Source organism: Helianthus annuus, chromosome 7 (assembly GCF_002127325.2).
Source record: "Helianthus annuus cultivar XRQ/B chromosome 7, HanXRQr2.0-SUNRISE, whole genome shotgun sequence".
Lineage (NCBI taxonomy): Eukaryota > Viridiplantae > Streptophyta > Magnoliopsida > Asterales > Asteraceae > Helianthus > Helianthus annuus.
The window spans coordinates 2066306-2138394 of NC_035439.2; the positions used below are offsets into that span (position 1 = coordinate 2066306).

The 72089-nt window shown below is 37.7% G+C and overlaps 5 protein-coding genes and 1 non-coding gene across 6 annotated transcripts; 1 reads left to right on the forward strand and 5 right to left on the reverse strand.

The window, feature by feature from the left end:
• Window positions 1-4959: 4959 nt before the first annotated feature.
• On the reverse strand, window positions 4960-10754 carry LOC110890613 (probable aldo-keto reductase 5). Its single transcript, XM_022138224.2, has 6 exons — window positions 10636-10754; window positions 9934-10150; window positions 9664-9867; window positions 5894-6066; window positions 5704-5806; window positions 4960-5520 (listed from the first exon to the last, which is right to left on the reverse strand). The coding sequence occupies exons 1-6, from the start codon at window positions 10695-10697 to the stop codon at window positions 5188-5190; spliced, it is 1092 nt and encodes a 363-aa protein (XP_021993916.2). The 5' UTR covers window positions 10698-10754; the 3' UTR covers window positions 4960-5187.
• A 4029-nt stretch (window positions 10755-14783) lies between these two features.
• Window positions 14784-15660, reverse strand: LOC118480590 (probable aldo-keto reductase 3). The gene is made up of 2 exons (XM_035975682.1): window positions 15622-15660; window positions 14784-15116 (listed from the first exon to the last, which is right to left on the reverse strand). The coding sequence occupies exons 1-2, from the start codon at window positions 15658-15660 to the stop codon at window positions 14784-14786; spliced, it is 372 nt and encodes a 123-aa protein (XP_035831575.1).
• LOC110890615 (IN2-2 protein) lies at window positions 15420-21747 on the reverse strand. Its single transcript, XM_022138227.2, has 3 exons — window positions 21492-21747; window positions 21217-21420; window positions 15420-15984 (listed from the first exon to the last, which is right to left on the reverse strand). The coding sequence occupies exons 1-3, from the start codon at window positions 21705-21707 to the stop codon at window positions 15808-15810; spliced, it is 597 nt and encodes a 198-aa protein (XP_021993919.1). The 5' UTR covers window positions 21708-21747; the 3' UTR covers window positions 15420-15807.
• A 3473-nt stretch (window positions 21748-25220) lies between these two features.
• Window positions 25221-26112, forward strand: LOC110890610. The gene has a single exon (XM_022138221.2). The coding sequence runs from the start codon at window positions 25281-25283 to the stop codon at window positions 25962-25964; it is 684 nt and encodes a 227-aa protein (XP_021993913.1). The 5' UTR covers window positions 25221-25280; the 3' UTR covers window positions 25965-26112.
• A 14693-nt stretch (window positions 26113-40805) lies between these two features.
• On the reverse strand, window positions 40806-44036 carry LOC110888491 (F-box/kelch-repeat protein At3g06240). The gene is made up of 2 exons (XM_022136016.1): window positions 42984-44036; window positions 40806-40886 (listed from the first exon to the last, which is right to left on the reverse strand). Exons 1-2 carry the CDS (start codon window positions 44034-44036, stop codon window positions 40806-40808), a joined length of 1134 nt encoding a protein of 377 aa, XP_021991708.1.
• A 2191-nt stretch (window positions 44037-46227) lies between these two features.
• On the reverse strand, window positions 46228-46299 carry TRNAG-UCC. The gene has a single exon. It is a non-coding gene; the product is annotated as a tRNA-Gly (tRNA).
• Between the last annotated feature and the right edge of the window lie 25790 nt (window positions 46300-72089).

The window sequence follows — 72089 nt, forward strand, 5'->3', positions numbered from 1 at the left end:
GGTGGTGGTGGTGGTTATAATCTTCCATCTTGTCAATTTCGGCCCCTATACTTTGTAACCGCTAATTAACTAACTTTAAACTATCTATCTAACTAATCATGGTGTTAAGAGATTAACCGGTTTTCATTCACCCCCTTAATCTCGAACATCCATGAGTTGCTTTAAGTCTTGAATTCCGAGCAGTTCCCTCATTGTAGCAAACTTGATCCTTGCTAGTGCTTTTGTTAGTATATCTGCCCGTTGTAGTTCTCCACTTATGTGCTCCACAGTGATATCTTCGTTTTCCACGCATTCTCTTATGAAGTGATATCGTGTGTCAATGTGCTTGCTTCTTCCATGAAAGACTGGGTTTTTCATGAGAGCTATTGCTGAAACGTTATCTACTCTGAGTGTTATCTTTTCTTCCTTCCAGCCTGTGATTTCACTTAACAATCTTTTAAGCCATAGTGCTTGACATGCTGCTGCAGTGGCTGCCATGAATTCTGATTCGCATGATGATAGTGCCACTGTTTGTTGTTTTTGTGTACACCAGGTTATAGGTGATTCTCCAAAGTAGAATACCAGACCAGTTGTTCCTTTTCCTTTGTCTGTATTAACTCCAAAACTACTGTCGCTATAACCCGTGATCTTACATCCTCCTTGTCTTTTGTAAATGATTCCATGCTCTTTAGTTCCTTTGATGTAACGTAGTATTTGCTTTACTGCTTTCAGGTGTTGCTCCTTTGGTTCTTGCATGAATCTACTAAGTAGACTGACTGGGTAACATAGATCTGGTCTTGTATGCAATAAGTACCTGAGAGAACCTATCAGGCTTCTGTAATGTGTTGCATCTACTAGATCTCCTTCTTCAGTCTTTGTTAATTGAGTTCCTGGAGTCATGGGTGTCTTTGTGTCATTGCAGGATAACATATCGGCGTCTTTGAGTATCTTGTTGATATATCCTGTCTGCTTGATGCCTATCTCACCCCCTGCTTGTATTACTTCTATTCCCAGATAGTATGCTAGCAATCCTAGATTGCTCATATCAAATTTGTTCTTCATCTGAGATTTGAAGATGTCCATCTCCTTCTTTGATGTTCCAGTGACTATCAAGTCATCGACGTAGACTCCAACTATTAGCGTAGAGGCTTCACTCGTCCTTGTATAGATTGCGTTCTCTAAAGTGCACTTCTTGAAATTAAGTGACTTTAGGGTTTGATCTAACTTCGTATTCCAAGCTCTTGGTGCTTGTCTCAATCCATACAGTGCTTTTGATAGTCTGTAAACCTTTCCTTCATTTCCTGGCTTTATAAAACCTTCTGGTTGTGATACATAGACTTCCTCCTTGAGGTCTCCGTATAAGAATGCAGATTTCACATCTAGATGATGTACCTCCCAACCTTGATATGCTGCTAAAGCCAACATTAGTCGTACTGTTTCCATACGTGCTACTGGTGCAAAGACTTCGTCAAAGTCTATTCCGTGTTGCTGAACATATCCCTTTGCAACTAGCCTTGCTTTGTGTCTGACAATATTTCCGTTTGCATCTTTCTTAGTCTTGAATACCCACTTTAAACCTATTGCTTTGTGACCACTTGGCAGTTCCGTCAACTTCCAGGTGTTATTCTTGTTTATTGAGTCTAACTCAGCCTTCATTGCTTCAATCCACTTTCTGTCACTAGATGCTTCCTTGTAATTCCTTGGTTCTTCTTCTGCGAGTAATAATTCATGTGGATCTAGTTGAATTTCTTCTGTTTCTTCATACAGGTCTTCGAGACTTTTTAGTCTTACTGGAGTGTCACTAATACTCTCCGTTGTGCTTTCAGAAGTGGATGGACCTCCACTTGATAGACTGCTTGAACTTCCTGCTGAGTTCTGATTGTACGAATGTGCTGGCGGGGTTACATAGGAGTCTTGTTCCTCTGTCTGATCTACTCCTGAGTCGTCATGATGTGGCCCGCTACTGCCTGGACTACTTGGTTCATTTTCTTCTAACTCTGGTGGTATGTCATCTTCTTGAATGACAAAGTTAGTCCATTCGGGATTCCCTGAATCTACCGTTTCCATATAACTATTCCAGTTCCATGGTTGACCTTCCATGAACTTTACATCTCTACTGACACATATCTTGTTCTTTGCTGGATCATATAATCTGTACGCCTTTGATCCTTCTTCTATTCCAAGGTATACCATAGGTGCGCTTCTATCATCTAACTTCTTTTGTTGAAGTGGTAGTACCTTAGCGTAAGCAGTGCAGCCAAAAACCTTCAAGTGTTCTAAATTTGGCTTCCTTCCTTTCAATGCTTCATATGGTGTCTTGTTCACCAGGGCTTTTGTCGGAACCCTGTTTAGTACGTATATCGCGTGTCGTATTGCTTCACCCCAAAAGTTCTGTGGCATGTTCATTGCCTTTAGCATACTGCGAGTAGTGGATAACATCGTCCTGTTTCGCCTTTCTACTACTCCATTTTGCTGTGGGGAGTATGGTGCTGTAAGCTGTCTTGCTATGCCGTTGGTTTTGCAATACTTGTTGAATTCAGCCGATGTGAATTCACCTCCTCTATCCGTCCTTAGCATCTTTAACTTGGTCTGCGCTTCCTTTTCAACCTTTTCTTTGAACTCCTTAAATGTTTCGAATGCTTGATCCTTGGAAGTTAGTAAATATGCCCACATGTAGCGAGTACAGTCGTCTACAAGTAAGAATATATACTTCTTCCCAGCATGTGTTGGTGGAGTTATAGGACCACACAAATCTCCATAGACTAAGTCCAGAGGTTTTAAAGATCTGAACTTTGCCTGATTTGGAAATGGTGCCCTACTATGTTTTCCTAATAAGCATGCGTCACAGACTTGACTAGCATGACTTATTTGGGGAACTCCATGTACCAAGTTCTTACGAGTCATTTCCTTAATAGCGTCGAAGTGTAAATGGCCTAACCTTGCGTGCCATAACCATGCTGTGTCTTCGGTCTTTGATAGTAAGCAGATTGGTTTTCCCGTTTTCAGTTTGACTTTGTACAGCCTGTTCTTCATTCTCTTGACTCGCATTAGTAGCTTTCTATTTCGATCTCGGATAGTAAGTAGATCTCCGTCCATAACCACTTTGCAACCGATTTCTGTAAGTTGTCCGAGGCTCAATATATTGGTCTTCAGACTTGGAATGTAGTATACTTGTGAAACGATCTTTTGTTCTTGATTCAGACATTCCAGTAGTATTGAACCTTTGCCTTTTATTTCTACGTGTGACCCATCACCGAATCGTACTTGCCCTGTCACAGTTTCATCTAATTCCTTGAAGTGACTTCGCACTCCTGTCATGTGGTTGCTTGCCCCGTTGTCTAAGTACCATAGATTTTCATTTTCTGAGGCATAACTTGTCGGTTTTATATGTTCCTCGTTTAGCAGAGCCCTTTCTTGAACATTTTCTTCTTGTATTGTCATTAACAATACGGGTGCTTCGTCTTCCTCGACGAGGTTTGAATGTTCTTGCACTTCGTCTTTCTCAGAACAGTCCTTCTTGTAGTGTCCAAACTTTTGACACTTAAAGCATTGGATCTTACTTAGGTCGGTTCTCGCAAACTTCCTCCAATTTCTTGAATTTCCATTTCTAGATCTAGATGTAGATCCTTCGTTTCTGGGACTTTGCCTATTTCCGTTGTTTCGCCAATTTCCACGCGTCTGGTTAAATCTACCACGACCGCGGTTTCCAGATTGCCTTCCTCTGTTGTTATCATTATGTGTGAACATAAGCCTATCTTGGCTTTCTCCTTGACTTCCTTTCTTTAACTTGAGACGTTCTTCAAACGTCTTTAGTCTTCCTACCGCTTCCTGTAGCGTCATGGTTTCTAGATCGGAGTATTGTTCCATAGAGGCAACGATTTGAGTAAACTTATCTGGTACGCCATTTAAGAGTTTGCGTACTAGAGTCGGTTGACTCATTGTCGTTCCTACTTCTGTTGCTCGGGTAACGATACTATTAATCTTTGCGGTAAACGAATCAATAGTGTCGTCATCCCTCATTTGCAACAATTCAAATTCTGACATTAGCGTGTGCATACGCGCCTTTTGTACCCGATCTACGCCAACGTGTCTAATCTTTAGATTTTCCCAAATCTCTTTTGCGGTTTTACAACTTGCAACTTGCAATACAACGTCTTCTGGTATTGCTTGAAACAGATATGCAATTGTAGACTTATCTTTCTTAGCGTCTACCGTTGCATTTTCTGCCGGTTCAATCGTTTCCCACAAACCATTCGCTTCAAGAATCGTCTTGATACGAATAGCCCAAACCGTATAGTTTGTTGGTTTCAGAATCGGACACTGAAACTGGGAAAGAGAATTTCCATTTGTCGGATTTTGCCCGGTTGCTCCTGACATTTCTTCCTGATCGCGAATTCCCTGCGATGCCTTGCGATTCCCACGCCTAGAGCCTGATGCTCTGATACCAATTTGTTGGCCCGAACTTGGATCTTGAACTCTAACGAGCGTGATAACAAACTTGAATAATAAACAATAATCGAACTTGTATATAACCGAAATGTATGAACGTGAGTATATACAAATCGAATAACTAGAATCGAATTGACAAATGAAACAAATTTCAGCCCTATTTATAGACTTGAATGGATGCGAATGAAAGGACACGTCTCTTCGTGAATAGTCGCGTCTTTTGGATCTTGTGGATGAGATTGCTTGTGAAGAGTTGTGTCGATTTATAGCCATTTATCCGAACAGTTGCGTCTCCTTTGGTGGTGTCTCTTGGCCGATCGGTATGAGGAGAAGGGAGGGGGACACACCCCTTCGGTGGTGGTGGTGGTTATAATCTTCCATCTTGTCAATTTCGGCCCCTATACTTTGTAACCGCTAATTAACTAACTTTAAACTATCCATCTAACTAATCATGGTGTTAAGAGATTAACCGGTTTTCAATAACTGGTAAAAAGATAACTAGCCTACTAGAATAATAATGAACCACACCAAGAAGTCAACATATGCTGAAAGTAACCATTATGAAAACATCCAATATAGTTGCAATCTTTCAAAACACATTTTGAACCTCCAAACCAATGGTACAATTATTGAAGCATCATTTAGAAAAGGAAAGCTGACACGGCAAAGATCTTACAACTTGAAAGCTTCCAGGTTAGCAACTCGGGTACTAGTACTTGCGAGTTGGGAATGACGAATGGTATATAGTGCAACAACACGTTAATTACATTTCCAAGATGACAACGAAGGAGTCTCTGAATTTATCCATGTCATTTGCATGTATGAATGCCTTTCCCCCTTCACTACATCACTTGATGCAAATGATTCAAGTTCCACCATTTCCTCGGGGGTTAACTTAACAGACAAAGCTCCAATGTTTTGGTTAAAATTTTCAAGTTTTGTGGTCCCTGGTATTGGAACCACATCGGTTCCTTGGTGGTGTACCCAGGCTAGCGCTAGTTGAGCCGCGGTGCACCCTTTCCTTGTAGCCATCTCATTCACTTGCTCAAATACAGTTTTATTGTGGTCCACATTCTGAAACCTTGGCATGCTCTGCAATAAGTTTGAAGTTAAACTTAAGTTCCATTAATAATAATGTAAATATAGTAAACATGATAAAAAATAAAATAGATAACACATTTTTTCTTCTTTTAAATGAGATCATAATCTGATATTCTGATCATATGCTTGTGGATGAGCATATTTTGGATCATACAAATATATCCTAATTCATACCTTCCTCATGTCGCCCTCTATCAAGCTTTCTACCAAATTAGGACCCGAAGCCAAGAACCCCCTGCCAATCGGACTGTAAGGAACAATCCCAATGCCAAGTTGTCTACAAAACATGACGACAACAATCGTTATCAAACACAAAAGTAAACCAGTCTGGTTGATGTTAACATCAAAACCCCTTGAAGATCACCTGCAAGTAGGAATAATTTCATCTTCCAGATCTCTTGACCATAAAGACCACTCATTCTGTACTGCTGTTATCGGATGAACAGCATGAGCCCTTCTGATTGTAGAGGCAGATGCTTCTGATAATCCCACATACTTCACTTTCCCTTCCTCAACCAGTTTCTTCAGTTCTCCCATCTTTCAATTACATAATATCACATATACAGGTGTTAATTAATAACAACTAAATTTAACATTTTCTACCATACAAGATTTAAATTGCAAAAAGAACAACAAAACTAATAACAAGCACACCATTTAAAACAACTAGTTTTGATGTTTCTACAATAGGCCCATCGATTTTACCCGTACCCGATTAACCTGACCCAAAAAACTCGTTACCCATATACCGATTAAACCGATTTTTCTAGGGTCAGGTATTGCCTATTGGTTAGACCTTTAAACATCCAAAACCTGAATTACCCAAATCGTTTAACCCAAGACCCGACTAAGCCGAACCACATCGATTCACTTTTGGCCTGTCATCAAGAATTCGTGAATACACATTAACTTTTCAAATAGTATGAGGTTATGTTCTTGTGTTGAATTATATTATCTTTCCAACCAGCATGAAGGTTGGCATCTTTCGGACCACAAGTGTAATAATCCAAACCCAAGCTACCTGAAGAACCGGACCCAGCAAACCGAGCCTGATTGTGATTGATGCGGGCCCAAGTGTAGAAGAGCGGGCTATCTCGTATTTGGAGGCCCAAAACCGTGTAACAAAAGGGGCCTCACTAAAATGGCTCTAACTTGGGCTACGGGGTCCGTTTTGGGCATGCTACGGCGGTTTGGGTCATCGCCCGGGCCAAAAAACGCTTATTTCTATTACTTATTTACGTTTTTATGTTTTTTGAAGTGTTTTGGGCATTTTGTTTTTGGGCTTGTGTTTGTTAGAATTATTAAACTAGTTATGTTATATTTGTTATAAGTTTCGGATTTATTTATAATTAGGAACACTTATTAGAATTAGTTTATGATATGTATGTATAATGATCAAGGGATAAGCGGGAGTTCGTTTTTAAACAACTGTTATAAGCAGTTACCCGCCAAAATCCCGGAACCACCAAAACACTATGTATATATTCAAATGCACCGGCAATTATGCAGGGCACCAAGACATTTCTGTTCTTTTAAGATTTGTCCTTTCGATTGTTCAATTCTGCACACACACACACTCTTTGTCATTTCCGTTCTTGTTATTCGTTTCTGCACATAATAATGGAGAACACGGAGATAACGAAGTCTGCACATTCCGCTGCCAATATGGGTCATCTTACCCAACATAGTGGTATCAGAGCGATGCCGGGAAAGATGAAACACAATGAAATCAAACCAACCTCTACGCTACTCCCGTGTCAACACTGCACGGATGAAGCAAAGAAAAGATACAACCGAAATCCAATGGAAAAGATATGCTATTACTGCCGTCAACCGGGGCACATGATCCATGGGTGTAAAAAGAAGGAAACTGATGAAGCCACACAATTAATAAGGCAGGCAATAAATGAAGGAATACAGGAACAAGATGGAAGTAACGGCAGTCATCAAGAGATGATCGTCGTTGGTACCGAAGGAGGATTATGGAACGATATTTGGTACGTAAGTTCTGTATTCAAACATCATATTGCCGGAAAGTTAAACGTATTCAAACGAATCAAACATATAATTGGGGTGAATACACGCACGGGGGAACATAATTTTCTATTCACAAGGGGGGTTGGATCGATAGAAATAAAAAACGGAAATGAAAACATGAGGATTCAAAGCGTCTTTTATTCATCGGAACTCGATCGAAATGTATTGAGTTTAGACCAATTGACGTTACAAGGATTCACGGTCAAGAAGGCCGGTGATACTTGTAGAATTTATCCAATGTTTTCATGTCCGGTGAACAATTCATTTAACGAAACAAGTGGGATGACTCGGGAAGAAGAGTTGGGGTTGCAAGAAAAGCAAAAGATCATTGAGGAGAACGTTCTTGATGAAGAATTCAAACAACGATATTTGAATTCTTATTTCGAGGATCTCAATTTGTCGTCACAAGAATCGGATTGGAGTGTCATGATAGTTAATGCCATGGAATTTAGAGAGTTTGAAGACTGCCGAGCCTTCATGAATTTGCTTGATGATCGAGATTTTGTTGTCAAGTATAAACACATACTTGATACAAAGTTTGAGGAACTAGTACACTGGTTTCTAAACAGTTACATGGGAATAAGATCTAGGCAGGTTCCACCGGTAGATTCATATAAGAGGAAGGTTAATTTACTTAGCCTATATTTACTTGTTGCCATGGATGGGGGTTATCAAACAGTGACAACCGAGAACACTTGGCCAGTTATTGCAAAAGACATGGGTTTCAACTATGAAGACGGTGACTATATAAGAGCCACATACGCTGCATACCTTGATGTTTTAGAGTATTATTACAACTTCAATCATGTACAACAGAGTATGCAGGATAAGAGGATGATTCGGGACGAAGGAACTTCCTCAGGCATGCTTCAAGAAAGTTTAAAGAATGCAGGATCGGTCAAGGATGCAGGAACTGGGAATCAAGATGCAGTTGAAATGGAATCTGTCGTATTGTTTGCTGGAGTAGATGATGATGACTGGAGCAAAGGGAAGAGAAGAAAGCGCTTCAACTTTAACTATGCAAAATGGGCGATGGACGAAGCAAACCGGAGCGTAATAGATCAAGCTCGTAAACATAACCTAGTTTAAGGGGGGGTTATGTTAGAATTATTAAACTAGTTATGTTATATTTGTTATAAGTTTCGGATTTATTTATAATTAGGAACACTTATTAGAATTAGTTTATGATATGTATGTATAATGATCAAGGGATAAGCGGGAGTTCGTTTTTAAACAACTGTTATAAGCAGTTACCCGCCAAAATCCCGGAACCGCCAAAACACTATGTATATATTCAAATGCACCGGCAATTATGCAGGGCACCAAGACATTTCTGTTCTTTTAAGATTTGTCCTTTCGATTGTTCAATTCTGCACACACACACACTCTTTGTCATTTCCGTTCTTGTTATTCGTTTCTGCACATAATAATGGAGAACACGGAGATAACGAAGTCTGCACATTCCGCTGCCAATATGGGTCATCTTACCCAACAGTGTTTGGCCGTTGTCTTTTTTAGGCCCATTTCGAATTTCTGTCCCTATTTATGTGTTTCTCTAGTAATTTGAACAATCAGACTTGAATTTTGAAGCTACTCAATTTTTCACTTCAAATTCCGTGCCATTTGGGTTGAATTTTGGGGTTGGGAAAAGACTTACATGGGTATTCGCAGAATCAACGTGTTTGTTCTTCGTTATCGTATCACGCACTACATCAGTGATACAGGCCAGTTACCCGATACAATATCTTATTATGATACAAGTGTTAATTAAGAACAGCTCAATATAACATTTTTATGCCATACAAAACTAGTACACCAATTAAAACAACTAGTTTTGAATGTTTCTATAGTAGGCCCGTAGATTTTACCTGTATCCAATTCACCTGACTCGTTACCCGAATACCAATTAAACCGATTTTCTAGAATCGGGGTATCGGTTAGATCTTAAAATATCAAAAACCCAAATTACCGGAACTGTATAACCTGAGACCCAATGAACCCAATAACCGCACAACACAAACCCAACGGACCCTATTGTGATAACCCGACTCGAACTACTTGAAACCCGAATAATAAACCCCATCAATAGAGACTCACCGTGACTTCGATTGGGACTCGAGTATCAATCCGATGAACATAGTAGAGATCGATACAATCAATATCAAGTCTCTTCAAGCTAGCTTCACAACATGACCGGACATACGCTGGATCACCACAAACATCCGGTTTTCCATCAATCACTCGTACTCCAAATTTGGTAGCAATTTGAACTTTATCTCTCAATCCTCCTTCTTTCAAAGCCTGCGTAAACTTTCAAACTAATTAAGAAACCGTTGACTAATGACTGATGAGAGTTAAGTTACCAACCTTGCCGATGAGGATTTCATTTGTGTGAGGGCCGTAGACGTTGGAGGTGTCAAGGAATGTGACGCCGGAATCAATGGCGTGGTGGATGAGTTTGATCATATCGGGTTCGGGTTTGGGGAGTCCGTAGTTTCCGGACATACCCATGCAACCCAACCCCTGAGCTGAAACGACTAGACCTTGTGAACCTAATTTCACTTTTGGCACCATTGTTGTATCTCTATATGGGGGTTGGATTAAGGTTAGTGTGTTTCTAAAGTATAACAATATTATTAAGGGAAGATGATGGAGTCGCTGTCATTGCCATGAAGCACGATATTACTAATGTTTTTTTGTTTTGTTTGTAGTCATCATCAACAGTAAATCCGAATCACGATATTATTAAAATGCTAATAAACAAATATCAGCAATTTATTTTATTTTATTTTATTTTCTTATATATTATATCATTTGATTATATATACAAACGCAAACACATTTATCAACTACATCTTGAGTGTGCTTTGACGACGACGGTCTCTGATCATTGGTCTACCTGAAACTACAAAGCCTTTGTTTTCAACGTTACTCTTTTATGTACATATATGTACGGAAACAAAGCGTTAAGTCTGCCATACAAGATTCAAATTGAAAAACAAACAAGTACGATGGTTTTGATGTGTCTGAAAGTATTAATTAACACACAAAAAAGCAAGAGACACTAACCGTGACTTTGATTGGGACCCGAATATCAATCCGATGAATATAGTAGAGATCAATACAATCATTATTAAGTTTCTTCAAGCTACCTTCTCAAGCTGATCGGATACATGCCAGATCACCACACGCTTCTCCCTTTTTATCCATCTGTTAGATTCTGATACGGTTTAGATGCTTAGGGAGTTAGTTAGAGGTAGTTACGTGTGGGTTAGAAGTTAGTTGAAAGGAGGATGTGTTAGTTAGAAGGGTAGTTAATAGTGTGGGGATATAAATAGAAGTATTGTGATAGAATAGGGGTATCTTTGAAATAATAACAACTTCTTCTCAAACCACTGCTCTCATCAACTGCCATTAACAATCTTTCGGAAGCTCCTTCTTATCCGAGCATCCCTGAGTGTTAATCAGCTTGTCCATTATTAATCAATCACAAACTTGTTCAAATTTAATCCCTATCATTGGTATCAGAGCTGTCTATCCTTGGACACTCTTGATTCAATTCAATTTAGAACCCTAATTCAGTCAGTCGGGGAAAATTTGCAGCGTTCGATTTAAATTTCTGAATTCGGTCATTAGTTCGATCGAATTCCTTCAATTGTCGTCCGTTCAATTCAATTCTCGATTGATCTTTGTTCAGATCAATTCTACCTGAAATGACAAAAAGACATGGTCATAATGATGCTCATGAAGCTGAAATGAATAACCGAATCGAAGAAAATACGAAGCCAATGGAAGAGATGAGGAACATGGTGACTGGGTTGTCCTTACAGTTGACTCAGATAGTCAATAATCAAACCAATACGAGGAATTATCAAAGACAAGAGCTGCAGACCGAAGGAGAGGGGTTCAATTTTGAAGCAATATTGACAAAAATTGAATTTCATCGATTTAAAGGTGATGATCTTCATGGTTGGTCAAAGTTGAATAGTTCTTTCAACTTGAAAGGGTGACAGATGCAACGAAGGTAAGATTAGCTGCCATTCATTTTGAAGATAAAGCGTTATAATGGTATCAATCCTTCACTAGTCAAAGGGTTGAGGGTGAGGTATTGTCTTGGGTGGAATTAGTGGAAGCTTTAAAAGTTAGAATTGGTAAACTGTTTGATGATCCTATGACCGAGTTAAAAAATTTAAAACACACAACTACAGTTCAAGAATATCATGATAAGTTTGATGTTATTATTAGTAGATTACAATTGCCTGGGGAATATACTTTGAGTTGCTTTATTACTGGGTTGGAAGATGAAATACAGTTGCAAGTTAGAATGTTTAATCCCAAAAATATTCAAGAAGCCTTTTGTTTGGCAAAGTTGCAAGAAGCAACCATTAAAGCCAAGAAGAATAAATTTGGGTTTAAACCAGCTATTTTACCCAACCCGGGTGTTAATAAACCGTTAGTGCCATATGTTAAGTCAGTAAATAATGAGGCTAAAAGAAGTGTGGTTAGAAGGACCTTGACTAAGAGTGAGATGATGAAAGAAGGTCTAAGGGGTTGTGTTTTAATTGTGATGAGAAGTATTCTCAAGAGCATGTGTGTAGGGGTTATAAAGACCCTAGTTCTACCATATTGAGGTGGAATGGATGGAAGAAGAAGTAGAAAATGTAGAAGAAGATGAAGTGGTGATGGAATTTGCACAGATTTCTGTAAATACAGTAGAAGGTAGTGATATGTATAAGTCTATCCGAGTGACAGGTCATTTTGGGAAATTTGAGCTGCAATTGTTGATGGATACGGGAAGCTCTCACAATTTTCTAGATCTTACATTAGCCTAGAAAAAGAAGGTTTCCATTGTTTATTTTTAGCGTTGTGCTACACTCCCCGACCGCCTCTCTGTGGCTGCTATACATAAACCACTCTCAGTAATCCATGCTTGGATGTGTGCCACATCATACGAGTAGTATGTGATGAGGTGCAGATAGGGGTGTAAACAAGCCTAGAGGCTCGAGAGCTACTCGTGATCGGCTCGGTTAAAAGCTCGAACGAGTCGAGCCTTAACGAGCCCGAGCCCGAGCTCGAGCCTGAAATAGAGCTCGTATAGTTATCGAGCCCGAGCTCGAGCCTGAAATACAAAGCTCGTTTAGGCTCGCGAAACCAAACGAGCCTAAACAAAATTTTTAATTATATATATATATATATAATATAATAATGATGATGATAACATTGGTGAATGGTGAGCCGAGCTCGAGCCGAGCTTTGGCTCGCTTAATCGCTGTTGAAACGAGTTCGGGCTGAGCTTTTGACTCATTTGAGGTTGTTCTCGAAATAGCTCGAGCCGAGTCCAGCCAAGCTCGAGCTTTGGGTTTTACTCGCGAGCCGAGCTCGAGCTCAGAGAAGTAGGCTCTAACCGAGCCGAGCTCGAACTCGAGCTTCAGAAAAACATAACGAGCCGAGCTCGAGCCTAGTTGGGCTCGGACTCGGCTCGACTCGTTTACACCCCTAGGTGCAGATATAAGAGGTGGCAGGTTCCTACATGCACTAGCTAGATAAGGGGAAACATGATAGAAAAAGCCCAAACTTTAAATGCCTATAACTTGGGCAATAGTTTGAGTTAGGGGCCTCGTGAATAGTGGACGGAAAGAGTTCCGATTTCACCAATCTAGATTTCCCCAATTTTATCAAATTTCAGCACTTCCCTTTTTAATAACAAAACACGTGAACTTTTTGTAATTTCAAATTTTTGGCAAACCTGCCAAATTTAGAACATCCCTATAAAAGTGTCCATCATGTAACGGTTTAGGCATTTAGGTAGCGTTTGGTATGAAGGAATAGAAGGTGGAATGGAATGGATCATTCTGATGGAATGAAAATAAACATGTTTGGTTATCATATAGTAATGGAATGGAGCATTCTAAGGGAATGTAACTCCTTCCAAATATAATAATTTCCATTCCTTGTAATGTAGGTGTTTTTTTCTATTCCTTCAAGGAATGGAAAGAAATATGTTGTTGTTGTTGTTATTATTATTATTATTATTATTATTATTATTATTATTATTATTATTATTATTATTATTATTATTATTATTATTATATTTATACTTATACTTTTATTTGTATTTATATTTATATTTATTAATATTCATACTAATATTAATATATATGAAAAATCTATTATTAATTTTTTATCATTAATATTATTATTATTATTGAGTCAATTATATTTTTGTCGTTTTTAATACAGTTGTGTTTCGTTACTTCATCTTTTTTTTGTTTATCAAATTGTACAAAGTAATGATTCATTCTATTCACATATGAGTAACCAAACATCACAATGGAATGGAATAATCCATTTCATTCCGTTGTCCATTCCATTACCTCGTCCATTCCATTCTCTCATCTATTCCATTACCCAATACCAAAGAGACCCTTAGCTTTCAATCCAATTCTTTAACTAGAAAACATTTTCTCTTTATGTTGTGTTTTCGCTCTGCGTCAGTATGAGATCAAATGACATCTACACATCACATCAAACTAGTCGTGTAACTTTGCCAATGGTCACATATGATTTTACTCTATGACCATTTTCGTCCTTATGACATATTAGTAATGTGACTAATGTCTAGATCGCGTGTCAGTGGTCCTTTTAGGACCGACCTTAGTTGCTTCTTCTCGTTTATTAAGACGGTTCAAGCTTGCATTATTTCAAGCTTCATGTCTAAAGTTCAAACTTGGCTTGTTAATAATTTTTCAAAGTCAAGCTTGGTCCGAGCTTAACTCGTTTATTCATATTATATAGTTACTTTTGTCAAAATGTTATATATAATAATATTTATTGTCTATTTATATTAGATAAAAAGGTAAAAAAAATAACTTGGGCTTATTGTCTAAATCCACAACTTGTAAAGGGATAACTAGTGAATTACAACGAATAACCCTAACAATTTAACAATTGTTGAAACTAAACATACTGAAAACATCCAACAAATTATAATTTTGAATCTTAGTTAACCACATCAAGCATAACATATAAGGCTCCAACAAAGTAATAACAATCTTTAAAAACACTCTCCAAACCAAGGGTACAATTATTAAAGCATTGTCTAAAAAAAGAAAGCTAACATGGCAAAGATATGACAACTTGACAACTTCCACGCTAGTAACTCCGGTGCTTGTACTTGCAGTTTCGGCATGAAGAATAGTATATAGTGCTACAACACGTTAATTACGTTTCCAAGATGTCAACGTAGGAGTATCCGAGTTTATCCATGTCATTTGCATGTATCCATTCCTTCCCCCCTCCACTACATCACTTGAAGCAAATGGCTCGAGTTCTATCATGTCCTCTGGGGTTAACTTAACAGACAAAGCACCAACGTTTTGGTTAAAGTTTTCAAGTTTTGTGGTCCCTGGTATTGGAACAACATCAGTTCCTAGGTGGTGTGCCCAGGCTAGGGCTAGTTGAGCTGCAGTGCACCCTTTCCTTGTAGCCATCTCATTCACCCGCTCGAATATAGTCTTATTGTGGTCCATATTCTGAAACCTTGGTATACTCTGCAATAAGTTTCAGTTATACTTAAGTTCCATAAAAATGTGAATATAGATAAACATGATCGTATTTTTGTGTATGAACGTATCATGGATCTTAGAAAAATATTATGCTATGCATATGTACATATCATACCTGAAGCCAAGAACCCCCTGCCAATCGGGCTGTAAGGAACAATCCCAATGCCAAGTTCTCTGCGAAACTGTTGGTTACAGGCCCCACTCCACACACACTCACAACTCACTTAAACTCTCACTATATGTGAATGTGAAATTGATATGCTGAACGTGAAAGGAAAGCTTGCAGTATTTGATAAAACAAAAAGGTTTACTCCTTTATTTAATAAACAAAAGGCTTTATATATAGCCATACAATATGTGAACGTGGGAATTAAAAATATTAAAATACTAAACTATATCCTAAAGAACAGGTAATAGGGATGACCCACTCTTCAACTTAACATGCAGCTTTATAACGTGCACTTCCAAGGAATTCGGTCAAACTTGTTACCAAGTCTAATTCACTCATGCACAACATGCCACTATCCATTGACCTGTACCCGTTAAACCGTACTTGACCCGTATCCGACCCGATCAAGATTAATCCCAACAGAAACAAACCATAACAATCATATCATCATCAAACTTCAAAATAAAACCAGTCTGGACTTATGTTAACATCAAAACCGCTTTAAATTCACCTGCAAGTGGGAATAATTTCATCTTCCAAATCTCTTGACCATAAAGACCACTCGTTCTGTATGGCTGTTACTGGGTGAACCGCATGAGCCCTTCTGATTGTAGAGGCAGATGCTTCTGATAATCCCACATACTTCACTTTCCCTTCCTCAACCAGTTTCTTGAGCTCTCCCATCTTTTAATCATAGTTTATCACATATACAAGTTTACTTAAGAACAACTCAATCAAACATTTTCTGCCGTACAAAGATTTAACTTGCAAAAAGAGTAACAATCTAACAATTATGCTCATCAAAACAACTGGTTTTGATGTTTTGGCACATGGTCGTTGATTATCCCTGTATTGGATTAACCCAGCTTGAACATACCCATTACCCCAAAACTGATTAAACCGATTGTTGTAGGCCCTGGTATTGGTTAGACCTATAAACATCACAAACCTAATAACCCGAATCGTTTATCCTGACACCTGATTGACCCAAACTACACCGGTTCAACTTTTGGACTGTTATCAAGAATCTGTGAATACATATTAACTTTCCATGCAAGGGATTATATTAACTTTCCAAAAAGTATGAGGGCTGGAATTTTTCAGACTAAAAGTGTAGCATGGAAACCAAAAACTTTAAAAATGAACAAATTTGTCAAAAACCCAATCTACCTGAATAACCCGACCTGACAAACTCAATAACAGAACAACGTTAACTCGATTGTGATATGGATACAATATCATTCACAAATAACTCGAATAACCCAACCTGAACTACTTGAACCCGAATAATATGTTAGAAGAATAATTATAAGCTAGATCATTGTTATTGTTTATTTATCTTATTTATTTTTATTAACATAAGTTATATGTGACGGTTATTGTCACATATGTCCGTATATATACATATGTAATACACAGTTGATATTTATCAATTCATTTATCATATGAACACAAATTCTTCGTTCTTCAAACCCTAATATCAGATTTCCAACATAGTGGTATCAGAGCCACATCGATCAAATCTGTAGAAATTCAAATCAAATCAACGATGAATCCGATACAAGGAATACAAACGCAGATTCCAAAATTCACTGGACAGAATTATTATCACTGGAACATTCAAATCAAAGTTCTATTCGAATCACAAGATTTGTGGGGTGTTATTGAAGAAGGAATTCGCGAATTGGGTACAAATCCCACAGAAGAGGCAACCGCCGCATACAAAGATGCAGTAAAAAAAGATAAGCGAGCACTGCATATTTTGTTTCAATCAGTAGGGGACACTATCTTCGAAAGGATTGCTCTTGCAAAATCATCAAAGGAAGCATGGAGTATTTTACGAAAATCCTATCAGGGCGAAAATCGGGTAAAATCCGTTAAACTTCAATCCCTTCGTTATGAATTCGATGCATTAAATATGAAGGAAGGAGAATCTGTTGAAGATTACTTCAACAGAATAATCCTTGTTGTTAATAAATTAAGGATGAATGAAGAAACAATTAGTGAACAACGAATAGTAGAGAAAATTCTACGAAGTTTAACTCGAAATTTCGAGTCGGTTGTAATCACTGTTGAAGAAACAAAAGATCTTGATAGTATTTCGACTGAGGAATTAATGGGAATCCTTCAGTCTCATGAATTGAGATTGAAGCGATATGAAGATGCTCCAACCGAGCATGCGTTTCAATTACAAAATTCAAGTAATGAAAGATATGGGCAATCTAGAAGCGAAACAGGAGGAAAGGGCAGAAGTAAGACTAGAGGCCGAAACTGGAGTTCGGTTAGATGTTATAACTGTCAAAGGATGGGTCACACGGCGAAATTTTGTCAAAGAAAAGAGGACAATGACAAGTCGGACAACGTTTTAATACACAAGGATGAAGATGTCATGGATCAAGATGACACAATGTTTATGATATTTAATATGGAAGAAACGGTCAAAGAGGATTGTTGGTACTTGGATAGTGGTTGTAGCAACCACATGACAGGTAATCGAGATTTGTTTGTTAAATTAGATGAATCAGTAAATCGAGAAGTTAGAACCGGAGATGATAAACGTTTAGATGTGCTTGGATGTGGAGAAGTATCGATAAGAATTAAGGAGCACACACGAAAAATACCGAACGTATTTTATGTCAAAGGATTAAAACATAATCTATTGAGTATAGGCCAACTTATACAAAAAGGCTATATGGTACTCTTCAAGAAAGATCGATGCATTATTAAGGATATTAAGAATGATGTTATCGGAGATGTTAAGATGACTAGCAACAAGATGTTTCCGCTGCGGTTAGGTAATGATTTAAATTTTGCAATGACGATGACTATCAAAGAGACGTCAAGTTTATGGCACAAAAGATATGCTCATGTCAACATGGATACACTAGTTAGCATGAAAAATAAAGAGTCTGTGCTTGGGTTGCCGAAAATAACTAAGGACGGAAATGTATGTGAGGGGTGCATCTCGGGTAAACAAGCGAGGAAGACGTTCTCAAAGAAAGTTACATGGAAAGCTAGTAAACCCTTAGAGTTGGTTCACTCCGATATATGTGGTCCTATGCGGACAGAATCCATAGGAGGATGTAAGTACTTTATCACCTTCATCGACGATTACTCAAGGAAAACTTGGGTGTTCTTTCTAAAATACAAATCAGAAGCATTGAATTTCTTCAAGACTTTTAAAGCTTTAAATGAAAGACAATCTGGTTATTTAATAAAGACACTGAGAACAGATCGAGGAGGAGAATACTGTAGTAAGTCTTTCCAAGAATACTTGAAGACATGTGGAATTCGTCATCAATTAACAAACAGTTATACACCCCAACAGAATGGGGTGGCAGAAAGGAAAAATAGGACGTTAATGGAACTAAGCAGGAGTATGATGAATGTCAAACAACTACCGAACAATTACTGGGCAGAAGCAATAGCGTGTGCAACTTACATTATGAATCGCACAGTTACCAAAACAAGACCCAATGTGACACCATATGAAGCATGGAATGGTAGAAAGCCAAATGTAGAACATCTTAAGGTGTTTGGAAGCTTAGCTTACGCTCATGTTCCTAAACAATATCGAGGTAAGTTAGATGAAAAGACCGAAAGAACAATATTCGTTGGCTATAGTGAACAAAGTAAAGGATATAAATTGTTCAACCCACTAACTAAGAAGATGATTATAAGTCGAGATGTGGTGTTTGATGAAAGTAAGCAGTGGGTCATAAATACAGAAAATGCAGGGACACCTTTCATAATATCTGATACAAATGAATCTCAGATTCATGGAAATGAAACACCAGATATCATACAAGTCGAGCAATCATCGGATGACTCTCCCGTGAACAATGAGCAATCACTGCAAGAAACAGGAACCTCATCTCAAGATATCAGTGATGAACAGCAAGTTGAAACCGGACATGAACCAGAATTTATCTGTCAACAGCAGAATAACACAGCTTCTTCGACATCAAATCATCAACAGGAGAACAACTCATCCTCATCAGATTCTGAAAATGAAGTTATCCGAACTAAAACCATACGTAATATATATCGTGGGACGAGGAGACTCACCGAGGCAGAAGTTCAGCAAAAGTATAAAGAGAACCAAGTAGTCAACTTCGTTTTATATGCTAGTTCTGATCCCACAACATTTGAAGAAGCAAGTAAGGATTCAAAATGGCAAGAAGCAATGGACAGAGAGATAGAATCAATACAAAAGAATCAAACATGGGAACTTGTGGATCCACCAGGAAAACAAAAACCAATAGGTGTTAAATGGATCTATAAGACAAAATATGATGAGAAGGGGAATGTAGACAAATACAAGGCTAGGTTGGTTGTAAAAGGGTATAAACAAAAGTACGGGATAGATTATCAAGAGGTTTTTGCTCCTGTAATTAGATTTGAAACTGTTCGTCTGGTGCTAGCTCTAGCAGCTCAATATGAATGGCATCTACATCAAATGGACGTGAAAACTGCTTTTCTAAATGGCAATCTGGATGAACAAGTTTATATAGAACAACCTCAAGGCTACATCAAGAAAGGAGAAGAGAAAAAGGTATGTTTTCTCAAGCGAGCACTATATGGTTTAAAACAAGCTCCTAGGGCTTGGTACAGTCGAATAGATACATACTTTATCAACAATAAGTTTAAAAAATGTATCTATGAACATACTCTCTACATCAAGAACACAAAAGAAGGAAAGATTGTGATATGCTTGTATGTAGACGATTTGATAATAGCAAGTAATTCGATGAACTTGATCTCTGAGTTCAAAGATTCAATGAAAAGGGAGTTTGAAATGACGGATATGGGCCGTTTGCACTATTTCCTCGGTATGGAAGTTACATATGAGAATGGAAATATTACTCTGTCACAAAAGAAGTACATGAAAAATCTGCTGGAGAAATATAGCATGACACACTGTAACACAGTGTCAACTCCCATGGAGTATGGATTAAAATTGTCAAAAGAAGATCCAGCCGAATTCATAGATGAGAGAATATATCGCAGTCTGGTTGGAAGTCTGATGTATTTAACGAATACCAGACCAGACATTATGTTTGCTGTAAGCAAAGTTAGTAGATTTATGGAATGCCCAAAGAAAAGTCACTGGGAAGCAGCGAAGCGTATACTAAAATACATAAAAGGGACTCAAGAATTAGGAATCACATACTCGAAAGGAGGAAAGAAACACTTGATGGGGTACAGTGACAGTGACTATGCAGGAAATATAGATGATAGTAAAAGCACGTCAGGTTACATTTTTCATTTAGGATCAGGTCCCATATCTTGGCAGTCAAAGAAGCAAAAGGTAGTGGCACTATCATCAACTGAAGCCGAATACATGGCTCTATGTTTAACTGGATGTCAAGCCTTATGGATTAAAGGGGTTTTAGATGATCTACAAGGAAAAGAAGATTATACAATACCAATCTACTGCGATAACAAGTCAACTATATGTTTGGCCAAAGACCCAGTATATCACGGTAAAAGCAAACACATAAGAGTCAAGTATCATTTTATAAGAGATCTAATAAAGAAGAGGGAAGTAAGCATACTATTTTGTGCTACAAAGGATCAGCTAGCAGACATTATGACGAAAGCTCTACAGCCAAAGGACTACACAAGATTAAGAGGATTATTACAAATGAATCTGAAATGATCAAGCTTACGGGAGGGTGTTAGAAGAATAATTATAAGCTAGATCATTGTTATTGTTTATTTATCTTATTTATTTTTATTAACATAAGTTATATGTGACGGTTATTGTCACATATGTCCGTATATATACATATGTAATACACAGTTGATATTTATCAATTCATTTATCATATGAACACAAATTCTTCGTTCTTCAAACCCTAATATCAGATTTCCAACATAATAAACCCGATCAGTAAAGCAATAGAGACTCACCGTGACTTCGATTGGGACTCGGATATCAATCCTATGAATATAGTAGAGATCAATACAATCAACTTGAAGTCTCTTCAAGCTAGCTTCACAAGCTGACCGGACATAGGCTGGATCGCCACAAACGTCTGGTTTTCCATCTATCCATCGTATCCCAAATTTGGTAGCAATTTGAACTTTCTCTCTAAGTCCTTTTTCTTTCAAAGCCTGTGTAAAGTTTCAAATTTAAAAACATAGCCAGAAAGAAACCCAAGACTGATGAGAGTTAAGTTACCAACCTTGCCGATGAGAATTTCGTTGGTGTGAGGACCGTAGAAGTCGGATGTGTCAAGGAAGGTGACGCCGGAGTCAATGGCATGGTGAATGAGTTTGATCATATGGGGTTCGGGTTTGGGGGGTCCGTAGTTCCCGGACATACCCATGCAACCTAGTCCCTGTGCTGAAACAAGTAGACCTTGTGAACCTAGTTTCACTTTTGGCACCACTGAAGCCATTGTGTTGTATCTTAGTGAGGGAGTTCGACTGGGTTTCTGCAAGAAAGCTTAACAATTTAAGGGAAGATGATGAAGTCACTGATAACGTCATTGTCATGAGAAAGAAAAATTGATCTTGGCAGTGCCGCTCCACAAATGTTTCTTTTGAATAAATTTTCACATGGATGACTCAACATATTATTTTATTATAATGCTAACATAACATATATCACCATCTTATTCTAAGATATCATAACTGGATTAAAAGATTATATTAGCATTAGTAAATAAAATATTAACACTTGCCCAGAAGCAAGTCCATTTGGATGGTGATTCAAAAACTTGTTTTAGGTGCCGTTTTCTATTTTATATGCAAGAGAGGAACCTACGGATGTTTCAAGGTAAAAGTCTTATGCAGCATTTTTTTTTGACAGTATTCGGTTAAGACTTGTGGGATTAAAAGTTTCGAAATCCTTTCAGGTTTATCGGGTAGATTTGAATTTGGAACTGGATGGGAGCTGGTTTGGGCCCATATGAATATTTTCAAGATGATAAAGTGGATTGGGCTATTTGGTGAACAAGGAAGTGGGCTTTCAGATGGTTAAAGTGTGCTGGCCTGGTAGCGGATCTAAGAGTACAAAATTTAGGGCTATTTGGGCCCATCTGAATATTCAAAGATGATAAAGTGGATTGGGCTATTTGGTTTATGTTTGGGCTTTGGATGCATAGCTTTAGTTTAGGGGTGAGCAAGTTTAGGTCCGGACCGGAAATAACCGAGAACCGAACCGAAAAATACCCAACCCGACCCGAACCCAAGTACCTAGGTATTTAAATCGGTTCCAATTTTTCATTTAAAATAGGGTCGGGTCGGGTCGGTTCTCGGTTCTTTTCATGGTGAAACCCGACTTGGACCTATGACCGGAACCGACCCTATATTTAGGGTAGTGAATCGGTTCTATATTTTATGTTTGATCGGTTCTCGGGTCGGGTCGGGTAATGATCGGGTCGGGTCGGGTTTTCCCTTTTGCTCACCCCTACTTTAGTTTTAGTTTGTGGGCCTTGTATGGCTTGAGTTTTGTTTTGTGATTTGGGTTTTGGTTGATGATTATAGTGTCCTTTGGGCCGCTTGGTGTATAGGCCTAAGGTAGGTTTTATACTTTTATGTTGTATTTTTCATTTTTTAAATGTTCTCTTTTCAGAAAAGAAATATATGGAAATTAGATAACGCTACTTCGAGATAAATTATAATTTAGGAATAGATTTTTTAAATTAGAATATAAAATAGGGAGTGAAATAAGAAAATTGAGAATAAGAATTTTCGGCACACATATAACTACAACAAATGATACTATGAGTTACTTATTTATTAGATACAGATATAGATTCGATATATAAGCAATTTGTTCTACTATTTGTTTTAATACAGTAAATTGTTTATAAAAGAAATAGTATAACACAAATTACGTTCACACAGATTAGTATTAACTAGATATATAAACAACATAAATGTACCCGAATTTGAGCCTAAGTTTGGGTTTGGCCCATTTAGTTTAAAACAACTCGAGCTTTGCTTGTTTCAAACAAAAGGAAATGAAATGGCTTAGACAAATTCTTTTTCAATAACATCAGACTATCAACCGACTATCAACCGAATATGGATTAATACGTAATTGATCTATCACTACTTGAAAACGGCTCTTCTACTCAGAGACAAAATGTTCCTTGAAATTATTGCTATCAGGATTCCAATTCATAGATCTCTTGGTTCAAGAAAAAAAAAAAAAGGATCGAACCATCTCTGAACCCTCTCTTATCTCTTATGACTTTTCAAATTCCATAAATGTTGTTGATTATATATATTTCATTAGAGTCCTATGATTCAAAGTATGATTTTCTTCTTTAATCCGTTTGAATTCCATATTTGAAGCAACTCTATGCCTAAAGCTCGAGCTTAACTTGTTAATACAAGCTCCCGACTCATGCATTTCTCATTTATTATTAATTAAGTATAATGTTATTTATTTACACACACATTATATAGTTTAGTTATTTTTATTGTAATTTTCTACAAAATAATATTTATTATGTAATTAATAACATAAATTTATTATATTTAGATAAATAATAGACCTATTTAGATTCATGAGTCTATTCAAGTAGTATCTATACTATATAATAAAAGAAACTAATAAAAAGACACATGTCATTCATTGAGTCAATCTATTTTTATAGATAATTAATATCAATTAAAAAATAATTATAAAATTAAATTTAAACAATTTGTATAGGAGATAATATAATATTTTATAATAGTTATAATTTTGTATTTTTACCCTTTCTTAAATCTTAAGTTTAGGAAATGCAATTTTTAACCACTTAACTTTTTATAAACTTTGTAAATGGCACTTTGACCCCCTCAAGAGTTTTTGCCTTGACGATATAAATTCGAGTTAGTCGGGTCGCGTATAATACGTTATGACTGTACGATATAAATTCGATTTACGTTACGTTTTGATCCAATCGCAATGCAACTATAGGATATATTGAGTTCAACCGGATACGTCAAAACGCGTGTTTTCATATGGTTAACACATCAAATAACGCTTGGACTAATCCATTCGATATAAATTAATATAATATAAATGATTTATTTATTTTATTAAGCTAAAGTAGTTAAGGATAGAACCTATTTCAAAAATGTTTATAAGGGGTAAACAAAAATATTAATCAATGTTCATTGGTTCTATACTTTTATTTCCGTGTTCAATTCTCAACTCAAATACGGTAATCACTATGTTTACGTGACATTTATAAGAACCATCACCACAATCACCCCATCCATCATATATCGAGTATATCCGTTAGTTTTTTTAAAGATATTACTACACAAAATTACATTTATGCAACTCGTGTAATACAAGGGGTTTTTTAAAAAATATAACTTTTTTATTATGTAGTATATAAAATTAGATTTATTCAATCTATATAATACATAGGGTTTATAAAGATATAACTTTTTGTTGTTTGGTATATAAAATTATATGTGCTCAACCCGTATGACAATGAGATTCTTAAAAATGTAACTTTTTTTATTATTTATTATATAAAATTAAATTTACTCAACCCGTATAATATACGGGGTTCTCAAAGATATAACTTTTTTTATTATTTAATATATAAAATTATATTTATTCAACCCGTGTAATACACGGGGTTCTAATCTAGTATAGCTTATATATTAAATGAGCTTTAATTTAGGTTTGAGCATGTTCGAACTCAATTTGCTTATCACCCTATATGAATTATACATTAATGGAATTTAGAATTGAAAACATAGAACTCATAAAACGAAACTATATAATTAAATAAACTATAAAAAAGCTATTTTACAAGTTTGAATAAATGAAGGATGTGTGAAAATGGTTAGAAGAGTCAGTAGATGTGATTTTCATCCACGAGTCCATGACAACAAGTTCTCAGCTTGACTTCAAAGGCTAATCTCATTACCCAATGAATCAAGGCTTAAAAGCTAAACATTATATCAAACTCTCCATACAAATAACAACCTACCATTCACCACCACTGTCACACGCCATGGATACATCTCAAATCCAACACCACCAACCGCAACCGCCCCCAACTGCAGTAATATCAACCGAATCAATCAACATATCCATCGAAAATCTAATCAAATCCTGCAAAAGACGGCGGAAATGGGAGTTCTTCTCAGGATCAACCAAACAAACTTCCAACAACAAATCTCCTTGGAGAAACCGTTTAACAGGTTTCCTAGAATCAACCCCGGTTCATATCATTGCCATTGTGTTGCTAGTCGTTGATCTTGTTATGGTAGTTCTGGAACTCTCGAAAACTATCGTTTCTTGTCCCGCAAGCAACAGAATTAACAAGAAAGTAGATCTTTGGTACCATTGGATAGGAATTGGGATCTTGGTCATTCTTGCTACCAAAAGTGTGGCACTAGTAGTTGGGTGCGGGAGTTCGTTTTTCAAGCGCCCTGGGTTGGTTGCTGATGGCGTGGTTTTGATTGGCGCATTGTTGTCTGAAATTTTGTTGGAACGGGTTGGGGTTGGGTTGATTGTTGTGGTGAGCTTGTGGCGGGTTTTGAGGGTTGTTGAGAGCGCTTTTGAGCTGAGTGATGCAGCTATTGAAGCGCAGATAACAAGTATATTATGTCAGTTTGAGTTGCTTCAAGAAGAAAATGTAAGGCTCAACAGGATTATAGAAGAACTGCAAGAACAACTCGATAATCGAGTTTAGAGAAGTGCTCTCAAGTATAATTAGTAATGATTATCAAATGAACGCACAAACTTATGTGCATACACTTGTAGGATGTATCATATTCATATATGTATATGATTTGTAGAATAATGTGAAGTAATACGCACAAAACAATTAAAATTTCTTATTCTGTTTTGACACAAACCAAATTGGTCCTTTTTTTTAAAACATGTTTTGACCCCGGGACCCATTTTGACCAGTTACATGGACCAGGCCTGACCTGTATATATTTTCAGGCTTAGTTCACAAATTTGCATCTTTGCACAGTATAATCTAAAAAATATATACAATCGAATAAAACAATCTTTTGCTTCGGGTAAAGTGACCAAACACGAGAAAGCGTGCCTTGACAACCAGCACGTGTTTATCCCATCTGCTTTTGATATTTTTGGTTTTTCTGGCGCCAGAGGGTCCACTTAGTCGAGTTCAAACTATCATGCATAGTAATCATGTTATGACCCCAAGATCTATGGACATAGTTTTTAAAAGACTTAGTTTTGCTATTCAAAAAGGGCTAGCGGCGCAGCTTATTGCCCGTTTACCAACTATCTCGATGTAAATTCATAACTAAATATAAAAGTATAAATTCGCGAAACACTTGAGAAACATCCAACAAAGTCAAAATCTTTGAAAGCATAGTTAACACAATCAAGCAAAATAGGTAAAGACTCCAAAAAAGCAACGATCTTTAGAACACAATTTGAAACCTTCAAACACAATGCACAATCTTAAAACAGCAAGGAATGCTGACATGGCAGAGCTCTGTCAGCTTCACAACTTCAACATCATCAAATCCTGACACCAGAACTGGTAATAGCTTCCTCACAATTTGTAGTTCTTCATTACTTGTATTTCTTGGACATGCTTTTGATGTCGGAATAAACATAAACACTCTTCCATAGTCCCCAAGGCCCAAACGCATTGACGAGCGTCGAACAAAACCCCAACACAAAGAACCGGTTTCAGGAATTTGCGGCTTTATTACTTTCTTCCCCTCCCTAGTTGAAGGATTAATCACTAAAATTTTGGTAAGGGAAAGAGATATTGGAATGAATTCGCTGGTATAGATCAGAATGTTTATGATGTTCTTGTATTGAATTGGTGAGTCTGAATGATGCATACATCGTTTAATAAATACAACCGAGGGGTTCAAGAATAACTACCCTAACTTAGATTAAAACTATTAATAATAGAAAACATAATAAAACTTATATTATACCTAATATAAATATATATAAACTTATGATATGATCTAGCTTAATACTTATTTCCGTCTAATACCCTCCCGTAAGCTAGATCAACTTGTTGGTGACTCTTCAGGATATCCATCGCATATCTGCAATTGAGTCTTTAATCGTGAAAAGTTTTTGTATTGCAGAGCTTTAGTAAGAACATCTGCAATTTGATTTCCTGTGGAGCAGAAGCAGACATCAACGTTGTTATTCTTGATCAGATCCCGAATAAAGTGATATTTGATCCTTATATGTTTGCTCTTGCCATGAAACACAGGGTCCTTAGCAAGACAAATTGTAGATTTGTTATCACAATAAATAGTTACTGGATCCTTGATCCCTTCTTGAAGTTCATCCAGGATTCCTTTGAGCCAAAGTGCTTGGCAACCAGCCATGGATAGAGCAATGTACTCGGCTTCCGTTGATGATAAAGCCACTACCTTTTGTTTCTTCGATTGCCATGCTATCGTTCCTTTTCCCAATTGAAAAACATATCCTGATGTGCTCTTGCTATCATCAACATTCCCTGCATAATCGCTATCGCTATATCCGATTAGTGTTCCTTTGCCTCCTTTTGAATATACAAGTCCTTGATTTAAAGTTCCTTTGACATATCTAAGTATTCTTTTCCCGGCTTCCCAGTGACTTCGTCTGGGTTGTTCCATGAATTGACTTATTTTGTTTACTGCAAACATTATGTCCGGCCTTGTGTTGGTCAAGTACATAAGACTTCCAACCAATCTCCTATATAGATTTGGATCTACTTCATCAGCTGGATCATTTTTAGACAGCCGTAACCCATACTCCATTGGAGTTGAAATCCCAGAGCAGTTCGACATATTGAACTTGTCCAATAAACCCTTTGCATACTGCTGTTGAGATAAGAAGATATTCCCGTTGTCGAATAAAACTTCCATGCCCAGAAAGTAATGTAGGATTCCCATATCAGTCATTTCAAATTCGTTTTTCATTAGATCTTTGAAGGATTCAAGACTTGATAATGAATCACTTGCAATAATAAGGTCATCTACGTACAGGCAAATGATTAATTTTCCTTCCTTGGATATTTTGGTGAATAAAGTATGTTCGTAAACGCACTTCTTGAAACCATTCTTGGTAAAATACCCTTCTATTCTACTATACCATGCCCTCGGAGCTTGTTTTCAACCACACAACGCCTTCTTTAACTTGCACACCTTTCTTTCTTTTCCCTTTACAACATATCCTTCCGGTTGTTCGATAAAAACATGTTCTTTTAGGTATCCATTTAAGAAGGCAGTTTTTACATCCATTTGATGTAAGTGCCATCCATGTTGTGCTGCTAGTGCAAGTACAAGTCGAACTGTATCAAACCTGATAACGGGTGCAAAGACATCTTGATAATCTATTCCATACTTCTGATTATAACCTTTCACAACCAACCTTGCTTTGTGTTTGCTTATTTCCCCATGTTCATCATACTTGGTCTTATATATCCATTAAACACCTATTGGTGTTTGATTCGGAGGTGGATCCACTAGTTCCCACGTATCATTTTTGATGATTGATTCCATTTCTTTATCCATGGCTTCTTGCCAAATTGCCTTTTTGCTCGCTTCAACATAGGTCGTAGGATCCGTATCCGCGTACAAAACAAAATTTACCACTCCACTTGAACGTCCTTGATCCTTCTTATAGAGTTCCCTTACTTGTGCATCGGTTAACTTTGTTGAGTTTTGATACACTTGAGTTATCGCCTTAGTTCTAATGATTCGTTTTCCGAGTCTGAAGAGGAGCCAGTCTCTTCATTGTTTATTGTTTCTTCCATGTTTCCTGAATTTTCATTATGATTTTCACCGATTTCGTCGTTTATGTTATCAGACTGCGTATTGTTTTCTTCATTTATCACTGATTCAGTGATCATATCTTCCACAACAATATTCTTGTCATCTTCACTTGTGTTACCGATCTCTATGCAGAACTCACCATTATCTATTTTACTAGTTGCCCAGTGTTGATTCTCACTGAAAATCACGTCTCTACTAATGATCATTCTGTTCGTTATTGGGTTGAATAATTTGTACGCTTTGCTGTGTTCGCTATAACCAACAAAGATGACCCGTTCAGTTTTATCATCCAGTTTATACCGATTCTGCTTGGGAACATGTACGTAGGCGATACAGCCAAACACGCGAAGATGTTCTATATTTGGTTTCCTTCCACTCCATACTTCTTGTGGGGTTACCTTTGGTACGCTTTTAGTAGTTGCACGGTTTAACAGGTAGGTAGCACAGGCTACTGCCTCGGCCCAATACATATTTGGTAATTCTTTCATTTTTAACATACTTCTGCTTAACTCCATTAGAGTTCTATTTTTCCTTTCGGCTACTCCGTTTTGCTGAGGGGTATAGCTTGTCGTGAGTTGATGGTGTATTCCATTATCCTTGAGAAATTTCTGAAATTCGTGTCCACAGTACTCACCTCCCCTATCTGTTCTTATGCTCTTTACTTTGTGTTCCGCCTGGTTTTCAACTAGTTGTTTGAAATTCTTAAAATAACAAAGTGCTTCAGACTTAAGCTTCAAGAAATATACCCATGTCTTTCTTGAGTAATCATCTATAAATGTGATGAAATATTTGCAGCCTCCAATGGACGGTGTTTTCATTGGTCCACATATATCAGAGTGAACAAGTTGTAATGGTTTGCTTGCTCGCCATGTAGCCTTTTTAGAAAATGGTTTTCTGGCATGTTTTCCGAAAACACATCCCTCACAAACATGTTGCACTTTGGTGATTTTAGGTAGTCCTTTCATTATATTATTCGCCCCCATATCTTGTAAGGTTTCAAAGTTTAGATGCCCATATCTTCGATGCCACAAGGTTGAATTGTCTTGTGTGGTCATATTACATACTCGCGGAATTATGTCATGTTTTAGATTCAATGGAAACATCTTATTTCCTGTCATCTTTACGGTTCCTATACAGCATCCAGACGAGTCGGTGATAAAACACCCTTTGTCATTGAACCTCACATCATAGCCCTTTTGCACTAGTTGTCCAACACTTAAGAGATTGTGCTTCAATCCTGCCACATAAAATACATTTGGGATTCGCTTCTCGTGGCCTTTAATTCTAACATTTACATCACCGCATCCGAGAACTTCAAGTCTTTTGTCGTCACCGGTTCGAACTTCTCGTCTCTCTGATTCATCCAGGTTTATAAATAAATTTTTGTCACCTGTCATGTGATTACTACAACCACTATCGAGATACCAGCAATCATTCTTGACTATTTCTTCCATGTTAAAAATCATAAACATGGTATCCTCGATTTCTTCTTCTGCATCTTCTTTATGCAGTAATACATTATTTGATCGATCACCTTCTTCCCGTTTATTGCAAAACCTTGGCGTATGCCCTAATTTTTGGCAATTGTAACATCGGATCATTCTATTAAATTTGCCCTTTCCTTTCCCTCGGCCTTTTTCGGTGTAATCAAATCTAGACGGTCTAGACTTATCATAGCCACTTCCCTGAACTTGGAAAGCCTGTTCTATTGATGTATCATCATCATATTGTTTAATTCTTAATTCATGCGATTGCAGGATTCCTAGCAATTCCTCCGTGGAAATTGCGTTTAAGTCTTTTGACTCCTCAATCGCTACTACAACCGATTCATATTTCCTAGTCAGACTTCTGAGTATTTTTTCAATTACGCGTTGTTCTTCTATTCGTTCTTCATTCATGCGCAATTGGTTGACTACTACGGTAATTCGGTTAACATAATCTTCTACGGTTTCTGTTTCTTTCATCTTTAAACTATCGAATTCACATCTTAGGGTTTGAAGCCTTACCGTTTTGACCCTATTCTCGCCCCTGTAGGCTTTATGAAGAACTCCCCACGCATCCTTGGATGTTTTGCATGTCGCAATGCGTTCAAACACCATTTCATTTACTGCCTGAAACATAATATGCAGTGCCTTCTTATCCTTCTTTACTTTTTCTTTATAAACGTTCTGTTCATTCTCCGGTGCTCCTGTTGCAATTTCTGCATAGCCTTCCTCCACAATTGTCCACAAATCCTGCGATTCCAGTAAGACTTTCATTTGTATGTGCCAGTGATAGTAATTTTGTCCCAGTAATTTAGGGATTTGAGTTTGAAATCCGCCATTAGAAGTCATGTTTGTTTAATCGTCGGAATAGAATTTTGTGGATCTGAAATCTGATGTAATCGGGTATGTGATGAATTGTTTGAAATTGAAAAAACTTGATTGCGGATCGGTGGCTCTGATACCACTATATTGGAATGAATTCGCTGGTATAGATAAGAATGTTTATGATGTTCTTGTATTGAATTGGTGAGTCTGAATGATGCATACATCGTTTAAAAAATACAACCGAGGGGTTCAAGAATAACTACCCTAACTTAGATTAAAACTATTAATAATAGAAAACATAATAAAACTTATATTATACCTAATATAAATATATATAAACTTATGATATGATCTAGCTTAATACTTATTTCCGTCTAATAAGAGAGACACATACCCGGCCATTACAAGAAACGAGTGGATGTGAGGGCATTTTAGAAAATCTTTAAATTGATAATGTAAATGTGTATTTTTAGTTAAATTATATGAATATGGATAAAAACTCGGATGTGAAGGCTCTAACATAATATTCATGGGTTTGGGTTTACTGTTACATAAACATGCTCGGATCAGCTTCAAGTCAAACTTGTTAAAGGAGCCGTGGTCATGTCAACATAATGTGTTATAGATTGAGCAATTTAACTAATTTGTTTTTACTTTTTTAGTTATTATCTTTTTTTTTTTTTTGTATTTTGTGTTCTATTTGTATTTTATGACAAAATTTAAAACTTACAAAGCAATTGACATAAGATTTTATAATTGAAATGTAATTGTTTTATATACCAAAATGTTAATATTTTGAAAAAATATATAAAAAAAATCGGTTAAACTGTTGTGTTCTTGATAACACCGGCCTGTGAATATACCAAATTGTACTCCAGTCATATGTCTAACACGATCTTGGGTTCCTATCGAGTTGGACCCACCAACCCGTTTAACACCTCTAAATTCTTAATTAGCTTTATATTAGCTACTGGATCTCAAAATTTAAGTAGACAATTTTATTTTTATCCTAAACCATGTAAGTTTGGCGATAGTAAACAAAAGTATGATCCTGAAAGCTCAAAAGTAATACTTTATAACAATATATTAAAAGTGAATTATTACTGAATTCATTATTTTTGTATTAATATCAATATGATTTTATATAAAATCCAACATAGATAAAAAAATCAGATGATAAAGACGAAGAAAACTCGAAAAGTGATGCAAAAACGTAGCCAAATGTGTTAAAGTGACCAAACATAAGAGAACTTTTGATTAATATGATATATAACAAATGAATTAAAAATGCACATCATAAATCACATCAAAACCTACAAGGCTAACAAAGATCACCATGAACTAAACATTAATTGAAACTTAATTCATGCAAAATATCCAGCGAAGTCAGAACCTTTAAATCATAATATCATCATGTTGGATTTATATGTACGGGTTCGATAAGTCAACACTGCTGACCGAGCTATGACCCGTAAGAGTTACACCTTGGGCAACGAACATTAAATCCACTTAACTCGATTAACTGGTGATCACGAACAATTAACGGAACGAAATATATAATTATCTAGAATAATTATATATTCACGAGAAACGGAATTTATTATTTATACGGGTTATAAATAATATAACGTTTAATTACTTATTTAATTAAACTTTGTTTTTCGGGCTTCGTATCGCATCTGGGCTTGAACTTATTATATAGGGCTTCGAGGCCTAGGAGATAATTAGGGTTATTAGTTAACCTAAATATATATATATTACTATATATATTTAACTCAATTATCTCCTTTTAAATGGAGCTACTGCCGTAAGAAACAAGAAGAAGAAAATCATCCTTTTTGTTTTGTGTGACAATCACAAAGAAAAAAAAAAGGAACAGCCGCCATTTTGGTGCCTCCCCTTTTGCTTTCATCTTACGACGGTTCAGTCAAGCCAAAGGCGCCACTGATTGTTTCGTGTTCGTGTTCTAGCACTCGTTCGTTATACCTCGGTGTCTCACACGGTTAGTTATTAACCAAAAGGGTATAATTTTTCTCATCGGTAGATTAATTATTTTATATACAGTATTTGCATGTTTGTAACCATGATCCTGTTCGGTTCACTTTTGGTGTTAATTATTTATATTTATTCCGCTGCGTATTTATTAATTATATTTTAGTTAATAAAATATGTCAAACCCGTTTTGATAAAAGTAATATTGACACCACTGAATCCCAACAGTGGTATCAGAGCCACGCTTACAAGATGCAAATCGAAACCGGTCCTTTTAACCGGTTATAGACCTCAAACTTTAACTTGTTTAAAGTTTCAGATCTAAATATTTCTTGGGCAAAAAGTTATTTGGTCAAAAGTTTTATTTATTTTATTTGACCAAAAGATTGCCCTCTTTAATATGATTGTGTTGAATATGTAAATCTGGCCGACCTTGTTCTTGTATTATTGTTTCTTGTTTTGTTTTTTTTTTGTTTTATGGTTTTTGGCCCACTTTGTGGCTCAAAGTTGTAATAGATTAGGTTTTCAATTCTTGTTATATTTTTTATTATAATATAAAGTTGAAGACCCGAAGACAAAACTGAAGACATTACAGAATTCAAGGAGGTGCTAAAGACAATTAGATGCACTAGGTCCATCCTTGTGGTTGTTGTTACCCCGTGACCCAGTTTGGTCTTGCTATTTGGCTCTAGCAAGATCAAACAAAATGGCCTAAAGATTTACATATTTATTTTTTGCTATTATGGTTGCTTTTATCATATAATTTGTTATATATAACATACCAACCTAATACCAAACTTTTTAAAAGGTGTTTTAAAATGTTCACAATCAATTATAACAAGTTCTAAATTAATTTTTACAACTTGTAAATATTTGTTATAAAACAAATAGTTTATTTTAAAATAAATAATAACCATTAGAGTTTTTGAAATTTAACAAGTTTTTAACTTTCTAAAACTCATAACTTAATAGTTTTAAAACTATTAACTTTTAAATGGTTATACAAGTCGCGACAAACTTAGTTTTAATAGGTTATTTAAAATTAAGTGTCCTGAGAGATGAAAGGGTTCATCAAGATGTCACGACTAAATATGTACTAAAATTGGCTCTTACGACCCTATTTGGTAAATATTAAATTAACCCATAATTAAAATCAATAGTCTATGCCATCCTATCACAAGCTACACTTGGAACGTAAAAGCGAACCATCAGTGTTTGGAGCCACAGCACCACACTTGATGTCTAGCATATCCTTCCAAGGTGCAAGGGTTTCGTTGACACATCCGGCCCTTCCACAAGTACCTCTTTTAGGACGACTATTACTTTTTCTTTTCTCACCACATGCTCCAGCTGTCTCGAAAGTAAAAAGTCGGCATAGATGAGGCTAAACGTATCAATGCATAGACAAGAGTTGTCTTAGCGGCCTCATACTCGAGAGTTGTGAAATTCTCACAATTGACACTCGTTGTCAGTCTGCCTAGTCACTTATTAAAGTGCATGCCACAGCTGCCTTTACTACTGACATAGCCAGATTCTCATTCCTTGTTCTAATTACTGTAATGGGTCATTAATTAAATAAGGAAATATACATCGAAAATACTAATTAAAATCTCTTTGCTTATGTAACAGATGTCTAATGAAAACAACTCCTTCGTTCTCAAGTCTATACTTGAAAAGGAAAAACTGAATAACACCAACTTTCTCGAATGGCACCGCAATCTGAGAATAGTTCTCAAGATGGCGAAAAAGCTATATATCTTAGATGGCCCAGTCCCCACCGAGCCTGAAAGTAACACTACTGTTGCTCGTAAGGCACTGGAAAAGCATAACGAGGATGCCATTGAGGTAGCCTGCCTTATGCAAGCCACCATGTCTCCTGAACTTCAGAAGAACATGGAAGATAAAGATGCTTATGACATGATCCAGCAACTGAAAGGCATGTTTCAGAAACAAGCCCGACAGGAGCGATATGACACCATGAAGCAGCTCATAAGCTGTAAAATGCAAGAAGGATCATGTGTCAGTACTCATGTGCTTAAGATGAAAGGGTACATTGACCAGATGAACAAACTTGGTTATCCCCTGCAAGATGAAATGGCAGCGGACTTCATCTTGAACTCTCTCCCTAGCTCATATGACCAGTTCATTATGAACTATAATATGAATGCTTGGGTGAAGACTGTGCCTGAGCTTCATGGTATGCTCAAAACGGCCGAGATGAACATTCCACATAAAACCAACCAAGTTCTGATGGTCAAGTCTGGTGGTGTTAAGAAGCCCAACAACAAGAAAAGGGCTCATAACAGCAAAGGCAAGAAAAAGGCTGTTGTTGCTGCCAAATCTGCCACCAACAACAAACAGGTTGCTAAACCACCCCCTCCTCAGGAGCGTCAGTGCTTTGAATGCAACCAAATGGGGCACTGGAAAAGGAACTGCCCACAGTATCTAGCCAAGCTGAAGGCGAACAAGGCCAACAACATTGGCACTTCTTCAGGTATTCACATTTATGTTATTGAGCTTTTTACTGTCTCCAGCAACACATGGGTATTTGATACCGGGTGTGGTTACCACATCACTAATGTTTTGCAGGAGCCTGAAAAGTGGAGGAAGCTGAAACAAGGCGACATGGAACTCATCGTTGGTGATGGGAAAAGAGTGCCCGTTCTTGCAACCGGCACATTTCATTTTTCATGTCCTTCTGGCCTTGTAGTTAATCTAAACAATTGTTTGTTTGCACCTGGTATAACCAGAAACATTATTTCAGTTTCCCTTTTGTTTGAACAAGGTTTCAAGTACGTTTTTAATGGTATTTCTATTTCTACCTACTTGAATGATGTCTTTTATTTTGAGGCTAAACCTCGAAATGGTATTTATGAGATTGATGTTCAAACATGTAATAACATATATCATCTTTATAAGCGTAACAATGTTGGTATTAATGGAACCTTTCTATGGCATTGTAGACTTGGCCACATAAGTAAGGCACGCATAAAATGGCTCCAATCCGAGGGGATTCTTGAATCCACTGGACAGGACTCCTTTAATGATTGCGAATCTTGCTTAGCTGGCAAACTCACAAAGCGTCCCTTCACTGGTGTTGGTGAACGGGCCAATGGTCTGCTAGGACTCATTCACACTGATGTATGTGGCCCTTTCAGAACCATGACAAGAAACCATGAAAGATACTTCGTTACTTTCATCGACGATTATAGTCGATATGCTTATGTCTATCTTATGAAGCATAAGCATGAAACTTTTGAAAAGTTCAAAGAGTTTCAAAACGAAGTAGAAAACCAACTTACTAGAAAGATTAAAATACTTCGATCAGATCGAGGTGGCGAATACCTCAGCTTAGAGTTCCTCAATCGTCTCAAAGGGTGTGGAATAATTTCAGAACCCACTCCACCTGGCACACCCCAACTTAATGGCGTGAGCGAGAGGAGAAATCGAACCCTACTTAATATGGTTCGATCGATGATGTGTAGAACTAACTTGCCTCACTCCTTTTGGGGTCATGCTCTTATGACTGCCGCCCGCATTGTCAATCTGGCTCCGACTAAAAAGGTAAACAAAACCCCATATGAGATATGGCATGGGCGTAAACCCGATTTGGAATACCTAAAAGTATGGGGATGTGATGCATACATCACAAGTGATGCTGATGATAAGCTCGATCCTCGAGGCGAAAAGGTTGTTTTCGTCGGATACTATAAAAGAAGCGGATATTATTTCTACCATCCTGATGCAAATGTTATTTCCATCAAAAGGAAGGGGAACTTTCTCGAGGAAGAACTTCTTAATCAAGGAACTGGAAATAATGTGGTTGATCTTGAAGAAATTCGAGAACCAACAACAACCGCTGATGAAGTCGGAACGTCTGAACAACAAGAAATTGTTGCTGATGAATCAGACATGAACACAGGCGTTCGCAGAAGTAGCAGGACTCGTAAAGAACCTGACAGATACCTTTGGCATCTCGAAGGTGCTGAAGTCTTGGTAGTAGATGAGTCTAACGACGAACCTACTAACTACAAATCTGCTATCTCAGATCTCGAATCTGCGAAATGGCTGGAAGCCATGAACGCTGAGATGCAATCTATGCGTGATAATCAAGTCTGGGACTTGGTTGAGCTACCCCCCGAATCTCGGGCAGTAGGGAGCAAATGGGTTTTCAAGAGAAAAACCGATATGCATGGAAATGTACACACCTTTAAAGCACGGCTAGTTGCGAAGGGTTTCACTCAAACTCAGGGTATTGACTATGATGAAACCTTCTCGCCCGTTGCTATGATCAAATCGATCAGGATATTGCTTGCCATAGCCGCGCACTATGACTACGAGATATGGCAAATGGATGTCAAAACCGCTTTTCTTAATGGCCATCTCTCTGAAGATGTCTATATGGTTCAGCCAGACGGTTTTGTTGATCCAAAATATCCTAATAGGGTGTGCAAGCTGAATAAGTCCATTTATGGACTCAAGCAGGCGTCTCGTAGCTGGAATCTTCGTTTTGACCAAAAGATCAAAGAGTTTGGTTTTCTCAAAAATGAAGATGAGCCTTGTGTTTACAGAAAGGCTAGTGGGAGCACTATATCATTCCTCATCCTGTATGTGGATGATATACTGATCATTGGAAATAACGTCCCTATGCTTAACGAAGTTAAACACTATTTGGGAACTTGTTTCGCAATGAAAGATCTTGGAGAAGCAGCTTATATTCTAGGAATCAAGATCTATAGGGATAGATCTAAGCGGCTTCTTGGGCTAAGTCAAAGTACATACATAGACAAAATGATGACACGCTTTAAGATGGAAAACTCCAAGAAAGGAGGTGTTCCTATGACTAAAGGTACTGTGTTGAACAAATCGCAATCTCCTTCAACGGACATTGAAATTAAGCGAATGGAAGGAGTTCCATATGCTTCAGCGATTGGCTCTATCATGTATGCTATGTTATGTACTAGACCTGACGTCTCGCATGCTTTAAGCATGACTAGTCGTTATCAGCAAACTCCTGGCATTGCCCATTGGACTGCTGTTAAGAACATTCTGAAGTATCTGAGAAGAACTTAAGATATGTTCTTAGTATTTGGAGGAGTAGAAGAAGAGCTCACTGTAAGATGTTACACTGATGCCAGTTTTCAAACTGACCGAGATGATTCTCGCTCACAATCAGGTTTCGTATTCACTCTAAATGGAGGAGCTATCTCATGGAAGAGCTCCAAGCAGAGTGTGGTGGCGGATTCAACCACCGAATCTGAATATATAGCCGCATCAGATGCTGCAAAGGAGGCTGCTTGGATGAAGAAATTCATAACCGATCTCGATGTGGTTCCAAGCATTAAGAAACCCATCGAGATATTCTGTGATAACACAGGTGCTATTGCTCAAGCCAAAGAGCCCAGGTCTCATCACAAGGCCAAGCACATTCTAAGAAAGTTCCACTACATACGGGAAATTGTGGAACGTGGAGACATCGTGATAAGCAAAGTGGACACAGATCAAAACCTAGCAGACCCGTTTACTAAGCCCATGACTCAGGACAAACATGATCAGCACATGGGTGCCATCGGGCTTAGATTAGCTAGCAGTATGTTTTGATTTAGTATTTGGATGTACGAACTTTTCACAGTTGTACTTTTGAATTCAATTTTGATTTACTGGTTAAATGCAATTTTGAATCTTATAACTGTGTTCGATTTTAATACGTTTAATCCGTGAATCTTGCATTCTAAACTATCCGTAGTCGGTCAGACTCGTGGGAATGATTCTGAATTAAGACTATTCTGACTTTGGACTCAAGGAGTTGACTTCCAAATTCACAGACCTCATTGAGAATGACGTTGGATGTAACTCGCATCAAATCATCTTCATGGATCTTAGTCATAAGATGCTTTGATATTGGTATACTCATTTAGTATCCTTTGACCTGAGATACATATTAGAGCTTCCGTTTACCAAGGATTATTCTTTGATTACTGTCAACCGCTGTCGCGTAACTGCCAGTCATAAAGGCTTTAATTGGGAATAGTTCTGAAGTTCAGTGGGAGTTGTATGTAGTTGATATGGGATTCTGTACTCTTACATGATATGTAACAGTTAGACATTGTGGCGCCCTCGTTGATTCAAACTGGTGAAGTGTAAGGCCTTACCCAAACTTACTGTGTGTTTGTTCGGACCACTTTGACTCTTGATCGAGAACAATAATAATTGAACACCATATGAGAATGAACTTAATCCATGTCTCATTGATTCAATTTATGTCTTTTACAGAAAGGATGAATGACGACAATTACCATAAGTCTATTGTCTTGCAATAGTAAGTTGTTACTAATGGCAAGGTGTTTTGGTTAATGACTTTAAAGTGTCATACCTTGTTGGGGGCAGCCATGTGCAGCTAGAGCGCCGCTGACTGTCTGCGTTGAGGATTTTATCGAAGGCCGTCCAAGTGGGAGATTGTTGGATTTATATGTACGGGTTCGATAAGTCAACGCTGCTGACCGAGCTATGACCCGTAAGAGTTACACCTTGGGCAACGAACATTAAATCCACTTAACTCGATTAACTGGTGATCACGAACAATTAACGGAACGAAATATATAATTATCTAGAATAATTATATATTCACGAGAAACGGAATTTATTATTTATACGGGTTATAAATAATATAACGTTTAATTACTTATTTAATTAAACTTTGTTTTTCGGGCTTCGTATCGCATCTGGGCTTGAACTTATTATATAGGGCTTCGAGGCCTAGGAGATAATTAGGGTTATTAGTTAACCTAAATATATATATATTACTATATATATTTAACTCAATTATCTCCTTTTAAATGGAGCTACTGCCGTAAGAAACAAGAAGAAGAAAATCATCCTTTTTGTTTTGTGTGACAATCACAAAGAAAAAAAAAAGGAACAGCCGCCATTTTGGTGCCTCCCCTTTTGCTTTCATCTTACGACGGTTCAGTCAAGCCAAAGGCGCCACTGATTGTTTCGTGTTCGTGTTCTAGCACTCGTTCGTTATACCTCGGTGTCTCACACGGTTAGTTATTAACCAAAAGGGTATAATTTTTCTCATCGGTAGATTAATTATTTTATATACAGTATTTGCATGTTTGTAACCATGATCCTGTTCGGTTCACTTTTGGTGTTAATTATTTATATTTATTCCGCTGCGTATTTATTAATTATATTTTAGTTAATAAAATATGTCAAACCCGTTTTGATAAAAGTAATATTGACACCACTGAATCCCAACACATCAAGCATAGCATATGGCACTAACAATCTTTAAAAAACACTTTTAAACACAACAGCCAAGACTCCAACGATCTTTAGAACACAATATTTGAAAACCTTCAAACTCAAAACACTTAACACCAAGGGTATGGGTTTTTAAGCACAGTCTTAAAACACCAAGGAAAGCTGACATGACAAAGCTTGTCAGCTTCCACGTCATTAAGTCCTGGCACCGGAACTGACATCCTCACAGGCATTGGGAATGGCTTGCAAAGCTTCAGCATACCTATTTGCCTTGACCTGAAAAATTATAACAGTGAGTATGCCAAAATTCATAGTAGAAGCAAACAGATCAACACAGCTCACTTACATCCTTACGTATGATTGTTGGATTGTTTATGCAGTGTTGTAACATGCTTTAAAGTTTCAAAAATATCTAACACATTATAATTCATATAATGTTTATGGTTTTATAAATTGTTGGGGGTCAGATAATGCACACTAAAGGTGAAATATTATTAATCAAGCTTGAATATATAACGAGCAGCTCAAACTATAATATATATATATAGTGAAAGTGTAAAATACAATGTTGCTTACCGTACGAGCAACATAAAATTCAAACCATAATCACGCATGTTGAAAAAACACAATCCCGCATGTTATAATTATGTAATGTAATGAAACATGTTAAATAAATCTAGTAATAATGTGTTTTGCTAATAACACATGTTATAATTATGTAATGATGCATGTTATATGAATCATGCGTGATTATATCTTTTCAACATGCGTGATTATGTTTTTTCAACATGCGTAATTAGGGTTTTGAGTTTTACAACATGCGTAATTTCACAGCGTACGCTTGAACGTTAAGGAATATTGTATATTAACCAGCCATATATATATATATATATATATATATATATATATATATATATATATATAGGGGAAGGTTTAAATGAGAACGCTAAATATTGTGAGAACCGTGAGAACAAATGAAAAAACCGCGAGAACTTGGTCAAAAACAATTCAAATTCAAAATTTTTTTCTACACTTATCATTATTATTCGAATACAATGTTAGAAATTTAATTTACACGTTTAAATTTACGTGAATTCGTAAATAAAGAAAATTTACACATGTGTAAGTTTGCCATTTACACATGTGTAAATCTGTTATATTTACACACGTGTAAAAAATCTAAAAAAGAGTGATTTTGAAAGGAGAAATGAATTATTTGATGTTGTAAATTCTTTTTTTGTTGTTGTATCTTAATTACAATGAGGTTTGGATTAAAAAAAAATTGGTTTTGATTGGTTTTTTCATTCGTTCTCACGGTTCTCGCAATATTTAGCGTTCTCAAGATAACACTCCCCTATATAGTGGAGGGTTCAAATGAGAAGAAAAATTTTGTAAGAATAAAAATAATAACTTTTAAACCATTAAAAATGCTCCAATTTAGTTCATTTAATATGTATATTTAAAGTTATTAATAAGGGCATATAAGTAAATTTCTAATTGTAATTGATTAGCTAACTTATTAAACTTGTAACTCTCATTTTAAATATATTCTTTCAAGATAAAATAATTTAGGGTGAAGGACAATTTTCGACATATGTAGGATAAATTTAAGTATGTGTAGGATAAATTGTAGTATGTGTAGGATAAATTCTGAAATGTGTATGATAAATTTAGATATGCGTAGGGTAAATTTCGGTAAGTGTAAGATACATGTAGGATAAATTTTGAAATGTGTAGTATAAAATATTTTTTTGTTTTATTGATGAGAGATAACATAATTAATGGGATGAGTTATAAACTATTTAATGTTTTACAATTATGTCATTTCTTTTTTTTCTTCTCACATTAAACTTCTTCTCAAATGAACCTTCCCCTATATATATATATAGAGTAAGGTTAACATACAAAAAGCCTTATCATACATTACGTAGGAGACAATGGTAACCGTTGGATCAGGGGTATGATCACGCATGGGACCACATAATCACGCATGGGACCACATAATCACGCATGGGACTATAATCACGCATGTTCTATGATAATAACGCACGTTATATTTTTTGTCATGTATGTTAATGTAGGTTAAGCCTTGAAGTACATTATACTTTCCCTATATATATATATATATATAGTGTGAGTTTATTGAGGAACCCTAAAAAAATGGGGAAAAATGCATTTAACATGTTAAATGGATCATAAAATTCAATTTACAATGCTAATTTTTTTTTCAAAAACCATTTTCAGAGCTTTTGCATATAAAGACGTGTAGATGCTACTCCAATAAAGATGCATTTTTATTAAGGTTAACCCATGCAAAATTTATTTACAAAATGTGCAACATCATAGAAAATAATAAACACAATTAGAACACACCTTAGGATTTCTTATAGTACTCGAGGCCCGTCTTTTTCTCTGCGGTTTCTTGTGAAAATGGGGAGATACAAGACTTTCCACATATAATGGTGTTCCGTAGAACATCAAATTCTTGCACAACCGACTTTCACCGGACCATATTTGATGACACAAGGGCCTCTTATTTGGAATGTAATGCTTTAACAGTTTTATGCTATGCACAACGTCATTCTTGATCTCATGGTCCGGCCCAAATATTTCCCAACATTGCTGCTTATTGTAGTCCTTCCTTACCCATACCTCATGAGTATAAATATCATCTCCAAATAAACATAAATTCTCTTCCATAGTCCCCAAACGCATTGAAGAGTGTTGACCATTATATAACTGGTATCTCACATCATCTGGTTTGGGAACTTCTAGAAACTTCCCATCCGATAAACGAAGTGAAAGAATTACATCATCCTTTTCAGATAAAGTGTCATATGCCAACCAATGGAGTGAACCTTTACATAAGATACCGACTCTACTAGCAAAAACATAATTAATCTCCCCAATAACCTTCCAAATGTTGGATCTCAAACTAAATACTTGAAAACATGTATGATTCTCATCTTTCTTGAACCCTAAGACAAGTTTATAATCATCTGTTGATGAGTCGTAACCAAAGCCCCAACACAAAGAATTGGTTTCGGGAATTTGCGGCTTTCTTACTTTCTTGACCTCTCTAGTTGAAGGATTTATTACTAGAATTTTAGTAGGGGAGGGGGAGACACATACCAATCCATTTGACGAACCAAATAGATGCCGGTCATTCAGGGTAAAAAAGTTGGAATTACCATCATAGAATTGCCATGTAAGGTAAATGGAATCTTTAGACACAATAATTCTTCGGTCACCGATTCTTTTCTTGTTGCGATCTTTGTGATAATGATGGTTGAGATGCACTTTAATGAAATGTGGATCCGATATCCAAGAAGACCATAACTTGCATACACCCTTGGATCGGATGAGATCCCTCACATTCAATCGTTTAAGTATCTCCTTTTGGAGATCGATGGGAAGAAGTGCCATTGAAAGTTGAAACCCTAGGTTTCGCAAATTGGGTCTCAAAAGGGGAGAGGGGGGGGGGGTGTTTAGCAGTAGATTAAGATATTTCTTTTAATGATGGATTTATTAGGGGGTATGGTAAATGCCACCTGCATAAAGACAAATCCTAGTTACGAAATTTTTCACTGTCACATTACTGATCGAGATAGAGTTTACCATGAAACTTACCAAGGTGCCATTTACAAGTTCAATCTATAAGCATAGGCTTCTCAGTAATTAATCGTGTAGTCTGTAGATAACCTAAATCATATGAATAATTTCTATCCAATTGTTATTCAACAACATGAAAAGAATAAATACTTACAAACCATGTAGTGTCATCACCAAGGTTTGAATCAGTGACTCCATATCTGAAGTATCTTCATCATCGATGTGCTCTGAACTACAACTGGTAGACAAAAAAACAAGTAATCCAAGCCATCAGTAAGATTATTAGTTTCATCATGATGATTCCTAATTAATTTGTTTGCATTTTAGATTGATGTTGAATCATATAGGCACCGGCCAGAGCACAACAAAGAAAGCAAAAGTAACACAACGCTATTGATCACATGAAAGAAAAGGAAAGACTATACATCGCACAATCATACCAAATTTACCATAATCATAATGGTTAAGTTATTAATATGTTCACATTATTGAGATACGTAGTTTTACCGTGAAACTTACTACACATGCTTAGTGGTAAGTATATATAATAAAACAATAACAAAAACAAAAACAAAAACAAAAACAAAACAGTTCCTCCTTCCCGCACTATGTGATACCATGGTTCTAGTTAGTGTTCGCCATCTATCTCCTCCCCACATGCCCAATCCATCTCAATCTCCCTCCCTGCTCTTATCCAAAATGCGTGCCACGGTGCCACCTCAGTTTTGTCTGCCTCTGCTCCTTCTACCCGAGTTTCCACACTTCTTGCAGGTGCCGTCATCATGAATTTTAACAACGTACTATATTTCCAAATCACAGTAGTTGTCATAACATGAAACCTGTAAAAGTGAGAGTGTCTGATTACATAGTAAAACAGCCTGAATTACTGGCAACATTAATATGATTTTAAGTTTAAGGTGTTACACATATTTCAGTCTAAACATATATAAACAGCCACTCAGCATAATCAAATATTATGTATAGTTGTAAGACTAACCGGTATGGAGAGCCTCATCCCCAAGGGGATGGGCCGCCACGTCACCGCCACGTAAGCGGGGGCCTAAAGAGGATGGACCTAGGGGGTGGGGGATGAACCCCTTTATATATATATATATATATATATATATATATATATATATATATATATATATATACATATATACATATATATATGTATAGCTGTGTGTGTGGGAGTGAGGGGCGTCCAGACCGTCGCTGGGGAGATGGAGAATTTGGGGATTTTATACTTTCATAACCTCTCTAGTCAAAGGATTGACGACAACAACTTCATTAAACTATTAAAGTGAAGAGAGATGCGTATGTGAGCTAAATATGTCGTCTACTTAGGCTTGACAAAGAATAATCCATCCGGGATCTTCTTGTTAAAGAGATAATTAGGCTACATATAGCTACTCATCAAAGCCAGAGACGACCATTAAGTAATTGCTCCATATCACTTAAAGCTTGATGAAACCCAAATCAAGCTATATATTTTTCTACACAGCTCCCAAATATGAAAGTCAAAATCCATCACATAGATAGGTCTTCTTAAAACATTCAATACTGATGGAACCTGCTATACTTTCTTTCTGGAAATATAAGATAAGGTGGAAAAAGAATATAAATTAGACACTCACAACAGCAGCCAATAGAATTTAACTCAAATTTTGAACATACCTGAACTGAAAGACCAAAAGGGAAGACTGTCCAAACAAAATGCATATTTGATTATTTGTGTATTCAAAGGTTTAGCCTATGAACTACAGATTTTCATCAAACACCTATCCTGTAGTCGATTAACAGAGATCAACTACATCTTCATATCATAAAGTATGTAATTTTAATGTTGAAGTAAGCATAAATGTTCAAAATTACTCATCTAAGCAACGAAAAAGCTTCCGGGTCAGAAGTCTGCATTTCTTTCTTCGACCCACATAATATGATCCATTAAGAATTTTAGGTCTAAAAGTTGAAGAAAAAAATTAAAAAAGATGAATATTTAAAATGCGTTTGCCGGGAGTCGAACCCGGGTCTATTGCTTGGAAGGCAATTATCCTAACCGTTGGACTACAAACGCTTGTTGTGTTTTAAAAAGAATTGTAGGTGTTGTGTTTTAGAAACTAGTTTTATGTTGCAGCTTTTAATAAACTAGAATGAATTATTGACTCTAACCATCACCTTTCTTTAGTCCTTTAAACTGAATGTTTGGGTTATGTTTTGTTTCGACGTAATTCAAAATTATACGTTTTGAAATTTAGTTTTATGTGTCAGTCTTTGGAGAGCCACTCAACAAATGCTTTTTCGTTTCTAGCTTTTAGCATCTCCAATGCACATGCAAGATAATATTTTACATGATCAGACCCCTCACGTAATGGCCTAAAAAGATCTATAAACACGTTAGTTAATTAACACATCATAGTTTCAAAAAATACTCATTTTCTTTCCAACCATATATCATAAAAATCCTCATATCATACTTTCACATAATTAACATATTTTACATTTGTTTTCATAGTCGGATTGTTTTTTTTTAATCCCAGACTAATTATTTTTATTTCGTATTATCTAAAATAAGAAACTACATTTAACATATGTTTTGGATTTAAATATACATATGTTAAAAACTCCATAATTTAAAAGTTACAAAAACTTAACATTTTAAGTTATGAAATTTCAGAAATTAAACATTACATAATTAAATTAATAGTTTTAAAGCTCTTGGTAATTAGCTTCACACTCACGTAAAACTTTCGAACCATTCAAGTTGAAGTTGAAATTTTGTTAGGGGCTCTATGTTCATAAGTTGGTGGTTTTTCTTCGTCATCACTCGACCAATAAGATATGATATAACCTCCATTCCCTGCAATCATATTATACAGTGTAACACTTGCATACATTATGTCCAAGGGCGGATCAAGACCACTTTTGTGGGTTCCTAGGAACCCGGTTTGAAAAAATGGAAAAATTAACGAGAACTTTGTATGATTTGGAAAAAAATAGTAAAAATCTATCAAAAGGAACCCAGTAAAAAAAGATCTTAGATCCGTCACTGATTATGTCGCTTATTACTTTCAAGCTCCGGTCTTTTCTCTAAATCCCGTACAACTAATTCCCACCTAGCTTTAAGGTCACCTTAGGCTCTCTAGACATCATTTATGGCTCAGTTAAAAATATATATATTTAACATTCAAAGCTCCACAACTGTGGAAATTCCACGCATCCACAACCACACATGGGACTACAACGTGGAGAAGATGTCATGTCGGACCACAACGTGGGATTTCTAAGCCATATCGCACAGCCTTACTATTTTACATTTTATATGAAAAGTTGACAACACGACTACTTAGATTATCTCCAACGTTAAGGGCGCTTAAGTGCCCTAGCATTACGTGGGCTGTAATGAGGATGAAGCCCTGCAAAAGGGAAATCCTTCGGCAAGGGTATTACGGAAGAACAAGTTCTGTGAGATGGAGGGAGGGAGGAGAAAGATTGTGAAGCCCCTGAAAAAGAAGAGAGAGGAAAAAAGAGCTGGTCAACCGGGCCAATTGCGATAGTGATGGTCGTATATACGAGCCAAGTACCCATGTTATACAAGGAGATACAAATTTTATATATAAGTGGTGGTCAGTGATAGTATATCAATATCTTTTTCCTACTTATTAGTCGTGGCGATTTATGGTGATGGTTGCGTGCTGGTCATGGACTGGGGGAGAAACCTGCACCGGAGGTGTGATGTTCGAGGAAGTGGATGAGGGTATTAGATGTAACAGAAGTATATAAGCAAAAAGCACATTTTACAAATGTGTGAAGATGGTTCGAAGAGTTGGTATGACAAGTTCTCATGTCGACTTCAAGGGCCAATCCCATAACCCAATGGATCAAACCTTAAAAGCTGAACAATATATCTAACTTTCCATATACATAACAACCACCACAACCTACCATTCACCACTGACACACACCATGGATTCATCTCAAATCCAACACCACCAACCACAGCTACCACCAAATGCAGTAACATCAACCGAATCAATCAACATATTCATCCAAACAGAGTTCCACTAAAACAGGTTTCCTAGAATCAACATGTTGCATCTTTACGCCCTCTTAAGTCAAGAAAATATACAATCAAACAAAGCAAACAAATTTCTTATACTGTTATGACCCATACCAAATTGATCATTTTCCAAACCGACCTATTACATGAACCCAGTTTAACCAGTTACATGAACATGGCCTAAGCTGTCTTTTTTTCCAGGCTTACTTCAGAGGTTTGCATCATTACACACTATAAACTCAAAAGAAATATACCATTGCACAAAACAGTAAACATCCAACAAAAGTCACAATCTTTAAAAGCATAGTTAACACACAATCAAGCACAATAGGTAAAGACTACAACAAAGTAACAATCTTCAGAACCAAGGGTATGGGTTTCTAACACAAAACACCCAAAAACCAAGGGTATGGGTTTCTAAGGGCATACTTAAAACTGCAACAAAAGCTGACATGGCAAAGCTCTGTCAACTTCCACATCGTCAGATCCTAGCACCGGAACGGGTACTGGCATCCTCACAAGCATTGGGAATGGTATGCAACGCTTCAGCATACCTATTTGCCTTCACCTGAAGAATTATAACAGGTGAGCATGCCACATATGGTAGTAGAAACAAACAGAATATAGTGTTTACAACTGTGAAATATAGGAATATAAGAAATGAATGCAAGCCCATTTATGAGAGAGAGAGAGAGAGAGAGAGAGAGATACTTAAGTGTTAATTGTAATTTGTAGCTTTAGGTCCATTTTGAACATGAGTACAGTGTTGTGATTCCAACAGGTAATTGAATGGCCAAAGATAATAGGGAGACTAAAAAGAATTTTAGAGAGATACACACTGAGACTATTTTGTATATCTTTTCTGAAACATAAGATGACTTACAAACACTATAAATACTCAAAGATAAATAACTACCCACTACAAATAGTGACCCGTTACTAAGATCATGCACTCTGGACCACTACATGTAACAACCATGTAAAAAAATTTAAAAAGTGCAACTTAAATTAATTAAACATGCAGACAGGGGTGTGCATGGGTCGGTTTTGGCCCAAAACTAAAACCATAACCATAACCATAACCATAACCGTGATAAACTTAGTTATGTTTTTATCTATTATTTGTAATATACTTATTCGTAGGTAACATATGATAAGTGAACAATTAAGTTAGATAGTATGTTATGATATGTAATAAGCGGTTATTAGCGGGAAACAAATTCAAATAACTGTCACCACAGTTACCCGCCAAAGATAACCGCCAAACTCTTATGTATTTAATCGGGTTGCCGGCAAACATGTTGGGTTACCAAGACAGTCTCAGTTACAAGGAAATTGTCCACTTTCATTCTATCACTTTTGCTTGTATTCTCTGCATAATCTTGATATTAAACATGGCTGCAAGTCTCGTACATGTTTCCGCTGCATCTGTAAGTTCTTATGCACGAGACAAACAAGATCCGGATGTCCAACAAAGTGGTATCAGAGCCACTACAAGATCTGATGCGGAGATTAAACCAACCGCCACATCAATGCCTTGTCAACATTGCATTGATGAGAAGAACGAAAGAAAACGATGAACTCGACGTGAACGATTATGTTACTATTGCCATATGCCTGGTCATCAGATTTACACGTGTAAATCCAAGGAGAATGATGAAGAGTCGCAACTTATTCGACAAGTGATTAATACCAGAACGAGGACTCAAGATGAGGAAGTGCATTGCCGAGAAGAGATGGTTGTTACAGGAACCGACGGTGGGCAATGGAAAGATATCTGGTATGTCAACCCGACATTCAAACATCAGTATGTGAACAACATAGATGTTTTTAAGCGTGTAAAACATATTATGGGGGTAGAAACGAGATCCGGAATGAATAACTTCTTATTCATCCGAGGAGTGGGCATAGTTGAAATGAAAATGGGAAACGAAACACTGAGCGTTCCTAGTGTTTTCTACTCGCCGGACATTAATCGAAACGTTCTAAGTCTTGAACAATTAACTCTTCAAGGCTTTACGGTTCGACGATCCGGCGATACATGCAAAATATTTCCCATGTTCTCATCTCCGGTGATGAACACAAGAAATGATGTGACGGGGATAACAAAAGAGGAGGAACTGGGAATGAAAGAGAAAGAAAGGCTGAAAAATATGTGTGGTATAAATGACGAATTCAAGAACGATTACTTGAATTCGTATTTCGAAACTCTAAATGTTACGGATGAAACAGAAGTTGATTGGAATCTAATGATCCTAAAATCATTAGAATTCCACGAGTTTGAAGATTGTAAAGCGCTGATCGATATGCTTGATGATCGTGAATACGTGTTCAAGTATAGGTTTGATCTGCAAAAGAAATTCGAAGAGTTGGTTAAATGGTTTCTAAATGATTATTTAGGGATCACTCATAGACCAATTCCACCGTACACCATGGATCAACAGAAAATAGATTTACTGAATCTATATATGTTGGTTGATAAAGATGGAGGGTATCGTAGTGTTACAACAGAAAATATGTGGCCGATCATTGCAAAGGATTTGGGTTTGGAATATAAAGATGGTGATTTCATACGGGTAATATATGCGATGTATCTAGACTGTCTAGAATACTACTACAAATTCAAAACGGTTCAAAGAATGGTGCATGATAAGGAAGTAATAAATGAAGACGCTGAATCCTCAAAGAGAAACCACAGGAAGACTAGAAGTGAAGACATGGACGGCTGCAACAATACTGCAGGAGGAGAGCACCGTGAAGTTGAATCAACTCAAGCTGCGTTTTTTGCAAGAATTAGGGACGATGACGATAACTGGAATCAAATGAAGAAACGGAAAAGATTCAACTTCAACCAAGCAAAAAGGGCCGTTGAAGAAGCCAACCGAAGTGTAATGAAGCAGGCTCACAAATGTAGGTCCCTCGCGGAGGATGAGGTTTAACCTTAACCTTGTTATAGTAACACACTAGCGAGTGCGGAATCCAAGCTAGTATGCAAACCGAGTTGAGACAAGCATAAACACAAAACACACAAGATTCACCGATTAACACCACTTGTATTAATGCGAATGAAGGTTCCGGTTACAAGCACAATGTTTACAAATCTGTTTTGCAAACTCTCTAATGTGTGTGTGTGTTCTTGACAGAAAACTCTCTCTATCTCTCGAGTCTGTCTTTCTGTCTGTGTGCCTCCAAGTCTGAACTGAAAAGAACACACTGCATGGGTATTTATACCCAAACACAGGTAGTCTGTCCGAAGGATCATCAAGGCTGATCGAAGGATCCGATAGATGATCGAAGGATCATCTATCGAAGTCAAACCTGTCGAAGGACCTATGTATATCTCGAAGGATGATCTGTCGAGATTCATCTTTCGAGCTCATCGAAGGATCTAAACTATCCTTTGATGAGACATCCTTCGGCACAGACATTTTACATTCATGCACAAACTGTTTGGCCAAGTCAAACTAGGAGGATAGTTGACTTGGTCAAACTTACAAGACTAACATAGACATCGTTTTACATCGAGACCGAATACAGACAAAGTACAGACACAAGTGCACCAACAAACTCCCCCTTGGCTGTAGCTTTGTCTCGATCTTGATCATCTTTGATCTTCGTGTCTTCAAGTCTCGGATGTCCTTTCAGGTCTTCAATGTCGGAGGATCTTCAAAGTCTTCACGTCTTGAAAGCAGAAAGTGTATCAACAAACTACCCGTATCATGTAGGAAGTGTGTTGACAAACTCCCCCTTAACATAAGCTCCCCCTTGAGTTATGCTCGTGAATGACTTGATTTTCAATGCTTAAGATCCTTGTGGTGTTGATGATGGTCAGCGGCAACTCGATCATCTTCATCTTTTGAGTGCCTTCACGTCGTGTCTTCATTCCAAAGCTTGTCATCGACCATGTTCTCCTAGCCTTTAGAATCTGCACATGCAAGAAATCTAAACGCGTAATGAGAACAACTGCTTGGAATAGTTAGTATAAACAAATGACACACGAATGACCATGTCACAATCAAACACCATCCGACAGTTTGAAAGTTAAATAAATTTCTCAATTTTAGATTTAACTTTCAAAACTTGCAAATTTCGTCCGTTTATGAAGATTTAGTCAATTCGGTTTTCGTTCAGGTTTCAGGTAATGAAGACTCGAGCTCCAACATCGTACGATCGAAAATAAAGTAGAAATAAAATCTTTTTGGCTTTTACAAAGTTTATATTAAAACTCACCTAAAATCTTTTTGGTATTTTTGGAATTAAAAGACAACAATTTTAATATCCTTTGAGTGTTATCAAACGACATCACCGCTAATGTCGTGCTGATATGCACCAAACGACGAAACTGTTTAAAAATAAAACAATAAAAGTTTAGCAGTAAATAAATATATACAGACATTCTTTTTGCGAGTTTCGAGGGTAGGAGAATCATATCAGTGTACGGTCATGCCAAAACACTCTTGTTGTTCAGTTAGTTAACATTAAGATAAGCATCCTATAACAATTATCGGTATTGTTGTCCACTTAAGCTCAACTTATCAGATGTAATCATGGCGAGGGGATACGTTAAGGTATGATTTATACTTACTGACCGGTGTTCATCCACATCACGACACATTCCCGTATCAAGGTATGCACGAGAATTCATCTTACCGGTGAGTATACCGATTATCATCTGTTTGACCGTATAAGATGTGAGATACTCACTTATTTTGATTTGAAAACAAGCCCTATGTGATATAATCACTTATTGATGAGGAACTTGATTGTCATATGCATGAGGGCACAGGAGCAAGTCCGTGAACAGGTCAGTACTTCCGTACAGCAGAGAGACGAACTTGACTCCTGGATAAATGTGATATTTTATCACTTATTTGTTTGGACATGTGATTGTTTATCACTTATTGAGGTCGAATGCAGTATGTAATATGTACACGTATGTATAGTATCATGGAAGATCTAGACTTGCGTCCCCGTTATTTTTTTTTTTCGTAAAAGATACAACCATGATACCCAGATGATAAGCAGCATAAAGACCGAATATCTCAAAACCTCGGCAATCTATCAAACGAAATTTCGGTACTAAGACCATATGCCAATGAATGGTTCCCACCTGGTCTTCAGTCGATTTAAGATTTATATCTCCCTGCACACTTTAAAATGATTGTGAGCCTACCGATACATCTTATATAGAGCTGCTTATCGTTTTTCATTTAAGATTTAAAGAGGTTTGAATAGACCACTGATGTACTATCATTTTCTCTTTTGCTCGCCAGGAAACTCATTTTTGTTTTTCTATTGTTTTTGTGTTTTTGAAATTTTTCGATGTTTTTGGATTTTCCGATTTTTGGATTTACTCCCCCTAAAATCAATAAACTATGACAAATTTAAAAACACAAAGGTATTTACAAAAATGATTTTCCGATGTTGGTTTACTCTTGCTTGACCTTAATGCCGTTTACCAATAATAAAAAGTCAAATCTTGATTTGTCAAATGCTTTGGTAAAAAGGTCGGCACGTTGGTCATCGGTGTGGACCTTAACAACATCGATTAGCCTTTTCTCAAAGCAATCACGTATGAAGTGATATTTGATTTCGATGTGTTTGGTCTTTGAGTGCTGCACAGGATTTCTAGTGATCTGTAAAGCAGCAGAATTATCAACGTAAATAGGAGTAGTTAGGAATTCAAAACCGTAGTCCCGCAATTGTTGTTGGATCCAAAGAACTTGGGAGCAACAACTTGAGGCAGCAATGTATTCAGCTTCGCATGTTGATGTAGCGACGCACGTCTGCTTCTTGCACTGCCATGTGACTAGGCGATTTCCTAAAAACTGACATCCAGCCGTTGTGGATTTGCCGTCGATTTTGCATCCGCCATGATCAGAATCACTGAATGCGATCAAGTCAAAGTTATTATCCCTAGGGTACCATAGACCGGTGTCAGGGTAACCCTTCAAATAACGAAAAATCCTTTTTACAGCTGCAAGATGTGAGGCCTTCGGGTTGACTTGATATCTGGCAAGCAGGCACGTTGGGTACATTATGTCTGGCCTTGATGCTGTGAGGTACATAAGAGATCCGATCATTGCGCGGTAGTATGAGGGGCTAACAGCTTCACCCTTCAAGTCTGGAGTAATTCCGTGATTTTGTGGCAGTGGGGTACCAATGGGCGTTGCATCAGACATCTGGAACCGGCTCAAGATGTCACCAACATATTTAGTCTGATGGATGAATATCCCAGACTCAGTTTGTTGCACTTGTAGGCCCAAGAAAAAGGTCATTTCCCCCATAGCACTCATCTCGAATTTATCCTGCATAATGCGCTCGAAATTCCTACACAAGACATCATTAGTAGAACCAAAAATAATATCATCAACATATACCTGTACCAGAAGAAGATCTCCATCTTGTACTTTGATGAAGAGAGTACAATCGATAAGACCTCTTCGAAAACCGTTCTCCAGCAGATAGGTAGATAAGGTTGCATACCAAGCTCGCGGTGCTTGATGAAGACCATAGAGAGCTTTGTTGAGCAACCAAACCCGATCGGGATGGACAGGATCTTCAAAACCTGGGGGCTGTTCGACGTACACCTCTTCTTCAACCACACCATGTAAGAATGCACTTTTGACGTCCATCTGGTAAACCTTGAATCCTTTGAATGAGGCATAAGCCAGAAAGATCCGAATTGCTTCCAGACGTGCAACAGGTGCATAGACTTCGTTGTAGTCGATCCCTTCTATCTGACGAAAACCTTGAACGACTAAACGTGCTTTGTTCCAAATAACCACTCCACGATCGTCTTTCTTGCATTTGAAGACCCATCGAGTGCCAATTTTCTTGTAGTTCTCAGGTCTTTCAACAAGCTTCCAAACACCAAGCTTTTGAAATTGCTGTAATTCTTCCTGCATGGCTTCAACCCAAGCACTATCTTTCAACGCTTCTTTCCACAATTTTGGTTCTTCTTGTGACACGTAACACGCGAAGGACCAGTCATTTTGTTGACCAGATTCTCTTATAGCTGAATACAAACCAGCATTCCGGTTGTTTCTCAGCTGATTACGCGTCTGCACACCACGATGGACATCTCCTATAATATTCTGCTGGGGGTGGGTATCATGAATCCTCATTTCAGGATTTTCTGGCACACGTGCATTGATACCCAAATTGGTAAGATTAAGATCAACAACCAACTCCACACCAGGAATGTGTGTAGAGGTGGATGCATTCCCTTCAGCAGTGTCTACATTCTGCATATGAGGTGTATCAACAGAGGCACCTTGAACAGGAGCAACTGGAGCCGAAGATCCTTCAGCTGCATCATGATATTCATCATCTTCAGAAGATTCATTATAATCAGCAGCATCTTCATAAACCTCATTTTGAACATATTGTTGACAGACGAAGAAGCTTGTGGGTCAACAACAATAGGTCTAACCAAAGGCGAGACAGCAGCGTTGTCACTTTCCAACAACATCCTAGCCGCTGCTGACTCTTCGTCAAAGGTTGGCAGATTGAAGGAGTCAAATAGCCCATCATAATCGAACATCCACGGATCACCCGGAGCCCTAACAGGACTCGTGTACCTTTGAACCCTCACTTCACTCCAAAGCTCAATCTTTTTGGTAGCCAGATTCCAAACACGAAAATTCGGAGTAGCATATCCAAGGAAGTAACCCTCGATAGCTCTTGCTCCAAACTTTCCATCCGGCTCAATCATAGTACATGGAGCACCAAACGGTTCTAGGTAATAAAGATCCGGTTTCCTTTTCTGAAGGAGTTCGAAGCAAGTCTTGCCATGTCTCTTTACTGTAAGAACTCTGTTTAACGTGTAGCATGCAGCCGATACAGCCTCTCCCCAGAATTGAATAGGGAGTTCCGACTCTACTAACATTGTTCTTGCAGTTTCTATAATCGTCTGATTCTTCCCCTCCGCGACACCATTTTGTTGTGGAGTATAACGAGAACTGTACTCATGAAGAATGCCTTTAGAAGTACAAAACTCATCCATAACTTGATTCTTGAATTCGGTTCCATTGTCGCTTCGGATCCTCTTCACTTTCAACGAATAGAGATTCTCCAACATTGTAAGAAGATCCTTGAGGATGCCAGGAGTTTGACTTTTGTGTGCCATGAAGGATACCCAAGAAAATCTAGAATAATCATCAGTAACAACTAGACAATAAGCATCTCCGAATGTTGTCTTGTGTTTCATAGGTCCAAAAAGATCCATATGAAGACGTTCGAGAGGCATGCTGACAGTGTTGATTTTCTTCAAAGGGTGAGACTTCTTTGTTTGCTTCCCTTTTTGGCACGAGACACAGATATCTTGTAAATGAAAACTTCTCACAGGCACACCATTCACAAGATTATTTTTCACCAAATGGTTCATCTTTCTCAAGTGAATGTGTCCCATTCTTCTGTGCCAAGATATAGACTCCTTTTCCGTGGCTTTTGAGACAAAGCAAGTGACTTGTGCAGATGTTGTAATCGCTTGGCTCATGTCGAGAATATAAAGATCATTTACTCTCGGAGCCGATAAGAGAATCCATTCTTGTGGAATTTTGAATCCAGGTTTCAGCACATAGCAGCCGGGATCATCAAAATGCACGGAGAATTTTTTATCGCAGATTTGCGACACACTGAGAAGATTATGATCAATTTGCTTAACATAATTGATCTTATCGAAGCACACCATACCATTTGAGATACTTCCCTCTCCAGTGATGAATCCTCCTTTGTCTCCCGCAAAAGCAACATACCCTCCTCTAATGTTTCTCACGTCGTATAGGAGCCGTAAGTCGCCAGTCATGTGCCTGGATGCTCCACTATCAACAATCCAGTGGCTGTTAATAGTTCCTCCTAGAACATCCTGCACATGTCATTTAAAAACATCAGTTGAGAATGGGGACCCAAGCCTTAGTGGTCTTGGGTCGTCCCTTAGCATCACGAAACGTGATATCAATCTCTTGATGGTTTTCAAGAACAACTGCTCCCCCTGAATTGTCACCCGCCTTAGGTAACCAAGTTCGTTTTTGCCTACCAGTTTTTGAAGATTCTGGTTTTACAGGTTGTGACACACTTGGTTCCTTTTGAACTGTTTTAACTTCAGATTTTAAAGCTTTTTCAACAGTTTTCATGTTCTTACGCCGTTGTTTAGTTTCTTGTTCTTTTACAGTTCGTTTATCATGTTTAGGTGAAACTGACCGACATTGAGGATGAACTGTTTCAGGTGGAGCTTTGTCAACAAATTTATTCTTTGGAGCATTTGGGCAGTTTTTGATGATGTGCCCAATTTCTCCACATTTAAAACATGTTCTCCTTTCAACAAATTTAGGAGAACTTGATTGACCACAAGATGTCGAACTCGTGGAACCCGAGGTACTAGCCTTTTCATCACACCCATTTGTGCGTTGAGTGTAATTGTTATCACTGTTACGTTTTAAGATTGTCACTTGTTTTACAAAATCAGTGTTAGATTTGTTCTCAAAAGTTTCAATCTTATCAGTACCCTTGGATGACACGAACTTGACATCTTTTGCTTTCTTTTGAAATCGAGCTCCTTTTGTGTCAGACTTTATCTGAGAAACTTTATGCTTTTGAGCTCGTTTGACTGGTTGTTTACCATTAGAAGCACTAGGTTGTTGAGTGGTTGAAGATTTTTGATTACCAAACTGCTTTCTAATCTCAGCCTTAGGAATTGGATCACATTGTGTTACAACAATTCCCGGAAGTGTTTTTCCCAAAAATTTGTTTGTGTTGTCTTCAAAGACTTTATCAATCAGAGATTGATTTACATTTTTAATTGGGAAAACGTGATCTGAGTAGATTTTATCATCTCCAACCAAAGTATACAACACATTACTGCTTTTAATAGTAGACACACATGTCTTATCAACTTTGACAGAATCAATCACTTGGTTCTTAACAGATGAGACATCAGGAGTATCAGGATCACAAAGAATGTGATTCTCTCGTGGAATAACTACTCCTTTCATCTTGTTAAGTGATTTATCCTGTTCACCTACATCCACTTCTGATTCATCATCCGATGTCTCATAGTCCTCGATAATTGGAGGGCTTTGCTTCATGGATGATGAAGTTTCTTGTTCCTTAGAGGATGTGTTTGAAGAATTTTCCGGTTTGAACCCTAGGCCAGCAGCAAATTCCTCAACATCAAGAGGCACACTGGGTTCATACCGAGGCATTTCCTCCTCATCAGGCATCTTGGTATAATTGTTCATCAAAGGGGGCGGACATTTCTTATACCCTATGCCTTTCTGATTTCCCTTCGGTTGCTGAACATCGATGATGTGATCAAGCACAAATTGGGAGTTTGAATAACTCTCCAATTTTTGTTTGATCGCATCATGCTCGCATTGGGCAATGGCTAATTGCTTCTTAGTTTCTTCCGCAATGTTAATGTATTCATTTATACTTACTTGCTTGTGGTAAACTACTTTGTTCACTTCGGACACATTTTTCTTTAATGTTTCAATTACTGATTTAAAATCTTTTTCGTTCCGAGTTAAAGCCATGTTTGCCTCTTTGCATTTGGAAAGTTCAATAACCAAATTTTGATTATGACTATGAAGCTTTTCAAGTTCAAGCTTCATTTCAGCACATGATTCACAAACACTAGGAGCAGGAGGTTCAGAATTTACCTGACTCGAAGAGGCTGACACATTTGTCATAAAAGCAGTTTGAAAAGAAAAAGATCCGTCTTCAGAAAATAACTTCTCCATTTCCTTTGATGCAGTAGCCGCCTTCCTAATCAGAATTGATTTCTGACATTTAAGCTCATCAGCTTCATTCAGTAGATCCTGAATATCAGCACCTCCTTCCACCTTCACGTCAGGCTCAGACTGATTATCCCCAGAAATAGAGCCTTCTTCATCAGAACTACCCGAATAACCAGAACTATCATCACTTTCAGAGGACTCTTCTTTATGATCATGCTTGATGATCTTTGCATAACAAGCTGTTCCACCTCCTTGATCACCTTCACCAAACTGCACAGACCAGTCACATCTGTCATCAGCTTGAACAGCCAAAGCCCGATTGGGATTTGAAGTTCCAGACTGGCCCTGATTGTTATTAACTGCCACAATCCTCCTCTCACGGTTTTCTTGCTGGGCATTCACATTTGTAGAACTCGTCTGGTTTCTGAAAGGGTTGTGATTGCCTTGTTTTGTTGGTCGAGTGCACTCACGTTTGAAGTGCCCTTTATTACCACAATTGAAGCATGTAACGGCGTTGATATCAAACCCATACTTCGTATCTTTCTTTCCTTCCAATGAAGTTCTTCCAGTTCGAGCCATGAAATCTTTTGCCCTTCTAACTGCACTAGCAAAAGCCCATTTGATGTCCATCAACTCCATTTCTTCCTTGTCGATCTGTTGATAATCTTCATTGGTCATGTTGATGTTTCCAAGCTGACCTGCTACCAAACCACAGTAAGCACTGACCATTGTATTGATAATTTCCATATGTTCCTTAGCAACTTCAATGCTGAGATGTGAAAGGTTTGAATTATCGACTCGGATTGTGTTAGGGTTTTGAGGTTGAGGATTGTTTGTATAATGAGCCTGCTGTTGTTGTTGTGGTGGTTGTACTTGTGGCTGTGTTGGGACGGGAATGTAAGACCTTGGATCAAAAGCCGGAGCAGCAGTTGATTGAGGAAACAGAAGAGAACTTGTGTTGGACACAAATGCAGTTTGCAGTTTAGGTTGCTGAGCTGCAGCGGATCTTGCCAAAACATCGAAGCCTGGAAGGTACATTTCTGTATTCTGAGGAGCGGGAGCTCGCTTTGCCTTCCTGATTTCTTCATCATTTTTATGTTCCAGCTTCTGAATGAACTCATAGATGTTAACCGTGTCTAGAGTTCCAGTATGCTTCAACAACTCAATAAAAGAACTCCATTTTGGAGGTAAAGCGTCAGCAAACCTATTCACCATGTCTTGTTGAGTAGATACAACCCCATAAGCACACATTTCACTAATCAGATGATAGAACCGTGTTGTCATATCATTTAGAGTTTCGTTTTCCAAAAATTGAAACGATTCAAACTCTTTCTTCAACAAATCATGATGAGACTTTCGAGTAGCTGCATTGCCTTCTCCTCTAGCAACTAAGGCATCCCACAATGTTTTCGTGGTCTTGCAGTAGGAGAACTGATGATAGATATCTTTGTTGAGTGCTTGTGTAAGTGTAGCAAAGGCCTTTTTCTCCAATTCATAAGCCTTCTTGTCATTTTCCAGCATGTTAGCATAACCTTCTGAAGTGGACGCCGCAACCTCAAGATTAGCATTGAATGCATTGATGAAACACGTCCAAAGATCGGTGCTTTGCCTTTGAACATACGTGTGAAAGCGGTTTTTCCATGATGGAAAGTCGTTCATATGATTCAACTTTGGTGGACGATTGTTGCTGCCCGTTTCGCTTTCACTAATCAAAAGATTTTGAATGCTTTGACTTTGATTGGATACCAAAGCCCATTGACTTGGACTGATTGATGGCGGTGGAAACATGCTTTTTGCCCAAGCTGCAGCAGAGGTTAGCTCTTGACTAGATTGTGAGTCAATACTCCAGTCCCAAGGACTTGTACAACTCATTTTGATGAAATACAAATAGAAGACCTACACAAACACAAACTGTTAAAGTTCAAACATACACGATGAAAGATACTGACTTGTTCGAAAGATCAAGACTTGTTCGAAGGATCAACAGTGTTCGAAAGATCAATGTTGAGTTTCGAACAAAGACTTCGAAAGATTCACAATTTGAAAGATCCTTATCTTTCGAATAAAGATCACGAAAGATTCACAATGAAAGATCCTTATCTTTCGAACACTGATCACGAAAGATTCACAATGAAAGATCCTTATCTTTCGAACACTAATCTCGAAAGATTCACAATGAAATGATCCTTATCTTTCGTATAACTATCCTTCGAACTAGATTCCCTGTATCGAAGGTTAAGTTACCAACTCCGAAGGATGGGTCGAAAGATGATTATCTATCGAGCCTTCCTTGATCGAAAGATGATCGTTCGAAATCGAAAGATATCCTTCGATCGCTTCTGACACAACTGACGAAAAGGTGACAGGTTGGTGAGAAAGGTGATTGGTTGGTGAACCAACTTTCGGCAGAAAGGATGTTCTGACCCCAACTTTTCACCAACTTTGATTTTCAAACAAAATATGCCCAAAATGGCAAACCTTATCCAAAAAGTCCAGTCACCGGAACACACCGGAATTTGGCCGGAAATCACCAAATTTCGTAAAAACAAGTTGTAAGTTACCCAACCCGCTTTTAAACACTCCCGGTTGGTTTAGAACATGTTTTTATGCCAAGAAATCCAAGAAAATCACTAAAAACGGGAGCTAAACCAAGTGTCCAAACACACCAAGACTTGAACAAACCCGGTTTTTAACAAGGTAAAGAGCCACGGCTCTGATACCACTTGTAGGTCCCTCGCGGAGGATGAGGTTTAACCTTAACCTTGTTATAGTAACACACTAGCGAGTGCGGAATCCAAGCTAGTATGCAAAACGAGTTGAGACAAGCATAAACACAAAACACACAAGATTCACCGATTAACACCACTTGTATTAATGCGAATGAAGGTTCCGGTTACAAGCACAATGTTTACAAATCTGTTTTGCAAACTCTCTAATGTGTGTGTGTGTTCTTGACAGAAAACTCTCTCTATCTCTCGAGTTTGTCTTTCTGTCTGTGTGCCTCCAGGTCTGAACTGAAAAGAACACACTGCATGGGTATTTATACCCAAACACAGGTAGTCTGTCCGAAGGATCATCAAGGCTGATCGAAGGATCCAATAGATGATCGAAGGATCATCTATCGAAGTCAAACCTGTCGAAGGACCTATGTATATCTCGAAGGATGATCTGTCGAGATTCATCTTTCGAGCTCATCGAAGGATCTAAATTATCCTTCGATGAGACATCCTTCGGCACAGACATTTTACATTCATGCACAAACTGTTTGGCCAAGTCAAACTAGGAGGATAGTTGACTTGGTCAAACTTACAAGACTAACATAGACATCGTTTTACATCGAGACCGAATATAGACAAAGTACAGACACAAGTGCACCAACAACAAACATAACCAAGTTTAGAGGGGTTATGTTAGAATTACTTAAACTTAGTTATGTTTTTATCTATTATTTGTAATATACTTATTCGTAGGTAACATATGATAAGTGAACAATTAAGTTAGATAGTATGTTATGATATGTAATAAGCGGTTATTAGCGGGAAACAAATTCAAATAACTGTCACCACAGTTACCCGCCAAAGATAACCGCCAAACTCTTATGTATTTAATCGGGTTGCCGGTAAACATGTTGGGTTACCAAGACAGTTTCAGTTACAACGAAATTGTCCACTTTCATTCTATCACTTTTGCTTGTATTCTCTGCATAATCTTGATATTAAACATAGCTGCAAGTCTCGTACATGTTTCCGCTGCATCTGTAAGTTCTTATGCTCGAGACAAACAAGATCCGGATGTCCAACAATAACCATAACCATAACCATAACCGTGATATCGGTTAATGGATAACTATAACCATAACCGATTGATCATAGCGGTTTGGTTAATCGGTTTTGAAAGTTATAGCGGGTCGGTTATGGATGGATAATCCTGAATTTAGGCCTAACTAAAAACATCTCAATTTTTTGCACATAGAATAAATTGTTATTAAGGATTCTATACATTAGTACATTACATAGTATTAAAAATACATATAATCTATATTACTATTGAATATTTAATAAAAGTGATATGATATATTCATATAAATTCAAATAAACATTCAACCAAAACGATATGAAATAACCCCTAATTAATACTAACAACGTTTAACCAAAAACATCAAATATTAAGAAAATGGTGAAACGTTCTAGATCCCAGAAAGATTTTACTAACATGTTGGTTCGGTTCGGTTATGGTGGGTATGGAAATATGGATAACCATAAGCGACCCGCTACTTTTAGTTTTCAAAAAAAAAAACATCAACCGACCCACCTGTTTTTGATTTGGTCAGGTTTTGTCGGTTAATTCTTCGATTTTTTGCACACCCTTACATGCAGACACTAGATGAATTTAACAACCATGAAAATTTGTTTATGATATGTACATTAGTCATAAAAACAGTAATCACAATTGTAACCTCACCTTTGGACTCTCGAGGGTATTCCTTGTCACACCCCCAAAATACCACATAGGGAATGTCACTGCTAGGCATGTGACATACCAACAACGAGCCACTAATTACATTGAACCCATACAAGTTTCAAAATAAAATCCTCAGTTAATAATGAAAAACACCATCAGTAAGTTTAAATGAAAACCTACATGTTCAGCGGAAGCAAATAGTAAACCAATGTTAAATCGTTTCAAAAAAAACCAATGTATGATATCAATAGTTCATTCACATGAATCCCTCCAGTCGACCCATGACCACTCCAGCTACTCCAGACAGCAAGTTCCCAAATCCAAGATATCTAACGACCTGCGAGCATGCAACAAGTGTCTCAGACAACGCTGGTGAGTTCATAGTTTTATGAAAATGATAGTTACCAAGTGTTTACTTAATCCATTGAAATTTAATTCCGAAAGTAATGTTGAAAACAATGTTGATAATACCCCAATACAAGACGGCTTCTGATTATTTTGCCCTTTCTCCAATGCTCCTATCAAAGCATTGGTCATGACTAGGTCATTAGTTCAACACCCGTCCTCCCGGGGTGAGGTTGCCAAACCTAAGTAGCGCTACTAACTAATACCATGTTACCTTCCTGGTAACCAAACAACACGGAGGGACTTTAAAGGTGATAGGAAGAGTATATTATCCAACATTCCCGTTTTTACCCAAAAGACTTATCCCTGCCCGGGATACCCACTGATTGTCCCAACCACCGGGACGCATGCTCAAGAGAGATGAACTCACCTTTGGTTTGCTCGGTAAGATTAGTTACGTGTTCAAATTGCTCAAACGATCCTAACATGGATACCATTAACAATCAGTCGTATATCGCTTAATCTTTTCATTCTATACACACATTACACAAATAGGCACCGTATAATATCATGCAAGTTATCAGATTATGCAACTAAACAATTTGCCACAAACACCATGCTTTCATGTAATAAGTGTTTTGAATCCCCACCATGTTGATGATTCACCGGGCACCACTTTAAATATCAATTTACAACATTAAACGTCTATTATGTAAACAAATACTTGTGCTAGACTAAGCCCCCAAACCCTCTTCAATGTGTGACCGGCCCATTACCATTGACTTGGCCCACTGTTAACCCTTACATCAAGTTATAATCCATCATGTATAGGGATTACATTAGCATAACAACTAATACATTTATTGAATCTCGGCCCACAATCCAAATATTCTGATTAAAAGTTGCAGCCCCATTATATCAGAAATTCTAAAACATAGTGTGGTCCGATTACAAATGAATTAGTCTAATAATGTTTAGCAGTCCATTTAACCTATAATGACCCAACTAACATACATGCAATCTGCCAAGGTATTCAGCCCAGATTTTATGTGAGGCCCAATGATTTCTTTATGTTAATTACTTCCAATTAACCAGCCCAACACAAATCAATTATCATCAATATTAACCGCAACCTAGTTTCATACCACTTGCCATTAAAATCACCTAACAATATACCCTACTTGCTAATGAATGGCTAAAATAAGATCATCAATTAAATCGAACCAATATGACACACCAACGAACCACACTGTTTTGTTAATTTATATATAATATTCGTGCACTAACTGTGTATAATTAAAGCCACAAATTTGTTTTGCATATTATAATTTCATACACATATACAATCCTTTTTGCAAATACCTAATATGAATTTATAGTTTCAATCTTATCTTTATTCGATTACCACAGCCCATAAGATCTTACCACTCTTCGTTCATTATCAGTTTAAAGAATTCATCAATTAACATGAGCAAACTTAAGCAATTAGTGGCAAAACATTAACAGAAGCTTATTAAAGCTATTAACTAAGTACACAAGATTTATTCATGTAAACCCTACTCTTTCTAACTCATTAAAATAATACGACACCATGTATTGTCATAAATCAGATTCCATACAATATAATAGTACTAACCGGACTAAGGATGTTGCTATTCACAAGAGTCTAGCTTCAACAGGAAGTGAAATTCTTCCAAGGGTAGTCTGATCGCAAGAACAAGAAGAAGGAATGGGGTGTACTAGGGTTGGTTCAACTTCCAAATCACAATTTACGTGCCCTCTTTATCTCTCTTGTATACGAAACCCATAATGGATTTGGGCTTAATTAACAAGTGTGGGCCGATGGGTTCAGAAAATAAGATGAAGGTTCAAAGTGGGTGATCTAATACATGTAATACATGCATCGCGGCCCAAAAAGAAGTGCGGTCCAAAAGAAGTGTGTTGCGGCCCAAGTGAGAGACTAGACGACACTACATTATTTACTCTACTACGTACGTACAAATACGCCAATGCGACATAAGCAATTAAACACGATTAATACATATAACACGTTTAACGACTTCGTGTACAGTTAATATGCACACATAAATATCTAGTAACGTACACATGTAATCTTATAAACACAATCAGGGTAAAGCTTCATATATAACACATCACATATACATGCATATCACAGTTTCCATAATGAGTCTCGCAAAACATGTTCATACACGTAATCGTACCTATATCATATCATTGCGCAACAAGTTGTTATTATTGTTATATTTATATAAAATAAACATAACTCCCACTTATGAGAAAAGTTAGAGCAGACGAGTATTGAGTTTTACTGGACCAGACAAAATAATAATAATAATAATAATAATAATAATAATAATAATAATAATTATAAGGAAACAATGGTAATCTGAAAGTGTGGGTTGTCACATCATCCCCAACTTGAAAGAAATTTCGTCCCGAAATTTGACAAGTAAACACAAAGGAGTGAATCCGGATTGTTGCAGATTTTCCCCAGGTGCCACATCATCTCCAACTTGAAGAGGAATTTCGTCCCGAAATTCACCAGTTTTACCAGAATTAGATTGGTTGACAGGAAAAAGTTGAGGATACTTGAGCTTCATCTGATCTTCACGCTCCCACGTGAACTCCGGTCCACATCTTGAGTTCCAACGAATTCTCACAATCGGGATACGACTATGTTTACGCACCTTGACTTCCTGGTCCATGTGTTCGATAAATTCCTCCAGTAAAGGTATCGTACGTGTTTCATCAGACTGTTGAATGGTCCATCGTGACGTCAGTTAAGCTCGCCATGCTTCCCAAGCATCCCACACCCTCCCAGGGTGAGACTTTCAACACGGTACGATCGCCTACTGCGATCTTCCAGCGTTTCCCAAGTTTATTAGCTTTCCAGACAGTCACGTGTTGCCGCCAATCGACTCCCGATCCAAACAACCTTCCCCAAGAGTTTTGAGTACCAGTCCTGGACCAGTAATTAAGTTGTCCACCATCTCAATCTAACAAAAGGTTGACATTATTGTCTATGTAATGCCTCAACAGAGATGTCTCGTTACCAAGATGATAACTGCCGCAGTAGTACTCAACCATTGGTAAAAGTCCTTCCAAGTTGCACCAAAGCCAGTCACACACATGCTCGCAGCATGTCTTCGAGTACCAGGAGAGTTCGTTTTCTCTGATCCTTTTCCCAATGGCGATAAGCAATGCTCTGGTCCTGACGTGAGCCAAGGGTGTTGTGTATTGCCTGACATGAATCAAGGATAGATCAAATCAAAGATGACAGGAGTTGGCACCTCGTGCCCTAAAGCCGCATATCTCAGAGGGATATTCACAAGCTGTGAAGACTCGTCAGTTCATCGACTGCAAGAAAGTGTGCTGGTAATGTGAGTCCATCAACGATCACCCAGGTGATAATGTTTCCGCTTCGAGTTGTAAGTAGACTAGTGAAAAATTCCATGGCAGTCTGTTTTCATCTCCATATGTGTGTTTCTAGTTGCTAAAATCCCACCTTGACTTTCCACAAGTCAAACATCGTTCCCATGTGTTGCTATGTGGGCCTTCAAGCCCAATCATCCGTACAGGGTCTTTAAGTTTTAACACATCCTATCAAAACTCAGATGAATAGAATATCGAGGCCCATGTGCTTCGCCTACACCAGTTCCCTAAGGTTGCTGTATAGTGAAGTCCAAATTTCGTTCCACGAAGTAACAAATATCGTCCGACCTGCCAAAGGTTACTTCCCCATGCCCCGCATGGGTCAATCTTGAAAACTCTCTTCCTTCAGCTCTTCAGTTTGAACAAGGTGGATCTGACCAGGTATGTTAGAGTCAATGGCAGGCTGTCAAGCTAGTGCACGTCCAGGTTTCACGGTCGTATTCATCCAATAGCTCCATCCAGCAATGTCGTTACATGTTTAGCTCCTTCGAAACAAGGGATACGGGAGGCCCTTGTGATCGGTCTAAGTAATGTATCTGGTACCGTCCAAGTAATGCCTCCAGCTCAAATCCGAGATCGTGTCTTCCACCCCACGGTACGAGTCGCGCAATTGCAGGGTTGGGTTTCAAAAGCCGAAAAGACGTTCTCCCGTTTTATTTCCCATGAATTCACAGTTCCCCGCTGTGCTAAAGAGGTTGAAGTCACGCAATTTTCGAAAATCCCATGATGAATCTGCGATAGTATCCAGCGAACCCAAGGGATTGCTGTATCCCAGAAGGAATTTGAAATTGCATAAGATCAATCTGAAATTACAACCGGAAGATACTCAATCTTTCCTTCTTCAGGTTGCGAATCGGTGACGAGAGCTAGTATAGCAGGGTAGCCCTTCCGTAGACACTTCTGGGCTTTCATGGCTGAGATGATGCCAACCGTGGCACCCCTACGATGATCTTGAACTGATAAGTATTCCCCCACTAGGGAGAGGGATACACACGATTTTCTCTTTACAGAGAATTTCCGCTTGATGCATAGATAACCAAATCCAGGTCAACGACCACGTCAAAACTTACAAGAGGGTCGGGAGGTAGGTCAATGTCGAACACTTGACCCATGAGATCAAGTTTACAGTTAAAAAGAACATGAGGAGCTTCTATCGATTTACTATCAGCTAATTTTACTACATGCTTATTTACAAGAGGGGTGGGAGTCGGTCCTAACTGACGATTGAACCCCAGAGACACACTACTCAAATTGGCACCAAAGTCGAATAAAATAGAAGCAAAAAGATCATTCAAAGAAGACGTACCGGTCACAACATTGTCATCATTGCGAGCTTCCCCCAGCGCCAATAGTAAATACTCTTCCACGTGCTCCGTTCCCACCATTGTTCCCATTGTTGTCGCTCCCAGTATTGTTGTTGTTGCCAGCATTCTGATTAAGCTGAGGGCATTCCCTCTTAAAATGACCCTCATCACCACACTGAAAGCACCCCTTTTGATTTCCCCGATTCTGTTGAGACTGATGCCTCTCCTGTTGCTGTGGCGGATGCTGCTGCTTAGGAAGCCAGACTCTACAATCCTTAGCCATATGTCCCACCTTGTTGCACCTGTCACATACCCGGGTGCATGGCCCGCGATGGTGGAACATACACTTATCACACTTTGGTAGCTTTCCCGCATAAGAACCCTGATTTGAATTGTTGTTTTGATTCTGGTTCACAGAAGACGACTGGCTAAAACTACGGTGGATGCCGTTGTCTGCCCTTTTCTGAGATTGGTTGGCACCGGTTGCTTTGTCAGTATCATTCCATTTGCGCTTGTTATCACCGGCAGGTGTGGTAGCTGTAGCAGTCGAGGTAGTAGCAGAAACACGTGGCGGTAAGTTGCCACGTTCGACCTCTTGGTCAGTAATCTTATGTGCCAAACGGACGATACGGGGAAGATTGTCTAAGTTTGCAGCAGTAACGTACCCCTTAACAGCTGGTGCTAAGCCCTTGAGATACAACTCAATTCGCCGATGTGGGGGTTGAGACATGTTAGGGCACAAAGTTGCTAAATCATTAGACCTCCTAGTGTATGCTTCAATCTCAGATCTCTCCATTTTCAGATTATAGTACTCGTTTTCCAGTTTCTGAACCTCATCACGAGGACAATACTCCTCTCTCATCAACTCCTTGAAATCATCCCAAGTAGTGGCATTCGCCATCTCAATACCCAACATCTGAACCTGGGCATTCCACCATGTCAGGGAACCATCCTCGAGTGTGCCCGTAGCATACTTCACTTTGTCCCCAGCAGGACAGTTACACATTGCAAATACCGATTCTGCCTTCTCGAACCATCGCAGGAGTCCTACAGCCCCTTCGGTCCCACTAAAGGTCTGTGGCTTACAATCCATGAACATCTTGTACGTACATGCAGGTGGAGCAGGTGGATTGTTTTGATTCGCAGGTTGACCAGCCTGGTAAGCCGCTAGGGCTTCAGCTACACGAATGTTGATCAAGTTGGTTAATTCGGCCTGCGTCATAGCAATGTGGCCACGTCCATGGCCTCGTCCGCTCATGTTTCTATACAAGAAGAGAAAGGATTTAAAATGCAAGTTCGAGTAGAAGTCAAACATTACTATGACATCTATAGACTACTGAGTTCTAACATATCACCAATTAGCCGAGCAGAACCCTTTTCACACTCGTTAAGCCTCACTGGGAGTCACATGCACCTCACATTATTATTATGTGTGCACCCATAATAATAAGGCGTTTTGCATGTTTATCTCAGTGCCTCTTAACTTGTGTTAAAAGGTTCCCCACATTCAAATAGAAAACGAAAGGTTTTACAGGATTAAGAATCACAATAGTCAATGGGTAGTGTCACACTAACAGATCACATAACAGGGGTTGGTAACATAAGGGCTAACGCTGTTGTGCCAAGTGTGAATTCACGTGAATGTCATACATAAGTGTACACTAGATATACTATGCAATAGTAAATGAGAAACGAACCTTGCAGTCTGGAGCTGAGTGTCATGGTCGATTTCGGTAGTGTTCAGTTATAGTCTGGTTTTATGAAAACATTTTAAAACCAAGTTCACTATAACCAGTGGCTCTGATACCAAACTGTCACACCCCCAAAATACCACATAGTGAATGTCTCTGCTAGGCATGTGACATACCAACAACGAGCCACTAATTACATTGAACCCATACAAGTTTCAAAATAAAATCCTCAGTTAATAATGAAAAACACCATCAGTAAGTTTAAATGAAAACCTACATGTTCAGCGGAAGCAAATAGTAAACCAATGTTAAATCGTTTCAAAAAAAACCAATGTATGATATCAATAGTTCATTCACATGAATCCCTCCAGTCGACCCATGACCACTCCAGCTACTCCAGACAGCAAGTTCCCAAATCCAAGATATCTAACGACCTGCGAGCATGCAACAAGTGTATCAGACAACGCTGGTGAGTTCATAGTTTTATGAAAATGATAGTTACCAAGTGTTTACTTAATCCATTGAAATTTAATTCCGAAAGTAATGTTGAAAACAATGTTGATAATACCCCAATACAAGACGGCTTCTGATTATTTTGCCCTTTCTCCAATGCTCCTATCAAAGCATTGGTCATGACTAGGTCATTAGTTCAACACCCGTCCTCCCAGGAACGGGGTGAGGTTGCCAAACCTAAGTAGCGCTACTAACTAATACCATGTTACCTTCCTGGTAACCAAACAACACGGAGGGACTTTAAAGGTGATAGGAAGAGTATATTATCCAACATTCCCGTTTTTACCCAAAAGACTTATCCCTGCCCGGGATACCCACTGATTGTCCCAACCACCGGGACGCATGCTCAAGAGAGATGAACTCACTTTTGGTTTGCTCGGTAAGATTAGTTACGTGTTCAAATTGCTCAAACGATCCTAACATGGATACCATTAACAATCAGTCGTATATCGCTTAATCTTTTCATTCTATACACACATTACACAAATAGGCACCGTATAATATCATGCAAGTTATCAGATTATGCAACTAAACAATTTGCCACAAACACCATGCTTTCATGTAATAAGTGTTTTGAATCCCCACCATGTTGATGATTCACCGGGCACCACTTTAAATATCAATTTACAACATTAAACGTCTATTATGTAAACAAATACTTGTGCTAGACTAAGCCCCCAAACCCTCTTCAATGTGTGACCGGCCCATTACCATTGACTTGGCCCACTGTTAACCCTTACATCAAGTTATAATCCATCATGTATAGGGATTACATTAGCATAACAACTAATACATTTATTGAATCTCGGCCCACAATCCAAATATTCTGATTAAAAGTTGCAGCCCCATTATATCAGAAATTCTAAAACATAGTGTGGTCCGATTACAAATGAATTAGTCTAATAATGTTTAGCAGTCCATTTAACCTATAATGACCCAACTAACATACATGCAATCTGCCAAGGTATTCAGCCCAGATTTTATGTGAGGCCCAATGATTTCTTTATGTTAATTACTTCCAATTAACCAGCCCAACACAAATCAATTATCATCAATATTAACCGCAACCTAGTTTCATACCACTTGCCATTAAAATCACCTAACAATATACCCTACTTGCTAATGAATGGCTAAAATAAGATCATCAATTAAATCGAACCAATATGACACACCAACGAACCACACTGTTTTGTTAATTTATATATAATATTCGTGCACTAACTGTGTATAATTAAAGCCACAAATTTGTTTTGCATATTATAATTTCATACACATATACAATCCTTTTTGCAAATACCTAA

Coding starts and splice junctions, on each gene's coding strand:
- LOC110890613 (XM_022138224.2), bottom strand. CDS start 10,697: ATGATTGTATTGATCTCTACTATATTCATCGGATTGATATTCGGGTCC. Junction 10,151..10,635: donor GGGTCCCAATCAAAGTCACG/GTTAGTGTCTCT, acceptor ACCCCCATATAG/AGATACAACAATGGTGCCAA. Junction 6,067..9,663: donor GAGTCCCAATCGAAGTCACG/GTGAGTCTCTAT, acceptor TGTAATTGAAAG/ATGGGAGAACTGAAGAAACT.
- LOC118480590 (XM_035975682.1), bottom strand. CDS start 15,660: ATGGATAGTGGCATGTTGTGCATGAGTGAATTAGACTTG. Junction 15,117..15,621: donor GCATGAGTGAATTAGACTTG/GTAACAAGTTTG, acceptor AACTTATTGCAG/AGTATACCAAGGTTTCAGAA.
- LOC110890615 (XM_022138227.2), bottom strand. CDS start 21,707: ATGGCTTCAGTGGTGCCAAAAGTGAAACTAGGTTCACAAGGTCTACTT. Junction 21,421..21,491: donor ACGAAATTCTCATCGGCAAG/GTTGGTAACTTA, acceptor AACTTTACACAG/GCTTTGAAAGAAAAAGGACT. Junction 15,985..21,216: donor GAGTCCCAATCGAAGTCACG/GTGAGTCTCTAT, acceptor TATGATTAAAAG/ATGGGAGAGCTCAAGAAACT.
- LOC110890610 (XM_022138221.2), top strand. CDS start 25,281: ATGGATACATCTCAAATCCAACACCACCAACCGCAACCGCCCCCAACT.
- LOC110888491 (XM_022136016.1), bottom strand. CDS start 44,036: ATGGCACTTCTTCCCATCGATCTCCAAAAGGAGATACTTAAACGATTG. Junction 40,887..42,983: donor GTACTATAAGAAATCCTAAG/GTGTGTTCTAAT, acceptor ATAATTTTTCAG/GTCAAGGCAAATAGGTATGC.